The sequence below is a fragment of the Lycorma delicatula genome, chromosome 10 (assembly GCF_047948215.1).
Source record: "Lycorma delicatula isolate Av1 chromosome 10, ASM4794821v1, whole genome shotgun sequence".
In the NCBI taxonomy this organism is placed as follows: Eukaryota; Metazoa; Arthropoda; class Insecta; order Hemiptera; family Fulgoridae; genus Lycorma; species Lycorma delicatula.
The window spans coordinates 58131782-58196141 of record NC_134464.1 but is presented as its reverse complement, the minus strand read 5'-3'; the positions used below and the strand labels follow the sequence as shown (position 1 = coordinate 58196141).

The 64360-nt window shown below is 29.2% G+C and overlaps 2 protein-coding genes across 2 annotated transcripts; one reads left to right on the top strand and one right to left on the bottom strand.

The window, feature by feature from the left end:
- Positions 1-3745: 3745 nt before the first annotated feature.
- Prosalpha7 (proteasome alpha7 subunit) lies at positions 3746-26105 on the bottom strand. The gene is made up of 7 exons (XM_075377415.1): positions 25955-26105; positions 23916-23998; positions 20284-20407; positions 16271-16341; positions 15996-16170; positions 13252-13364; positions 3746-4003 (listed from the first exon to the last, which is right to left on the bottom strand). Exons 1-7 carry the CDS (start codon positions 25973-25975, stop codon positions 3826-3828), a joined length of 765 nt encoding a protein of 254 aa, XP_075233530.1. The 5' UTR covers positions 25976-26105; the 3' UTR covers positions 3746-3825.
- Positions 26106-26454: 349 nt separating this feature from the next.
- On the top strand, positions 26455-41184 carry LOC142331487 (isochorismatase domain-containing protein 2-like). The gene is made up of 4 exons (XM_075377428.1): positions 26455-26599; positions 27527-27736; positions 33993-34109; positions 38658-41184. The coding sequence occupies exons 1-4, from the start codon at positions 26468-26470 to the stop codon at positions 38802-38804; spliced, it is 606 nt and encodes a 201-aa protein (XP_075233543.1). The 5' UTR covers positions 26455-26467; the 3' UTR covers positions 38805-41184.
- Positions 41185-64360: the final 23176 nt, after the last annotated feature.

The following is a 64360-nucleotide window of genomic DNA, read 5'->3' as shown; positions in this document are numbered from 1 at the left end:
GCTGTGTTTTCAGCTACATGTTTTGACCTGCACAGTCACGATTAATCTTGACCATGAAGGCTCACTCTTCAGTATTAGATATGTCATAATATGTGACTATATGATATGATTTAATTCTTTGTCTAGTATTGTTTATTTATAGCTTATAAAGTTTGTTAACAAAGTTAAACAATAAAAAATTAGTTAACAAAATACAATATAGGAGCTTAAAATGCTAACTATACATTGAAAAATAAAAAAAATGCTTTAATTAAAATTAAAAATGGTGGGTGATAGAAAGATTATGAGTTCATTTTTGTTTTCAGCATCAAAAACAGATTAAAATCATGTATCGCATGCTAGGAAACAAAAGTAATGTTTATCAGTGTACTGAATAAATACTAAAGCTAAATATTGTATAATATATAAAGCTGGTTATTTTGGTGTGCTTGTAGATAGTTTTTTATAACTATATATAAAATACTATACAACAAATGTAATACATAACTAACTATAAAGCAAAACTTTATAAAACAGTGTTCTATATAGTCCAAATCAAAAGTGTAAAGTTAAATGCAGTTTAATTATTTAAAAAGCCCCACTTGGATCGACCAACATACCCAAATCTTAGAATAATATAAGATGAATGTATATCTAAAAAAAACAGCAAATGATTGCATAAATCTGTAGAAATACCAGACAAATATTTCTTGGGTAAAATAAAACTGACAAAATATTAATATTTACTGTACTATAATAGAAAAGATTAATTAGTCTCATTGTAATTCAACAATGAATTTTCTTCATCACTGAAAATAAAGGAAATTTATGAACTAATACCTATTTATCACAGTTTTTGTAGACCATCATAAAAAAACCATATTTTGAGTTAATAATATTGTTTGTTTAATTCTATTATTTACATACATAAGTCAGCAGTTTCCCCTTAATGCAGATTAGAAATATTCTGCAACAGATGGGAAACTTTGTTTTTTTATTTAGTAATATTCAGCAGATATAATCACTAGTCACTCCATTTTTGTCTATATTGAAAATAATTGTTTTTAAGTACACAAAACAAAAACAAGTGTTTATGTTTTAGTATTGGTAATAAGGATATTGGTGATGTCGAAAAAAAATTCAATGCAAGAATTCCTAATTCTTTATTTCAGCTCATCAGCATTTACATTTAACTGTACAAAAAAAACCAAATAATTACTGGAAGAGTTGGCGATGGTTCGCAATCAGGCAGACCTAAAATATGGTGAGCTTCAGAAAACAGACAAATCAGAGAAATTACTTCATGCAGAACACAATTCTGACAAAGGGGTGAAATTTATTATTTGTTGAGAAGCAGATTTTCATTTCTCTAGCCCCAGGGATGTAGTCTAATGAAGCGTGCTTTAAATCGAATGCTCTAAGTAAATATCACATTTGTTTATTGATCTGTTGAAAATCCTCAAATAATTATGGTATTTAAAGTAGCAGGCATTCATGTTCTGTGTAGGACTATAAACAGTACTATTAGGAGCTTATTTCTTTAATGGAAGTGTAGAAGATTTATATCTTGAGATGTTATAAGATTTTTTTATTCCCAAGCTGTTAAACAATCCTTTATTTGGCAATGGCCACCCTATGTTTGACAAGATAAGGCATCAGTTCATATGCTCTTCAAGTTACAGATTACCTCCCCAAAACTTTTCCTGAGAAACACTGAGAAAAACTGAACAGCTGCTGTAAACATTTAATGTTGAAACAGATATAAAAAATAAACTTGACTACCAACAACTAACTAATCCTTTGTGCCAAATTCAAAAAGTAGAAATTTAAAGAAAAAAAATATTGTTTAATATTTTACTTCTAAAGTAATTTTAATTATTTTAGATTAGAGTTATTTTAATTCATTTATTTTTTACATACATTTTCTGTTTTTTAAGTTGAAAAACATTTTTTTTTGGTCTTACTTGTACAGATGCGCCACGGTAAAAAAGTATCACCACCAGAACTGGAATATTAAACATTAACATCATAAGTTCGCACACAGGACATCGGTATGTAAATCGGAACAAAGGAATGGGATGTACATTACTATATAAGAATTGCCCTTCTGTGAATCACATGAACATCCCTCCCTCCCAACCCTTCCATTCTCTGTCAGTCGTCTGCTGAGATTGAGAAAGTGAAATGAGAACCAAGTCTTTAAATACAGGAGTTGTTACATAAAAAGTGAGTAAGAGTTATTACATCCCTTCCCAGCTAAATGCAGCAATCAGCAATCGGTGCAGAAATGGTACCAAAAAACAGGGTGCCATCTGTCAGCAGTCCTGAACTTCACACAGTTGTTTCTTAAGTGATGCTTCATAATCCACGGAAGTCTACCAGAAAACTATCGCAAAAGGTCAGAGTGTGTGGAACAAACTGAAGATGTGTCCTGAAGAGTTTGAAGTTGAAACTGTACTACATCACAGTTGTGTAACAATTGAAGGAACCAGATTTGGGAAAATGTGTGACTTTTTGTCACTGGTTATTGAATATGGTAGCAGATGGTCAATCAGAACTGTTTATGTTTATCGTAACAAATGAGGCTTGGTTTCATTTATCAGGATATATAAATGCCTAAAACACATCTAATACACGAGGTACCCTTACATGACCAGAAGATAGGCATGTGGTGTGCTTTGCTTCCCAAACATGTTATTAGTCTAATATTTTTCGACACCACAGATGTCTACCTGACTATTTTGGATGACTGCTCAACAGGTGACAGAAGAAAAATGTGAATACTGCTTTTTTGCAGCATACGGAGTGACCTGTTATGTCAGAGGGATCACTTGCTTGTGTTCATGAACTGTTTACTGCTGTGCGAACAGTGAAAAGAGGCTTATGGCTGCCAGGTCACCACATTTGTTGACATGTGTCATTTATTTATGGTGAATGTTGAAAGGATAAGTGGATAAAAAAGATTCACACACAATCGATGAACTGAAGGGGAATATCAGGATATACAATATTACCCCAGTGGAATTGATGCAGTTGTACCTGTATTTGTTAAACCGTGCACACAAGTAAGTGCTAAGCTGTTGGTGGAGACAACTTTCAACAATTTTTCTGAAGATTAATACAAGTATTTTAGTTCTTAATATTTATCTTACATAGGTTACTGTAGACATCCCAACCCCATAGGGAGAGACATCTGCCTTGTGATGCTTCCAGTCGCCAGCCCCCCTGTTCATAGTCCTGATGGGCTTTAACGAGAGGTTACTGTAGACTATGACAGGGCTACTTTTTCGTGGCCTATATTTAAAATGCAAATAGCCTTATAAAAAAAAAAAGCTGCTCATATATAATAAAATAAAGCCATTTGTAAAATGCACAGGTGAAAAATGTGTTTTTAATCAAAATTAGTAAAGGAATTCAGGTAAACCTGATTAGGAAATCGATCTACTGAATGAATATTAACTGATTTTAAAGCTAAGAATATATGAAATGTGTGAATATGGACTTTATTTTTACACTAATTTTTCAAACTAATTTTCTTGATGCTTTTTATTACAATATTGTTAATATTAGATTGGCTTCTGTCTATTTTTCATTATGCTATAATAATTCATTACACTAAGGAATGATGAAGACTCCTTTTTCAGTCCTGGACTGAACTTAAGATGGGTATTATAACTATTTTTATCAAATTTTACAAAATTCAAGTTTTTCTAGGGTTGAACACTATTGCTGGCAGGTGACAATAGATAAATAAATAAAATACACATTTAAGTAAGAAAAAAAAGATACATTATTATTTTAATTAAAAAATTAGTGAATGAAATAACAAACACGGACGATTAATGTTCACATGTCTTCTGCATCTGAATCGGAATCTTCTTCCATAGCAGCCTTTGCACATCTTTCAGCTTCAGCAACAAGTTGCTCAGGTACTCTTACATGTTTGCCTTTAGTATGTTCACCTACCCAACTTAATTCGAGTTCAAATATTTTATCTTTTAATTCATCATTCACCAAATAGATTCTGTAAATAATTACCAAAAAATTAATCAACAAAACAAAATAAGAAACAGATTATTAAGCTTTTATATAAAAACTATAATTTAAGATATGATAATCATTTTAATTAATATTTAAATCATAAATGTAAGTGTTGCTCTAGGCATAAACTGTAATAGTAAATAAAGCACATTATAAACAATGTGTGCAATATGTTTGCAAGCAAGTGTAGTGAGTTATTATGCATCTAGTGATGGAAGATATGAGTTTATCACAGATATTTGTTTGTTAGTATTAGAACTTATTTGTTTAATAATATTTTTAAATTTATGCAATTATTAACAATCCTGCCAGTTGTAAAGTATGTTCACCATTAAGATACCTTTAATTTTGTAAGCATTTGGTACCATTGGTATTAATACAATTGTATAAATTAAAGTTCCACTAACCAATAATTTTAAAATATATTTCCAAGTACTTTCAGAGTTGCTACTCCATCATCAGGGATTTCTTACAAGATGGTAATTCAAAATTCATAAGTCATATATATGTATAATTATATTTAAATTAAAATTTACGTTCATAACAGTCGGTTGTCAAGAACTAAAAAATAATTTATACCTCAATAAGACTGTAACATCACATCCATAAGATGTTTACGACTATGATAATAGTTGTAAACATCTTACGACTATGATAATAGTCATAAACATCTATCATTGTATTATCATAATACTCATAAACATCGTACAAACATAACGTTACAGTCTTATTGATATATAAATTATTTCTTTTACGACTATTATCATAATAGTCGTAAACATCTTACGGACTTGATGTTACAGTTTTACTGACGTATAAATTAATTTTTATTTCCTGACTATTATGAACGTAACAATTTTAATTTAAATATAATTATACATATGAAATATGAATTTTGAATTACCATCTTAAAATAAATCCCTGATGATGTAGTAGCAACTCCGAAAGTACTTGGAAATATATTTTAAAACTGTTGGAAGTGGAACTTTAATTGATACAATTAAGGTACCTGTTAGCCAGAATTACAGAAAAGTAGTAAAATCCCTTAAAATCTTCAAAATTAAATTAATATATAATGTTGAAATCCTGTCAAACAGTTTCCTTAAAAGCAGTTGAAATCCTACTGAAGTTTGCCGAGAGAATGCAATGGTGAGGGTGGTGTGAAATAATGAGTAGTATGTTTAGAGCAGAGTGGACCATTCTCTGTGATGGACAAAGACATGACCAGCTGATTGTAGAAAATGATGACAGAAATGTGGTTAGAGGTGACTGAAAATTAACCATTTCAGATCTATAAAAGTAAATAAACCTTTTATTCTGATCAGCACGTAATAGCACAATTCACAGATCATGTCAGGAATGGGTAATTATACTACACTGATAAAATAAGGAAACTTTCTTTTTTTTTTCTCTTTAGTCTCTGGAACCACTGTAAGGTATTACTTCAGAGGATAAATGAGGATGATATATATGAATGTGAATGAAGTATAGTCTTGTACAGTCTCAAGTCGACCACTCCTGAGAAGTGTGGTTAATTGAAACCCAACCACCAAAGAATACTGGTATCCATGATCTATATTATTCAAATCCATATAAAACCTTTACTAGGATCTGAACCTTAGAACTCTTGAAAAAAAAGGGAACTGTCCTAGTACTATCTGCTTGAATGAATTAAAGAAATAGCATGAGAAAATATTAATCAAAACAGCATCACAGTATATACACATAATTATAAAAAAAATATACATAAATGAAATAATGTTAAGCTAAAAACAAGAAGATACTAAATAGAAATAAGTACAAAACAGTCAACAATTTATTAAGCATTAATATGATTATTTGAGCATATATTTATGTACATGCTGAACAGCATGTTGAAAATGTATGTTTTTTTTTAATTAGAATTATGTAAAAAATTATTAACTGAGTAGTGATTTTCTTTAAGAAAAAAAATTTAATTGTATTTAAAATAAATTGACAGGAAGATTTTTTTAAGAATGGCAATGGAAGCATAATGAGATCTTTTCTTGTAAGCTGAGAAATTGTTTTAAGTTAGATGAAAACAGTTCTTTAGTTTGATTTGATGTAGGTACAACAGTTTTTAATTTTCCAAATATTGATCTGCATGATTCAAATTATGGGCCCTAATGATCTGATATTTTTAATATTTCTATTTCACATGGGAATTCATAAGAATAATAAATATTTAATAATGATGACAAGTTTAGCATTATATTAAGATAATTCACAGCAAAACAAAACACTTTCTGATTCTTTTCCTAGATCTTTTATTTAATTATTCATGAAGAAATCAAATACTAGGCTATTGTAAGCTTCAAGCTTGGTGGATTCCTAAACCTTTTCTTCAACACACAGCATTAAGGATAGATAAGTTCAGAATTAACTTTTCTTGAGTATTATTTGTATGTTGTAAGGCAAAAACATTAAGGAGGACAATTCAAAGGTTTTGATATGTATGTAAATGTTACCTTCCTTCAAATGTAGGTCTGAGAGGTAACTGGTTTGCTGATGTTTAAAGTTTCAGTGACTTAGCTCGTGAATCAATGAATTTGCCATTATGGTTTACGTTGGAAAATGCACATTTCAATATTTCACAATAAGGTAAAATTTCTTCAAACAACTTAATAGTAGACCGATATTATAATTTCATTCTGATAACAGTGTTATCTGACTGAATTGTATGTAGAATTTAACTTACGTATTTTGGATTTCATACATACAATATCCACCCACATTCTACAAAAACGTTTTACAGAATGGTTCAGGTTTCAGACTAGATTTTTACAGTGTTTTTATGGTTGCTGTAGTTTAATGAATGTTTTAAGATTGTATTCAGGACCTTTGATTTAACTGCAACTGATACATTTTCGTGAGCAAAGTATAGAATGTTCAACAAGCCTTACACATTACAGGAGCTAAAGAACACAATAAACAGGAAATAATAAAACACTACTGTGAGATTACTATTAAGTCATGAATAATGCATGAGAATATATATATAAAATAATGAGCATTTAACACATGTAATTTTTAAAATTTAAGATTCTGAATGCTTGGTTATAATAGTTAAAGTTTTTAAATACATTTTAAAACATTTTCTGCCATTTAGTACTTAGCATGCACAAAATGTCTGTCAGAACCTACTGCTGCACACAAAAAGAACACTGTAACTGTATTAGAATAGTTTTTATAAACCTAAAAATTTATAAACTCAAGATTCCTACGGCACTGTTCCTACATCTAGAGTTTATAAATTTTTAGGTTAAGCATTGTCGAAAACAGTGCTAAAGCACCGCAGGTTCCTTGCTTGTTTTTTATTGTTTATGAATGATCATCTACCTCCAATATCTTGTACTATTCATTGTTACTGTCATCATAGATGACAACTGTATCTACAACTGAAGTTAATTATTGAAAAGGTTTTGAAAATTCTATGTTAGTAATTAAAAAAATTATTCTCTGGATGGATTATAACATCTAACTTAAATAAGGATAAAACCATCGCATTGAACTTCTCAGGTAGATGCAACATTACTGTTCATATGGTGAGAATTCCGAATTCCCAATAATGATAATGGTAGTATTTCTTTTGCCAATAAAGTGAAATTTCTGGATGTTTTATTAATAATCGAATTGATTATGTTAGTAATAAAATCAAACCATACTATTTTGAGTAAAATGCTATGCTATGCTTGGCATCATTTATATTTATTAAGCTTACATATACTCCTATGTGAAGTATAGTATCATCTCTTTGCACTCCCAATGAACTGGATAACTTTTCCAGTTATGCCAATCAAGACGCACAGTTTGTCTGACACGAATAGATTTTTTGGACATGGGAACATTGAAATAAAACTTTTTTTCTAAAGTTCCTTACAATTAATTTAAATCTATTTTATTAATTTTTTTAAAATGTCTCCTGTTTAAGGCACAAAACTTAAAAGACCCATTTTTTTTAGATTTATTTTTTTAATAATCTACCTCTAATGAATAATCTCTTTTTAATCTCTTTTTAATAATCCTCCTCTATGAATCATGAGACCTTGCCGTTGGTGAGGGGGCTTGAGTGCTCAGGGATACAGAGTAGCTGGACCGAAGGTGCAACCATATCGGAGAGGTATCTGTTGAGAGCCAGACTAAGGAATGATTCCTGAAAGAGGGCAGCAGCTCTTTCAGTAGTTGTTAGGGGCGTGAGTCACAATGACTTAAACGGCCGTATCAACATCACTCAGTCCTCTGAGTACTGCGCAGCTGAAAGCAATGGAAAACTACAGCTGCTTTTTTTCCAAGAAAATGTGGCTCTCTGCATTTTCACATAGCAACAATGGAGGCGCCTTCCTTGGTAAAATATTCCGGAGGTAAAATAGTCCCCCGTTCGGATCTCCGGGTGGGGACTACTAAGGAAGGGGTCACCAGAAAATTAAAAAATAACATTCTACGAGTCGGAGCGTGGAATGTTAGAAGCTTAAAAAAGGTTGGTAGGCTAGAAAATTTAAAAAGGGAAATGGATAGGGTGAATGTGGATATAGTAGGAATTAGTGAGGTTCGGTGGGAAGAGGAAGGCGACTTTTGGTCAGGTGATTTTAGAGTAATTAACTCAGCGTCAAATAATGGGCAGGCAGGAGTAGGTTTCGTGATGAACAAGAAGATAGGGAGGAGAGTGGAGTATTTCAAAACGCATAGCGATAGAATCATTGTAATAAGGATAAAATCAAAACCTAAACCGACAACGATTGTTAACGTTTATATGCCTACAAGCGCCCATGATGATGATGAGGTAGAGTGTGTATACGAAGAGATTGATGAAGCAATTAAACACGTAAAAGGAGATGAAAATTTAATAATAGTTGGAGATTGGAATGCAAGCATTGGAAAAGGCAAGGAAGGAAATATAGTGGGTGAATACGGGCTGGGCAAAAGGAATGAAAGAGGGGACCGACTTATAGAGTTTTGCACGAAGTATAATTTAGTAATTGCCAACACCCAATTTAAAAATCATAATAGAAGAATATACACTTGGAAAAAGCCAGGCGATACTGGAAGGTATCAGATAGATTATATCATGGTTAAGCAAAGATTTAGAAATCAACTCGTTGACTGCAAAACTTACCCTGGAGCAGACATTGATAGCGACCATAATTTGGTGATAATGAAATGTAGATTGGGGTTTAAAAACCTGAAGAAAAGTTGTCAGATGAATCGGTGGAATTTAGAGAAGCTTGAGGAAGAGGAGGTAAAGAAGATTTTTGAGGAGGACATCGCAAGAGGTCTGAGTAAAAAAGATATGGTAGAAAATGTAGAAGAAGAATGGGAGAATGTTAAAAAGGAAATTCTTAAATCAGCAGAAGCAAACTTAGGCGGAATAAAGAGAACTGGTAGAAAACCTTGGGTTTCAGACGATATATTGCAGCTGATGGATGAATGTAGAAAATATAAGAATGCTAATGATGAAGAAAGTAAAAAGAACTATCGGCAATTAAGAAATGCTATAAATAGGAAATGCAAACTGGCGAAAGAAGAGTGGATTAAAGAAAAGTGTTCAGAAGTGGAAAGAGAAATGAACATTGGTAAAATTGACGGAGCATACAGGAAAGTTAAGGAAAATTTTGGGGTACATAAATTAAAATCTAATAATGTGTTAAACAAAGATGGTATACCAATATATAATACGAAAGGTAAAGTCGATAGATGGGTGGAATATATTGAAGAGTTATACGGAGGAAATGAATTAGAAAATGGTGTTATAGAGGAAGAAGAAGAAGTTGAGGAGGATGAAATGGGAGAAACAATACTGAGATCTGAATTTAAGAGAGCATTAAAAGATTTAAATGGCAGAAAGGCTCCTGGAATAGACGGAATACCTGTAGAATTACTGCGCAGTGCAGGTGAGGAAGCGATTGATAGATTATACAAACTGGTGTGTAATATTTATGAAAAAGGGGAATTTCCGTCAGACTTCAAAAAAAGTGTTATAGTTATGATACCAAAGAAAGCAGGGGCAGATAAATGTGAAGAATACAGAACAATTAGTTTAACTAGTCATGCATCAAAAATCTTAACTAGAATTTTATACAGAAGAATTGAGAGGAGAGTGGAAGAAGTGTTAGGAGAAGACCAATTTGGTTTCAGGAAAAGTATAGGGACAAGGGAAGCAATTTTAGGCCTCAGATTAATAGTAGAAGGAACATTAAAGAAAAACAAACCAACATACTTGGCGTTTATAGACCTAGAAAAGGTTTTCGATAACGTAGATTGGAATAAAATGTTCAGCATTTTAAAAAAATTAGGGTTCAAATACAGAGATAGAAGAACAATTGCTAACATGTACAGGAACCAAACAGCAACAATAACAATTGAAGAACATAAGAAAGAAGCCCTAATAAGAAAGGGAGTCCGACAAGGATGTTCCCTATCTCCGTTACTTTTTAATCTTTACATGGAACTAGCAGTTAATGATGTTAAAGAACAATTTAGATTCGGAGTAACAGTACAAGGTGAAAAGATAAAGATGCTACGATTTGCTGATGATATAGTAATTCTAGCCGAGAGTAAAAAGGATTTAGAAGAAACAATGAACGGCATAGATGAAGTCCTACGCAAGAACTATCGCGTGAAAATAAACAAGAACAAAACAAAAGTAATGAAATGTAGTAGAAATAACAAAGATGGACCACTGAATGTGAAAATAGGAGGAGAAAAGATTATGGAGGTAGAAGAATTTTGTTATTTGGGAAGTAAAATTACTAAAGATGGACGAAGCAGGAGCGATATAAAATGCCGAATAGCACAAGCTAAACGAGCCTTCAGTAAGAAATATAATTTGTTTACATCAAAAATTAATTTAAATCTCAGGAAAAGATTTTTGAAAGTGTATGTTTGGAGTGTCGCTTTATATGGAAGTGAAACTTGGACAATCGGAGTATCTGAGAAGAAAAGATTAGAAGCTTTTGAAATGTGGTGCTATAGGAGAATGTTAAAAATCAGATGGGTGGATAAAGTGACAAATGAAGAGGTATTGCGGCAAATAGATGAAGAAAGAAGCATTTGGAAAAATATAGTTAAAAGTAGAGACAGACTTATAGGCCACATACTAAGGCATCCTGGAATAGTCGCTTTAATATTGGAAGGACAGGTAGAAGGAAAAAATTGTGTAGGCAGGCCACGTTTGGAATATGTAAAACAAATTGTTAGGGATGTAGGATGTAGAGGGTATACTGAAATGAAACGACTAGCACTAGATAGGGAATCTTGGAAAGCTGCATCAAACCAGTCAAATGACTGAAGACAAAAAAAAAAAAAAAAAAAAAAAAAAAAAAAAAAAAAAATAATCTACATACTTTCCTATTTTAGATACAGAACAGATTTTGTGTAATTAGACACAAAATTTCAGCTTAAGTGATATTACCAGTATTCTTTTCATTTAATTAAACAGTTTTCTTTTACAGAAACAATATTACTCTGTCGATAAATTTATACTTAAGACTAATAAAAATAAACCTGAATTTTCTTCATCCCATTGAACATTCATGAATATGCACTCAAATAATTTTCATTAATGTCTTCTGAATTATGAACTATTTTGTTATTATAATCTATTATTTCATTTGATTAAAATTCATGTGTAAAATTAAATCACACCTAGTTTTTATTACTCCCTTGTACGAAAAGGAAGTATTGTGAAAGCGAATAATTTCGGTTTTCAGATTTCAATGAAAATATCTATTTTTGTTTCAGTGTAATATATGTATATACATATATATATATATATATATATATATATATATATTTATCTTGCATAATTCAAAAACGATTAGTCATAGGATGTTGAAATTTTGGATTTAGGATTGTTGTAATATCTAGTTGTGCACTTCCCTTTTTGATTGCAATTGACTGAACCAAAAGTGTCCAAAAAAGCCCAAAATGTAAAATAAAATTAGAATTTGGACCTTTTTCTTAACTGCAGTAATAAGCCCTCATTGAGAGCTTTTCAACAATCTATCATAAGCGGCACTTATTTCCATTGGTTCCAGAGTTATCGCCAAATGAAATTTTAATTAATGAAATATTTGGAAGGGAAGGCACATCGTTTTCAAATCAGACTTCATCTCCTTTTCTTTTAACAATTTTTTTTTTAATTTAAATATATTGATTTATTAACCTCTGATTGTAAAAAAAACTACGATAAATAATATTCAATAATAGTAATAAAAAAAAAAATAGAAAAAATATCAGAAATTATTAATGAAATAAAATTTTATGTACTTTTTTTTTAAAAAAAAAAAAAGTGTATATGTAATTTAATAGGTGTACAAAGAAGTCATGTGGTGCCCAAATCAGATTTTTTCATAATTGACTATATTTTATTATGCTGCTCAGATCAAGGTTTTACCACAGTTTCCTTTAGTACATCCAGGAAAATTCTGGGTAGTTCCTTATTTATTTATGGAAAAATGTATCTACCATTCTTGATATGATCTTTATAATGTATGTAATGATCAGAATTTTTTTTTTTCTTTATAAACTTCTGTTAAAGAGTAGTATACAAGTATTTCAATATAAAATTCAGTTATTCATAAATAACTTTTACTAATTCAGGTATCATCTAATATGTGGTTTACTATGAGGAATAGCTGCTGTACTAAAAAAAAAATATTGCTTATATATATAGTGCCTAACCTTTCAGATAACAATCAAATTTAATATCACGTGATAACATAAACATGATTAGAAGCAATTGCAAGAAAGAAATTATGTTCATGTAATGTTTTTATATAATTTGGAAAATGTTTAAATATACTTTTTCTTAGCATTAAATTATTAAAATAAATCTGTTTATATAAAGGCATTATGATATAATTATAATGATTACAAACCCTCAATACCATTGTAAAAACTAAAGCATATTCTAGGTGAGTTCTTTTTGTCATTAAATTGATTAACCTTTTTTTTTGGAGACTTTGATGCCATCTGTTTATAATATTGTAAAAAAGCAGATTAAGTATGAAAAAAAATTTTACTAACAAAGTTTGCTTTTTTTCAATAAACAAAATTTAGAGGTACTACATAGCACTATCATAAACATTAAACAATGGATTACAATAGCTTAAGAAGTAACTATTTCTGACATACTAATAAGTAAATCTGTGAAATTTTTTCTTCACATTTAAATTTAAACAATAATAAAAGAATAAACAAAATAAAACTTACATTCTGGCAGCTTCTTTAACTAATTCTTGACAAGTCATATCTTGTAATTTTAATTTTTCTATTTCTGTTTTTGCATTCTGTTTCGCCTTTCCAATGGCACATCCAAAGTAACCCTAAACAGCATGAAAAAAGTGTAAAATGTTTGTGCACTTTAATTTACTAACTTACACTTTATTTACGAATTTAAAAAAAAATTATAAAATTTTTAGATAAACTAATGAAGAATACTTTTGAATTCTAGTAACATTTTTTTGAAGTGTGGTTTTAAATAATTTATTTTAAAAACAAGTGTTTTTTATAGATTTAAATAATCACATCTTCTAGAACATTTTCTTTTGCTTGCAATGTAACCATTTGACAAAATCAGGCAAATACCTTCAGAGATTTTAACATAAAACCAAATTTTATATAATCACTGTGATGTATAATGACTACGATTTTGGTGTAGTGATGTCTTTGTTGTATAGAAATTAATTGATAGCCTATAATTAATTGATTGTCATTAATTGATTGATAGCATTAATTGATTGTCTATATATTAAATACAAGACGAAGGGAAACATGAGTTACCCCATATGTTCATCTCAATAAAACAATGCGGTAAGAATACATTGTCAGTCAACAGTAAATTAATGCATTTAAAATGGTTGAGAAACTGGCTATGAGTTATCTAGAATACTGAATATCAATGAGGTATTGCGAAAACAATCGCTAAAAAAAGCCACCATTGAACACTAAGAACTGTGCTTAATGGATTTCAAGGTTGTTAATGAATAAAGAGAAGATTAAATGCCTGCAATTATTGTAATGATTGTTATCTTAGTCTGAGAAGGAGATTTGCTTTTTTAACATTAATTATGACAACATGGGATATAGATGCATCGCTTCAAATCCAAGGGCAAATTTTTTTGATACGATGGTATCATATAGAGTCTTCATAAAACCAGATATGAAAAGACCATGTCATCTGGGACGTTTATGTCATCTTCATATGACATTCTGAAGGAGTATTCTTGGATTGTTGCACAATAAACACTGGCTATTACTTACCACTATTCAAAGATATAATAAAGACTTCAATTAACAATTAGAAAAAGTGTGCAAAATATCATTGTCATTTCTACAGGATAACATCTGTCCACATATAGCTTCTTGCATCTTGTGCTATCATTAATAAAATGAACGAACCCTTATACCACCCACATCTTCGAACAGTTTTCATCTCATGATCTCTAACAGCTGTTTGGTTTCCTAATGGAGTAACTGGGTGGGAAAAGGTTTGGGAATTTGAAATGTTACACATTCTGTTAACAAATGGCTACATCGGCAAATAAAAGACTTCCCTCCGAATTGTTTATGAAAGCTTTCAGAGTGCTGATACAAATGCATTTCAGAATGCAAATCATTTATGCTGAAAACCTAGCCCCCTCAGTCTTTTAATTAGTTTATAGTTTTATTCCCTTTAGGATTATAATTAAAATCCTATACCGCGTATATTTTTACTTTCACCTAATTTATGATATTGAGGCATGAAAAATGCCACAAAACACAATATGAAAAGATTCTTTTTTTTTGTAGGAAAAGTGTTAAGTGCATTTTTATACTTTCTATGAAAGAGATAAGATTTACTTTAATGTACCTTAAAAGTAATGATAGTTTAACGCATGTACATTAATGTCAGACTGACCAGTCTGTAATTGCAAAGCTAAATGAAGCAAAAAAGCATAAATGAGCATATTGCAACATGAAGTTTCCTGACCGACTGGAAATGACTTCCAAGTGCCTGTTATCATATGAACACTGCCGTTCAACAAGTCTATTTCAACTTTAATAATAAGTATAAAGATATTAAAGTAGACAAGAAACACTCCCTGGAGCACTTATTTTAGCAAATCAAAATCGTATCGCTTTTGACAGGTTTTTCATGATTTTTGAGAGGTTATAACTTTTTTATTAGTACAATACACAAGAGACTTTTTTATTTGTCATAAACATCTACAAAAACACTGTAAGTTGTGCAAATATGAGATATTTATTACCAGCCCTAACAGACTTATCTAAGCAAAAATTTGAATTTAAAAAAAAAATTATTTTGAAAAATTCATAAAAATTTATGGGTAAGTTATATCACCATTAATATTACTAACATATACCTAAATTAAAAAATAATACAAACTGTGTATGTCATCCTTGCCTCTTGAAAAAAATTACCAAAAATCAAATTTCACAGTTTTTCATGTTCTACTTTATTGGTAATTTTCTCATAGAAAGAAAGGAGATAGGTAAATAAACCTCTGGACCAATCTTTTTACCTTGAGAGAATATGATTAAATTTTTTTTGTTCATCCTTCTAGGAGCAATAGTTTTTTATTATGACTTTTTCTGTAAACCCTTATAATCACAAAAATAGGTGTGCGCACCGTAACAAAACTGGCCACCACAGGTAAACTGCTTAAATAAAAAATTAGTTCTGAAACATGTAGGAAACAAGTGGGCAAGTTTCAATTTTTTTTTGTATTGGTCAAGCAACCAGCTTGTTTTTTGCGATACTTCAAATGGATTAACGCAGCAGCAAATACATTACTTCCACGCATCCACCAAGAAACCCAGAACATTAGTTTATGTAAGTAATTCTACTGTATAATGACAAATAATGTATTTTTAAATGAAACTGGTTGTAAATGAAAGAAAATAAATTAAAAACCAAAAACAAAATTAAAATTCTGTATGAGAATAATACTTACATAAGAGACACCAGATGGGTCAATCATGTACATAACTGGACCATCAGCTTGATGTGCCGCTAATATAACACTGCATCCATAAGGTCTTACAGCACTGTATAATGTATAAGCATGCATATACATAGACACTCTATCATTTAAATATTTTAAAGGTATTTCAGCACCATATTGATTTCTAAAAAAAAGAACAAAGAAAAAATAATTTATAATCTTCATAATTAACTTTTTATAAAATTAATTCTAAAAATTTCAAAATAACTAAATAATATTCTTACCTATAACTAGCTGCTTCACTTCGAGCAGTTTCAGCAAGTTGACGTGCATCAGAAATTAATCCTGCGGCAGCCTGGAATTTTTCAGAAGTTTACAATTAGTGATATATCTAAACGGTATGTTAAATTAAAATAATATAAACACAACAATATATATTGGACATGATTTTTTTAAAAAGGTATAAATTTTATTTCTACTATTAAATAGAAGTAGTACATGTCATACATTGTTTGTCATAGGAAGTATTCATTAATTTGTTGTTGAACACTATCTCATTTAATTATTCTTATGGCTGAATGAAACACATTAAGGCATAGAGCGTTATTCAGAGTTGCTTTCTGTGGTAGCAATTATATTAATTTTAAGGCCATTCTATGTGATAATCATCTGTTCTCCCTGGTAGACTAAACCGGAATCCATAGTTGCAATTAAGTTTAAAGGCTTGGAATTGATCATTGAGATTGCTAAGGGAACTAGGTCTAAATTTCATTGTTGTGAAAACATTTCTTGTGGTATGCATTGTTATTACTGAAAATAGACTTGTATTAATGAGACATTTAGAATCATTCACAGCTTGTTTAAAGTATTGAATTAGGCACGAGGTTTGTGCTTCAGCGAACTCAGTTAGCTAGTTTGGAGGGCAACGATGTAGAATAGAGATGTCCGAAAGAAGCCTACAGCGAAGACAAAGGCTGAGTCAAAACTCACTGATGTAAATGTCTACTAAGGCATTTACATTGGTGGCATCCCAACTGAGGCCTGGCTGATAACTGTGATATGTAATTAGTTAAAGGATCATAACACGACCTCTGTTAAAGCCTGTCAGGGCTAGGAACGGGACCGGGGGTGTGACAACCGGAATCGTCACAAGGCGGGTCTCTTCCCCTATGGGAGTTGGGATGATCATCATCTGCAGTATGTGTCTTGGGAAGTTAATACGCAGCAGTATATCCAGTTTACAGAAGAAGGCAATGGAAAACAACTTTATTTCTCATTTTCCTTAGTAAACCTCACATGGGAATCTCAAAATTAAGGAAAGAAGGAATCAACGATTTTTCAAATCGTTGATTCCTTCTGTGTTCGATAAGAGCACAGAAGATAAGTGTTCGATAAGAGATGATGATATACCCATAAAATGTCATACTACGGACAAACAATCATAGTGTACAGCTTCAAGGCTTCTCTATGTAGGATGGTGTATATAAATATATCTGATTTAAACATGTACTGTTCAGCCATGCTCCCATTGGAGGGTTTTATTTCTTCAAAAGTAATTTAATAATACAAACAACTCACAGCTTATTAGCTATATAATCATAGAAATAAGTCTTTATTACCACTCTATGATAATAAATATGACTCAGGCTGAACCAGTTCTAAAATAATCTCAATATACTGGTATCATTTCCTAAATGAGAAGTGGGTAATTATATACTATTGTGGATTCACTTAAATGAAATTTAGGACTTAAGTTATTTGTTAAAATTGAAATTATTCATCTTAAGTCTTTTCACAAGAGTTACATCCCTCATAAGTTACAAAGTACTCTTACAAAACATTTTGTAATTCAGCCTGTACAACTGTAATGTACATTATTTTTGGACTAAATAATTGGTTATTGTATAAAATTATGGACTCAGTCTAACAATCAGCCAATTTAATAATTAGGTAAAGTAGATGAGGTTAGCGAGCGTTAGGTTGTTTGCTGATATTGTACAAACTTCAGTATATGGAATAATTAGTTACCTAACCTAACCTTAATCTAACTGTACTCAAATTTCATTTAAATCAAATTATTTACTCCATAAATAATATATATTATTCATTCGTCAAGATCCACACCTCAAGCTAAACATAACTTAATTTAGTCTTAAGTGAATCTAATCTCATTCTTAAATTAATTTCACTGAAATCAAATTATTTAGTCTAAAAATAATATGTATCACACTTGTAAAGTGCTAAATTACAAAATTTTTGGTGAGGGTATTGTATAGCTTATGAGGGAATAACTCAGGCGAAAGGCATTTGTGATGAATAATTTCAATTGTAATGAATAACTTAGATCCTAAATAAGGTATAATCTAAATTTTATCAAAATCAGAGGTGATTCCATAATTGTATAATATTTAGAGGTATGGACTTCCAGGACCAATGAATTATTTTCAGAAACCGATGAAGCAATATCTACAATCTATTAGAAATGTCTTCTGTAGTAGTAAAATATTAATTCAGCTGCAACTTCATTTTTATGAATAACAAAAATTACAAGAAAAACTAAATACAGTAAAGGCAGATAGTCTTATGATGCACTAACGTAAAACTTTGATAAAAGTAATTCCACTGATGGAAAGTAAGGGATTTACGTAACTCTACTAAACTATCAATATTAATAAATTATATTAATTAATAGTGACTAAATGTCCTTTCTGGTGACCACCATAATAGAACTGGTAGATCAGTGCTTTCATCTGGAAGCTTCAGTATGAATCAGTCAGGCAAGGTGTTTTTCATGCTAAAAATTTTCATATTTAATACCTCTGGTTAACTAGCATCAGGAAGATTATTCAATTACAAAATCTCTCCTGCCTAACACTAGAAAAATAAATGGAAGGAAAAATGAGGTTAAAAAACCCCTTACTTCTTTACCAATAAGTATAATGTTTTTATGTGAATTAATATGACACATATCACACTTGAAAATGACAGTACTAATCAATAACTACAGGATTTGTCCTGAAAGTAACCAGGTTAATACTGGCAAAGTTAATTTACTGAAAATAAGAGCAAATACATTTAATAATCTTCTAAATAAGCTCCTTGTGTAGCCACACAAATGCTACCATTGTTGGTATGCCTTCACAAACCCATGATCACACACTGTATAAAGTTGGCTCTGTTACCACATGTTCTAGTAATCTGCAACATATTGTTACTCACACCTGATTGTTGAAGTCGATCAGAACTTTTTGCACCTACTTTGCACACACTTTTTGTATGCTCAATTCACTTTTCACAATTTTGTGAACTTGCATTTTCGGTAAGTTTAGCTTGTCCGCGATTAATTGCACATTCACATGATGCTCCAAAGGTTGTACACACAATCCACATTTTCATCTGTGTTGGTCATGGTACAATCAACCCTTCTATTTTTTGTCCTGTATGTCTCTATCCAACCTTTTAAGGCCTTATGCCAAGTAAAAACATGTGTTCATTGTGGGCACTGTTTCCTGAAGGCAGTCTGCAACATGTCAAAAGTCTCTGTCCTGTTTTTTTTAGATGCACACAAACTTTTATGGCATGCAGTTGCTCGACTGAATTTCTTTTTTTTCTCTTATGACACATCAATTGTACAGAGGTTCAATAAATTCACAGTCCACTCGCATCCACTGCTTGGAGTCAACTGCAGTTAGTTGTGATGTGTTGCTAAGATGCCAGACTACATTCCTATCCACAACAAATTTTTCCATTTACCGTGCATGTGCAACATGCCAGAGCCAATCTGGTTACTTCAAGAAAATATCTTGTATACTAAGGAGAATAGGGAAATGATTTTCTGTAGCTTATTTACAAAATTTAATATACTGTTGCGCATAAGTATGCCAAGTCAATAAAAATTCAAATGATATTTAGTTTTAAAACTGTAACCTGTATTCTGATTATAGAGAGAGAATAGCCAGTTTACATAAATAACAGTCATTATGATAATCAATCTGCTTGTTGTAAAACAAGGTAATGTATACTATTAAATATACAAATATAATGTATACTATTCAATAACAAATATAAGACTTAATTTTTCTGCAAGGCACAGAAATCATTCTTGCTGCAAAGAGAAAGACATTCTACTAAGTACAATATTAGTTAAAATATTATTATATTATATGAATGCAATTTAATACATTTGTCAAAATATAAGATTTAGGTAAATCTTAAGAAAAAATAACTATTTTGCTTTTAAAGTATAAAAAAAATTAAAACTATCCATTATTTCTTGAATAGCATTTTAATTACTCACCATACCAATTCCTTTATCAATATTAAATAATCTTCGACCTGAACCGGGTTCATAAAGTTTTGATGTAACTATTTTTTCAACAGCTAATACAACACCATCTTTGCCCCTTAAACCGATAACAGTTCTGTAAAAAAACAATATTACTCTATATTTGCAGTTATAAAAAATACTTTATTTATGTTTTAAACTAGTAAATAATTTTATTACAAAACATTTTTACAGAGTACAAGACTCAAAAAAAAACAAAGACAAAAGTAACCAGGGTAGGAGACAATATCGCAATAAATGTCTACATAAAAGAAGGAATTGAACAAATGTTACATGGACTTAGGAATTAACTTCTTTAAAAGTCCAACTCAAACTTGAACAAACTTCAGTCTAATCAGAGTATTGTGTCAGGAGTGAACTTCTATATAGGTGTGAAATACGGACACTAAGGGGGGAAAATAAGACTGTAAATGATTGAAATGTAGACATGAAGAGCATTAATAAAATGAACTGGACAGAAGGTATGAAAAATGAAGAAGTACTGAGAAGTGTGAATCAAATTAGAAGCATAAGCTGAAAAATTCAGAATATAAATGTCATTTGACTTGTTATATGAAACAATAAAGTACAGCTGAATCTGAATTTATGAACAATATACTGACAAAAAAGTGCTTTGGCAGGCAGTCATGTGTTTTGGCACATCGCTTTTCAAAACCCTGGACAGATGCACTAATACTGATGCTGTTGAGTCTGAGAAATAAAGGGTATGTTACTTTGCGGTAGCATTCACTCAGGATAGACTGCTCAGTGTGAGTAACTGCTATATTTCTTTTTATATATATGTTGCTGTTGTTTCAAAGTTTAATTTTCATTTTAGATGATCATGAAGCCAAATAATGATTAAAGTAAACTGAAAAGAAATAAGAAAATGGTAAGGTACGATACTGTAGTGAAAAAAATAAATTATATCTAAAAAAGAAAATGGTGTTGGATCTTGCTACACAATTTTATATGGCTACATCATTGATCTGTAACTAAAAAAAAAGATGATGAACAAGAAAGTTGATGTCATGAAAAGAGTAAATGTAAACAAAAACCACAGCTGATTGACAAAGAGGGGAAACTACTGTTGATTTAGATAAATGAGAAACAATTAGCTTGGGAAATCTTTAATTTGTACAAAAGTAAAACAATTAAATGATGACCTGTTGACAACAAACCCTATTATGACATCAGAATACAAAGGATGATGAACACCCCTGGATGATCTTTCACTTCAAGAATCGAAAAAAAAAATTAAACAAAAATTGTTAAAAATTAACCAGGTTGAACATCAGCTAAATGTCTGCATGATACTTGAATCCTAGGATGCTGAGTTTGTGGAAAGGTTTATGTGAGTATCTCAACATGAAAAATTTTGTGTCAATGCAATCCTAGGGTTCACATGTAAGAGCAAAAATAACAACTGCACTGAAATTGCACTGACAAATTATGATGAAACTTGATTGTCACCCCAAACCACTTTTTAAAAAAAATTAACACGTGATGAAATTTTGAGCTTCCAATATGAACCTGAGATAAAACGACTGTCAAGATTTTTGAATACAGTCTTCACTAAGAATGAATAAGCTCATCAAAGCAAATCCAAATGCAAAACCATACAGTTTACAATACAATTGCTCTTTTAGATGCAAATGGATCAAAAATTTAATTTTTGAAGGTACAACCATGAATTATTATTATGGAGTATGACAAAGATGAGAATCAGAAAAAAATGACTAGGAGTGTGGAAAAACAGTTTCAGTCTTCAACAGGACAATGCATCTGATCACACATCACTTTCTGTGAAACAGTTTTTGGCTTACAAAAACTTTACTATACATCCTCCATATCTGCTGCATTTTGGACCTTATGATATTTTTCTTTCCCTTAATATGAAACTGCACTTAAAGGAACATTTTAAAATCATTTAAATGCTAAATGCTATGGATAAGCAAAAAGATTTTAATAATTAGTTCATGGAAAATTCAACAAAAAAGATGATTAGCTATAACAGCTGGTAGTTGTGAATAAAATCTGCAATAAAGCTATCACGATGGTAAGCAAAGTGGCTATAATGAGATAATGATGTGACAAGACAATATTCAATCTATTGAAGAGAAAATGTGAACCAGATGGTGATGCTTTGGAAAACAAATACCAAATGTTATGGAGTCAAAAGAAAAACAAAAACGAGGTAGTTACAGACCAGTATGAATACTTGGTGTATAAGGAGAATGTGTTGATTGCGTTTTACTACATGAAAAGTTTCACAATCAAAGATAAAAACTGGGACTCCTGATTTAGAACTTACTGTAGAGAAATAAAGTTAATAAAAAGTGCAATAAAATGCATTTATTAATGCAGTTAAGAAAAAGTCAAAAATTCAAATTGTTTTTGATTTTAGACTTTTTTGGAGACTTTTGGTTCAGTTGATTGCAATAAAAAGGGGAAGTGGTGCACAACTAGATATTACAACAGTCCTAAATCCAAAATTTCAAACATCCTAGCTAATCGTTTTTGAGTTATGAGAGATACAAACGTGGTTTGTCAATGTCACACTGAAAACGGTCAAAATGGATTCAGGGATGGTCAAAATGGATAATATCTGAAATTTTTTGCGATCACAGTACTTCCTTTATTTTGTACAGGAAAGTAAAAATGAAAAGTACTGTTCAGTCAACTTCACATTATTTTAAAAACCTAAGTATTTTAAAATTTATATTTTAAAATTTCCTATTTTAAAAACTTAAAACTGTGAAAGTCCTCCATAACAAATTTATGTATAATGCACACAATTATAAAATTACATTATAGTAATATAAAAACAATATATGAATTAAAAATGAAATAATATAATACTTTTCATAAAAGCAGACCTCATATAGCTCAAGTGCTACTTAAGGCTCAGAGAATGAGGAAATTTTTTTTATAAACTGCAAAAAATAATATCAATAATAAAATATTCTTACTTTTTGGTGATTGAAGTAAGTATATTTCATAACCAAAAAAATAATGTAAAACAAATATTAAGCAATTAAAAAAAAAGAAAGTAGCAACTGTCAAAAATTCCAAGTATCATGGAACTTGGTGATCTTTACAAGAAGGTAGTAAAGGCACTACTGATAATGCCTATAGATCATTCCAAAAATTTCCAGCCTTCTTGACTAATAACATAAAGATACATAGGTAAAAGTAAATAAGAGAAATTGTATCAAAGAGACATCTTGGAATGAGGAGTGTACAATTGCCAATGGTGTCATGCTGTTTAGAATGTTAATCAATCGATCTTAATTTTATTACATTTTAAAATTTATTCTCCTTGAAGTACAAGTACACTGACAAATATTTTTGAAGTTGAAACAGATACTGCAAAGGTGTTGCATATTGTGCAAATAAGCAGAACTGTATGAATAACTATTCTACAGAACAACCTGCAGAATGACACCTCTACAAATAACCATTTACTCAAGAAATTGTTGTTGATAATTTTTAGAAGGTGTAATATATGTGAGAACTCAGATAGATAAGACCGGTTTTAATCAAAATGATTAAAAACACTGTTTTTAATTAATTTACTAAAAAAAAAAAAAAAAAATACTTACCCTCCATTTTCAACAGCTTTTTGTGCATATTCCACTTGAAACACTCTACCGTCAGGTGAGAACTGCGACGCTGAGAGATCATACTATGTAAAAGTAAAACAAAAAACACTTCTTATATTATAGGCTAATTTATTTTTTGTAATTATTCATTATTATTAATATGTAATTTCTAATTATTCTCAAATTGAATTATTTGTATTAATTTTAATTATTTTACATTATTCAGCTAATTTTAATGTTTGAAAATGGAAAAAGTACCTCAAATACTTTTATTTAAGATATTAGCCTTCTGAGCCTGAATCTTAATCTATGTCAAATGGTTCCTGTGATTCTTTCAATAGTACTATGTTGTATAACTCACTAACTTAGGTGAAAATATGAATTTAGTACTTTGAAAGCTAAATTATGAAAAAAAAAATCAGCCAAATGACCAATGAAATGATTCCTATGTTGAATGTGTTGGACACAATCTTACTGGCATCTCATGCCACAACTTTTCAATATTTTGGGTGTGCACATCATCTTTGGAACAATAAAGTTATAATTGTGGTCCATAAATAAATGTTAAAATCCTTTAGTTAGCAAACAAGCATAGAAATAGTCATTTCTATGACTGTTCTTAACAGTCACTTATTACAGTTGTATTTGGCAAAATATAAACTTTGATAACCTTATCGAGGTCAAAGTTGCTTATCTGTTCCACAGAACGGATTAGGAACTGAACAGGTGACCATAATTCACAAAACTGATTGCTAATTGATTAGAATACACAAATACTATGGGAAGTTGGACTTTGCACAGGTCACCCCTGTCCAAACCTGCTTTCTGACATTTAGATCTTGTGTTTTCCTGAATCTTAAATATATCTATTACGGTATATTAAAGTATGAAAAAAATTGAAGTTGATTAAATAATTACTCAGAATCATCAGAAGTTAAACTATTTAAATTAATAATATGACTTTAAAGTAGGACCATTGATTGAGCAAACCACTTTGTGAGATCATATCTTGGCTTTTAACATAACTTCAGAGGTTATGAAAAATATTGAACATTGGAAGACTTGAATTGCTGTCATTTTTTTCAATCGTTCAATTGAATAGAAAAAATTAATTGGAAACAAAAATGTGCTTGAAAACAAAATAAAATACACTGAATGTAAAGCTGTACAATAATACTGATAGATATCACAATGCAGATAACTCATCCCTGTGACTCATTCTAACCTTCATAAAAAAAAAATAAATAAGAAATTCCAGATAAACACGCACTACAAATATTAGCTATATAAAAAATTAAACAAGATATAAAAATATACAAATGTTTGTATTTAACATACACAAACTTCCTGATTATAAAGGGAAACATTTTTTTGCACATAACAGTATGATTCTGAAAATATAAACTGCAATTAATATATACTTAATTAGCATGTACACAATTTCTATAAGATGGTATAGAACAATATATGATAACACTTGCAGAGGAATAACACTGATATCTTTAAAAAATGTTATTAATTGTGTGGTAGGATGTGAAGGTTGGTTTCACCATCTTGCATACAACTTTCTAACACTGAAAACAGCTTCATCCACATTATCCCAAACTTAAACACCCACAAACATGAGATGTACATTTAAGGTTTAACATTTTAATTTCAAATATATAACTTTTGCAACAAACTTTAAAGCAGAGTAACATATCAGTAAACAAATGCATCAATATAATTGTCTTTTTAAAAAAGTTTCACAAAGCATGAGCTTCCTAAATTATTAGGGTAATATAATATTTTCTATCAACAATAACCTCAAATTGCAATTTTCTTTAACATAAAGATGAAGTAATATAATTCACAAACAAAATAGTATGTAAACACAAGATGGTAAAAATATTTTCAAGAACTGATGTTTATAACAACATGTAAATACAAAGAACCTGAAACGCCGATATTTCAGCTGTGCAATGATGAATATAAATTTGTAAACAATTGTTTTTTTTTATCGACTTAATAACGAAAAGAGGTAGAAAAGGTTTACTTACTCCTGTACCAATAGAACTCATATTTTAATATAAAAAACGAAAACTCGACAAACGTAATAAAAATTGATTGAAATAAAAAATCAAATACTCTGCAAAGTTAGGTTAAGCGTTCTTTCCGTGACATGCAGAACCAGCGCATTCATTACTTCTCATTGCAGATGAGCCAACATAAACATATTTTAAAAAATACTGGTATTATATATTCGTATTGAAAATATTAGTTTCTTTTTTCAACATGAAGATTCAGATAATTGTAGAACTGTTGTTTCTTTAAAGAAAAAGATGAAATTATACTTCTGGATATTTATTTTAAGTAATTATAGAGGTTTAATTGCATAAAATATGTAAAAAATAAAATCAAATATGATAACTTGTCATAGTTGCTCTACTCTTAAGTAGCATTTTTACGCCTTCACGTAAACATAGTAATTATTTATATTGAATAAACAATTATTATTAAAGATTGTAATCATCTGGTATCACTGACGGCGGTACGTGTACATTAAATTAAAAATGGCTCCAACCATGGTAAAGTATGGCTTTTTGCCAGTCAAGAGAACTGTTTTCTTTCTTTGTGATATGCAAGAAAAATGCAGAGGAGAGCAACTGTATTTCGATGAAATAGTAGAAACAGCTGGAAAGATGGTAATGAGCTATTAACGGGAATTTATTCTTATTGCCAAATCTAACCTATGAATGTCAATATTAAGCTGTGATAAATTGGGGTTTTTTCATAGAATAGTTAAATTAAAAAAAAACAAAAAAAAAACAACAACTAGAATTGGCGGGAAATAATATCCTATTTTTATATCCTTTTTAATTAATGGGCGACTATTGCATATTTGTTTACTCTTTTTTGCATTCTGTTGTGTTTTCTCATAAATTTTTTAAGCATATTTCATCATAAACGTAAGTAAAGTTAAAATAATACAATAATGTATGTTTTTATTTTGAAATCTCCTGAGACTCCCCTCACACCTTATTAAAAGAATTTAAACATTTTAATTCTTTAATTAAACTGTTAAGATGAGGGCTTTTAATGATTGGATTTAAATTTATCAATAGTATGTATTGTCATTGTTCAGGAATAAATATTTTCTATTTTACCAGATTCAATATTATGTTACATGAAATGAGAATTAATTAGGGTGTGAAATATAGAGTAGGGGTTAATTAAGAGGATAAGTGATGTGACTGTCATTTTTGTTCATTAATATAATCAGACAGTGTCTGTTGGCTGTTGTTTAAGATAATGATGTAATATAGAAATATATTCAGGTATTTACATGAACACATATCATAAACTGCATTTGGAGTGAGAACTTTATTACATTGCATCCATATATTATAGAGAAGTGTAACATTCAACAAAAATGCTTGATATTCATACTAAGGTAGGTTTTAAACAACCTAATAAGAATATCATCAATAAATATAGTTCAACAATATTAAAATTATTTTATTTTGGGGTTACATACTACATACAGTGTTTCATGTATTTCAGTAAACAATGAAATTCATTAATACAAAATTGTAATATGCCACTAAATTGTAAAGTTTTTTTTGTTGCAGCTTCAAGCGTCAAAATTATTTGATATACCTCTAATAGTAACAGAACAATGTCCTAAAATATATGGTAAAACTGTTAAAGAGTTAGACATATCACATGCTCATGGAATTTATTCAAAAACAAAATTTAGTATGGCAATACCAGAAGTGGGTATGCAATTAGATTCTTTATGTGATGGGAATGTACAGTGTGTTGTACTCTTTGGTATGCAGGTAACTGTTTGTCATATAATTAAGTATTTTAGATTTTGTAAGTTATAATTACAATTTATGTTAATGTGTTTTTTTTATTAATAATTTTGGTAATAATTTAGAAAGATGAAGTGTATTCAAAGGTCAATAATCTTGACATATGTTGTGTTCACTGCACTGATTGTAAATATACAGATAAAAATTGTCACTTTATTGTAGTTTTTGACTTATAAAGATTTTAAAATGAAAAATCAAAAAATTACATATTCCTGTAGCAACGAGAATATCGCTTTAAATTTCTTTCAATATTCCTTTGTTTACATTTTAAATTGACCAATTTAATATTTTAAGGTTAATTAAATGAGATTATCAAGAGAACCAAACATTCAGTTATGTTGATATTGTAAGAAGTTCAGCACCTGGAGTTGTTAATTATCTAATGTAACCTAATCTTAACCTTGAGTTAAACTTAACTAAACTAATCTAACCATGGGGATATGTATTATTTTGATTCTAAATTTTAAAATCTTTATAAGTCAAGAGAAAGTTAAAAAGTCATTATTATTATTGTTATTACAAAGATGGTAAAATCTAAAAACTATGGTACAGTGACAGTTTTTAATTGTTTTCTTGATGACTAACACAATGACTGTAACAACATATTCCAAGATTATTGACATTTGAATGCACATCATCTTTTTAAATAGTTACCTTAATTTTAATAATGAAATTTTTTTTATTAGGATATGAATTTTTCAAAGCCTGGTATTTTTAAAATCATACTTCATGTACTGATAATACAAAATACCTCTTGAAGTGATTGTTTTCAGTAAGTCATTCTAAAGTTTTAATAATGATCATTACATTTAGTTGAAAAATTAAAAAAAATATCTATTCAAAAAGATCTTGACTGCTCTTAAATGGCACTGTAATTAGAATCTGCCTGCTATATTTAAGGTTGCAGATCTAATTTCTGTTTTGGGACTGGAGTTTCTTTCCAATGAGTTTAAAATTTCTGTTGTAGGAGATCTTTTATGAACAAAAAAAAAACTTACAAAATCAAACTAAAGAAAACATATTGTATTAATAGAGACGTGTAATAATTAAATATTTTGAGTTGTAATTTCTGAATTATTCATTCCCAATGATTGATTATAAATAACCCTTTCCATGTTTTACATATTCCATGTTTTACATAACCAATTTTAGATTTTGTAACTGAACCCGTTGTTTTATTAGATACCATGATTTTTGTAAACTTTTATTTAGATTCACGTTTCTCTGTAAATAATTTACTTATTTTAATGAAGATCTCAGAAAAAAAATGTGAAAAAGTATAAATTGAATTTTCTATGCTATTACTCTTTTTGTTAACGAAAAATAACTTTTAAATAAACCATTGTAATCTTCATAATTATAGCATTTTGTATGCCCATTAACATAATCATGCATTGGATTATCTGCCCTGGAGCAGATCCCTTGCCTCATATCACTATTACTCTCCATCTCAAATTGAAGTTTTGAGTTTTGATAATTCCCATCTTCTTTTAGAGTGTTTTTTATTTACATTTTTGCCTCCCTTTACTTTGCAACTTTTAATTATCATTTTAATCTGTTGTAATCAAAATTTTATATATTTTCTCACTTGTTACATTGATCCTTTCATCCTTTTCTAGAACACTTTTATTATAGTGGGTGAGCAGCATAACCACACGGTGGAAAAATGTGACAAGAATGGTTAGGTTGGATATGTTGTACACAAGAGATAAAACACAATATATTAGTATTAAATGTATTTAATTACAAAAAATAATTAATATTTAGTGAAGTACAAGATTCCATAAGATAATAATATTTCATTTTGAAAAGGTTTTAGCTATTTCTAAGGAATTAAAAAAAATACTGGTTTTTTATAGTAAAAATGTAAGTATTTAAAATAATATATATATTTAAAAATGAAAACCCCTATTCTAATGTCTTTTAAATGCATATTTACAAAGGTAATCATGTAAGGTTTAATTTGACATAGATTAGAAGAGAAATTAATGATGGTTAAAAAAGATACGTATCAGTGAATTCTTTACTTTTCAAGTAAAGTTGTTGTGTGCAATTGTAAAGTAAAGTTGTTGTTGTGTACTTTTCAAGTGGTTGTGTGCATCAGACACAACCACAGCTTGCACTTTTTACAGAAATACATGGTTTTACTGTTTTTACATTTGTAACATCTTCCTCTTTTCCCTTGTTGTGGATCAGCTCTTCTTTCTTCTTCTGTACCAGAAAGGCTTGAAGCAAGATGCTGAATTTCACATGGAAGATTGTGTTGTGTAGTGCACATTGTCATGTACAGCTTTATAAGAGACTTCCCAAGGTTTCAAGATGTTACTTCTAAGATCTAACTTTGCTTCATAGACTCAAATTTTGAATTGAGAACAATATAACCATTAAATGCTGCAATGTACAAAAATTTAAAAAATAAAAAAAAGGCCATCGTTGCATTCTTAGTGCTACCATTTCATTCTCAGTGCTATCGTATATTCACCACACATTAGCATCAACAATTTCATTGACATCTTTTAATCTTGTTGTAATACGTTACTAAGCTTGACTTTTTCATGGATCAGTTCCATTATCATCATGCATTAATGGGAAAAGTAACACACATTTGTTACATTGAGGTACATGTGAAACTAATGTGAGGTCTTCTGAAAAGCAAACATGTTAAAATATTGTTCTTTTGTGTTTTTTTGCAAAAGATTTTGGTGGAACTAGAGGTTTTTTTTTTTTAGTCCCCACAACAGTGAGATTGTTGACATTTTTCAACATTTTAGTAACATTGTAAGATTTAAACTAATTATCAGTTGTCAGATTTCACCTAGAGCCTTTTGTAGAGTCTGTAAGCCACAAGATAATGTGATTGGCTTTATTACTGACTTTGAAGAATCCATCTGGTTGAACACCTGCAAAGACTTTCAAATGCTTCACATAATAGTTTTTAGATCAAGGTAAAATTGAAACCTTTAATCCATATTTTACAGGCTTGTTTGGGAATCATCTTGAATCTGCATCGTCTTCTATAAGGGACCAGCATTTAGTCTAGTCACATTTTTTGAGGAGGAGTAAAATATTTATTAAGTATTTGAGATAAAGATATGAAGAAGGCTCTTCAAATCAGCAAGATTTATCTGTAGCTTTTTATTCCTTTCTGGTATTTATATTGTCAAATCTGACACAGTGGGTCAAAAATTTTAATTCTCTTAAAAGACATAGTTGCTCTAAAAATTTCTACCCCAGTCCCATCAGTACTCCAAAACTTTTCACTGTATATTTTACTCCCATGCAGAGCTTCAGCTATGTACAACAGGCCAAAATAAGCCTTTATTTCATTCATGTTTGTTGATCTAGCCAAATGTGGATTACTTTGGTAATTTTGTTTTACAGTCAATAAAAGTAATTGTAGATTCGACTGCCAAGTCAATCAAGAGTTCATTGAAAACCAATTCCCACGATTCTAGTGGTGAATTCATTGCATGTTTCACACTGCCAGGTAAGTGCATGGAGACTATGTTGTGCTGCCTAGTTCTGACATTTTGTGGGAAAACTTCTTTTCTCTGTTTGGTATTTTTATCTCTGCTGTTTGGTATTCAATAGAAGCATGATGGCATCGTTCCTGAATCTGCACCAGCAACATTGGTTGAAGTGGGTGGAACACTAGAAACAGAGGCTGTTTCGTTTCTACAGTTTCTGTCTTTCTATCACTAAGTTCACGTTCACTATTGCTATCATAATCACTGAATAGTTTGAGATCTGGATCAGCGTCAGAATCATCAATTTCACTTAAATCGTTATATAAAATTCTGTCAATTTCACTATTAGAAACTCATTCCCCTACCATTTTATTTTAAAAGTTTAACAAAACATTGGTAGAGTTTATATTAATCACAGTACATTACACAACTGGCTAAAATTACATATACAAAACTAAAACACTGTATTTGACAGACTTAAATTAGTAACAGAACAATTAGGCAGCATCTATCAGGTGCATGTGCAATTTACTGAATTGTTATTCACAGACTGACATGATAAGTGCTGGATTACAACATCAACAACCTCTTGTGGATATTTTGGGAAGGTACATGAGTGCTCAATTCAAAACAATAACTTTTAGTAGGAAAATACTTGAAAATGAAAACTGCTGTGTTTGAGACCCAGCCCGACAAACTGTTCTAGGGATAAAACTGAAACATTTTTTGAATGAAATAAAAAAATGAAAGCTTAAGTTAAATTCTGTATTTATATCACCAAGTTTACATATTTACCATTTTTTTACAAAAGATTTTGAAGTGAAGATTCTCTACAGTGATGAACATTTGTGTTCTAGTATTACACTTATATTGAGAGTCATCTAATTCAAAAATTTTTTATCAATGCCGTTGATTTCTTGTTGAATGTTTGCCAACAGTTCATTGATAATGTGGGGATTTGATTCATAAACTCTATCTTTCAAATAGTTCCAGTGGAGAAAATTGCAACTAAACAAATCTGGGAAACATGGAGGCCACTGACCTTAGCTGACAGTTCATTCTTTTGTAAAAGCTGCATGAACATGTGTTGCCAATCATTTGATGTGTGACAAATTGCTCTGTGTTGTTGGAAGAAACTGTTTTCTTTTTCATGATGTGTTAACTGTACGTAGAATTCTTCAAAAATTTGTATGGTACAGTTCTATATTGAGAATCCAATAAAAAAATATTGGCCTCACTATATATTTACCAGAAATAGTACAGCATGAACTGATTTTGTCATTGTGAAATGAACAATCAAATATTCGGATTTTCAATCTTATAATAACTAGTATTGTATGAATTAACACACCTAGATAAATGAAACTGTCTCATCTGACTTGAATTCAATGCCGGGTCTATCTGTACATCAGCAACGTTTTTAAGAAGCCAGTTGCAATAATTAAGATATTTCGGGTTGACTGTTTTGTTAAATTGTTGCACATTATTAAATGAGACTATTTCAGATCTAAATCATGAAGTATCGTATGGCAAAAAGTGTATTTTACATGCTTTCTGGATAGCTTACATATAGATGTTTTTTTGGACCAACAGAAACTCTTCTTTAAATATCAGTTTTGGCCTCTGGAATCCTGACACCTATTTCATTTTGCATTTGAAACCTACCTTTTTGTATGTCTTTTTTTAATTAAATTGTGTGTTCTACTGTTTACTTGGATATGGACATTTGGAAATTTTTTAATAAATATTTGATGTGTTCCTTGAAAGGATCTGGAATTACATTATATTGCAATGAAGCATGAACAGTTTACAGCTGACAATAGACAATAATATACACAATCAATAGTGGTGCTATTGCAACAGCAGTGACATATTGCAATAGCTATTTCCAGTAGCAGTGACAGTATATTGAGGTGACACTCAAATAACTGCAATTTGAGTTGGTTTAGTTCAGTTTTAAGTTGCTCACCCAGCAAAACATAAATAATAAACTTGGTCGGGAACAAAAAGTGCTCTTTCCTTATGCTTTCCTTTTCCTGGATCAAACCACACAATTTATGCGTCCTGTATTTTTCAGCTGTTTTCTACTATATGCTTAATATCATCATTAGTCTATCTAATTATTAAAATTAAAAAAAATTATTTTAATATATTTTTTAAATTTATGTCACAATGTCCCTACAATCATCACTCAGTCAGTGATGATGGGGGCAAGACAGACCAAAACCCCAGTATAAGATGAATAAAAAAGAAAAGTTGGTTTGGTTTGTCATTAAAGAATATTTTTTTTGATCATTTACATTATTAACCATCATGGGTGAATTCATTAGAGATTTTTTTCTGATTCTGATGTCATTTAATAATCATGAGTTAGGTTATTGTGTCTATTACTGACTTTGAAATTTTTAGTAGGTGAATTGCTATGATATTATAAACCTTGTAAACAAAATTAAATATAATAACATAAGAGAACATGCAGTAGCAATTGTGAAAGGAAACATTTCAGTATTTTATCAAACATTTTGGTTTTAAAACATTTATTTAGGATATTTATTTGAATATATTCCAGTTAATATACTACGTTTTATTCTGCTGTGTATGATTGCTATTTTAGGGTAGATATTTTATCAGTCAGCCTTACTTTCCTTAATTCAAGGAGGGAGAGAGGATGAACAGAAAAGAAGAAAAATTTTAAGAGGTTGTAGGGTTTATTATCATTGAATAAATTTCATTAGATTTTTAATATATTTTAGGCTCATATTTGTGTTGAACAAACTGCTGCTGAACTTTGCGCTCTTGGAATACAAGTTCATATTATTGCAGATGCATGTACTTCATCTTCTCAAGAAGAAAGAATTCTGGCTCTTCAGGTACAGTTGGTTTATGAATACTGATTTCAATTATTAAATCATATTCTAGTTTAACATTCACAGTTTAAATTTCATTTTCTCACTACCGATATGTAGTTTGAATTCAGTTGTAAATGGAGAGGTGGATTACATTTTTCAAAACATATGCTTAGTTTTGGGCTTCTTGGCATACAGAATATTAGCTCACGCGATTCATCTTTACCATCTTTTACAGTTACTTTAGGCCCTCAAATTATGAAAATAAATAACCTTATTATGAACATAAATATATATATTTTTTAAGATTTCTGATTCAATAAAAATTACAGAAGAAATAAAATGTAACTTTTTTGAGAGAAATAAAAACGTGTAATAAAGTTTCTTTGTGGTTATTAGTGTATGGTTTTTAATCTTATTAAACATCCTTGAATGCTTTTGCACATATTTTAAGAAGAAGGATGAGATGAATGAAATCATAAGTGAGAAAGAAAATACCAGACTCTGGCTGGAAATCGAACCACAGAAAAAATTTAACTAGAAACATGTGAATTGCTACACTAATTGACGGCTTTCATTGATAATTATTGATTCTGAATACTTTATTCTCTAATGTAATGTATCTCATGATTTAATTTCTTGAGACCTACCAAAACAAATTTTTAATAGTGACCAAATTAATACTACATACAATCATTAATACTAATTAATACTACATACTTACTTAGTAATTCATAAATTTATACTTATAACTTATATTTTTATCCAGTCTCTTACTAAGGTTACAGTTAGGAAAATAATACTATTAAGAATACTGTTCCTCCATCTTTGGGAAAAATTTCTCACTCCCAGTACAATAGAGTGTCCTGCCTTCTACCCACTCATCCACCTTCCTTAGACGCTGTTGGCACTAGGTAGAAGGTGATCACTTACTCCAGTATCCCTTGGTCGCCATAAGCTTTATGAAAACAAGGTGTGCCATGCAGCCATTTATGCTATCGCTTGTGAAGTTGAGGTTGACATTTGTATGAGAGAGGCTTTTTCAGATGTGAAAAATGAGAATGGGAGATAAGCCAAGTAATACGGATGATAAGTAGATGAAAATTAAGAAGAGTTTAAAGCAAACAGCAAAAGAGACAATAGGGTTTAAAATCAGAAACAGAATAAAAAAAGAGTGGGTTACAAGTAAATGTTAGACAAGATGAATGAAAGGGGAAAGTAGAAAGATGTACAAACAGAAGAAGGTGGAAGGAAATATAGAAGGTTGAATAATGAACTAAGAGGGGAAACTGAGAAAGCTAAGGGAAAGTGGCTTGAGAAAAAATGTACCGTAGCAAAAAATTTAGAAAAATATGGGAGATATGAGCTAATGTATAAAGTAGCATAGAAATAGTTTTTAAAGAGAAACTGGAGAAAAATGTGACAGATAGAGAGGCACAGGATAGGGAAACACTTAATGAGCACGAAGAAATAAAAAGGAGATAGGAAGAATACATAGCGGATTTATATGCATTAGGAGAAAAGCCAAGAGAAATAGTTATAGGAGTGGAAGAAGAGTATAAAGTTCATGAAGATCAAAAAATGTAGTATATAGTAGTGAAATAAATGAAGCAATTAAAATGATAAGAAAAGGAAAAGCTAAGGGATGTTATGAAATACCAATTGAACCGTTCAAAGCACTAGGAGAGTCAGAAGAGTTGTTATTAATAGATCTATGCAATGGAAGAAGGAAACTGGCTGGAGGACTTCTGGGAAACAGTAATGGTATCAATAGAAAAGAAAAAAAAAAGAAAGTGTGAAAAACGTAGAACAATTAGTTTACTATCATATGCAGCCATTAAGGGTTCAAAATGAGAAGATATAAAATAAATTGGATGGCAGTATTGAGGAAGAACAAGATTTAAAAGACGTGTTGGAACAAGGGATACTACAGGGCTGCTAAGAGTAATAGGTGAGAGATACATGGAAAGGAGATGGAGAGCGTATGTTGCATTTATTGACCTATAAAAAATATTTTATGGGATTTAATTCCATTAAATATTTTATATCTGGTGCCTATATTTAAAGCAAAATTTGGACTGAGATACTTATCAAGTGAAGCCAGTTCTGTCAATCTCTTCTAAAATTTACATGTAAATCTAATTCTAATAAGCGTATTAAAATGATTGCAATTTTTTTTATTAAGAAAATAATTTTTTTTTAAGGCTATTTTACCTCCTCATAAATTTTAAAAGAAGAAGCGCTTCTTTAACATTGATGTACTAAAACTCTGAAATAGATCAAACTATTTTTTTTTCAAACAATATAAACAGCAGTACACTGCATTTATTTTTATATCTATTTATAAGGCTACTTCAAAACTGTCTTCTTATAAGTTGTAGAAAATAAAATGGTTACTGTATATATGTTACTGAAATCTATAATTTTATTATATGCCCAACTGTTGTTCATTTTGTTCAATGATAGTAAAATCGTGTACAATGAAATGTTAATCTTGATATTGTGGCTCCTGTCAAGGGAATACATGGCAAGATTTAAGTTTTGCTATTAGAATGATGCATTGCTGCTAAGATTTATTGATGATTGAGTTGTGTTTATCATTAATGTTATGAGCAAGAAATTTGTGCTAGAAGTGCAAATATGTTCATAATGTGGAGGGGAATTGTGATACTCAGTCATGGTGGGTGGGTTGCACAAAGACTAAAACAGATCACATAAGAAACTTTTACCATTCCCTACTGCTAGATCCAGGATAGTGATACATCTTCTGACTGAGATGAAAGTCTGAATACAATAGTAGTAGAGTTCTTCAGTAGAAAATTTGCCCATGCTTGTATTACAATACAATGAATGCGAATGGTGAATAAGTGGATGGATAACGTTTAATTCACATGTATAATAAAACCTGTTTTTGTATTTTTTTTTTTTAAGTTTTGTTCTGTACTACTTTATACCGTGGTGAAATTTGTATTTGCAATTTCCACCAGTTGCAAGGTACTTGCAACTAAGTCATTCATTTTTTGTGAGCAGAAGAAACATCTGCACCCAAGATATGCTTACTTTACAGAAGTAATGTAATGAGTGATGGTTCTGTAGCAACATTCCATTGTGAGTGATGAATTTATTGAAAAAATTGAACAAGCTGTTCATGATAAATGCTGCTTCACGATTACTGAAGATGGTGAAAAATTTTCTCAAATTCATGTCCACTTTTTTATGAAATTGTTAGAGAAAAATTGGATTTGTATGTATTCTGCATGATTGGTACAAAAACAACTTATAGATACCATAAGATGAAAAGAATGGCAGCATTGTTGATTTTTTTCAGTAATACCAGAATAAAAAAAGAATTTCTTGACAGTATGTTACTGTGGAGGGGGGGATGTGACATGGATTCATCAATATTGAGACGAAGGATCAGTCCAAACAGTGGATGCATAGACTTGATGAACATCCCAACCTCCATAGGGGAAGACACCTGCCTTGTGACGATTCTGGTTGCCACCCCCCCCCCCCCCCAATTCATAGTCCTGATAGGCTTTCACTGGAGAGACTCGATGAACAGTCTAAAAAATTCAAAAAAACAAATTCGAACAAAAAACAAGTGTTTTAGGGTTGTAAAAAAATTTTTGTCGGCAGAATTTGTGAAGCCGAGTGTATGACATTAACCACATATGTTTATTATGAAACATTGACAAGCTTAGGAAAGCCATACAGAATAAACAGCAGTGGATGCTGATGAAGGGTCGTTTTTTTCCAAGACAATGCATGAACTCTCACTGAGGGTGTACTAAACAAGATTAAATGGAGAAATATTTTTGACCATCTCTCTTATAGCCCTCATTTAGCAATGTCTGATATTCATCCATTCACAAAATTGAAGAATTGGCTGACTTTGACACTTCAAAAGCATAATGAACTTATGGATGGAATCAATGAATGGATAGATACTTTCGTGGCATCATTTTTTGTTGAAGGAATAGACAAGCTGGTGTCATGATACAAGTGCTTGGATTTGCAAGGGAACTGTCGAGAAAGTTATTTATGTAACTTTTGTAAATAGTAAATCTTGTTTCAGTTTATTTTTATTGAATGGTGGTTAATTTATAAATAGCCCTTTAATTAATACATAAATATCGGTTACTGTACAGAGAAACTCCATATTTGTATGCATTATAAAAAATTAACTGTAACAGAATAGAAATAGTGCGGCACAAATATATGTAGTACAATTACTATACAAATAATAAGCAGAATAAAATAAACAAAAAAAAAAAAAAAAGAATGGACAGAGTAGTGATTAACTATTTTCTCTTTTAGTTTATTTAGGTTATTTTAAAATGATTATTTATTTAAATAAAATAATTTAACACCTCCCTTTTATATCGTATGATTATTTTAGAGTAGCTTTTAAATCCAAATAAAGCATTTAGTACATTACTTTGATTTAGTAAGTAAGTTTTATGGAAGCCTTTCTTTTTGGGGGAATAGATGTCATTCATTGTAAATAAAAAACAAATTATTATTTATTTTACTGTGCTAAAAAAAGAACTTTTTTTTACTTTTTTTTAGAGATTAAAACAAATCGGTTGTTTTATTACAACAAGTGAAAGTATTTTATTTAAATTACTTGGTGATGAAGACCATCCAAAGTATAATGATGTTAAAAGATTGTTGGACAAACCGCATCAGCCGACCGGATTAGCAGCAGTCATGTGATTTTAATGAAAATTACTGAATTTTAAACAACAGACAGTAATGGCTACACATTTTTATATAATGATATATATATATATATAACGCATTTGTCATAAATTAATAAGCAAAATAATTTTAGTAAGTATGTCGTTACTGTGCTCAATTTCAGCTCTTTGTGGTATATATACATATTTTTTAATAATTGAATTATATTATGTATAACAAAACCAAATCTCAGTCATATAAAATATGAAGTGCTGGTGCCGCACCCTCCTAAAGTATAACTCGGCTATAGATTAGTCAGATCTCGCTTTCTCTGTTAATTTATTATTGGTATTAGATTGACATTTCTGATTTCATTTTATTTTGTTTCACTTAAAGTATGATTCATTGCAAGTAATGCATGCAGAATAGGATTCTTTATTATAAAATAATTAAATTCTTAAATAATTTTTGTAATTAATAAGTACAGTTAAATTTTTGGGTTGTGCCCTACAATGAATCGATTTAATGTTGTCATGATGATAAATCTTACATTGATAATTGAGAATTGGTTGTAGTTGTAATGTTTTTCACATTAATGTATGTAGTAGAGATTAATTACATAGACCAGTGGTTCCCAACTGTATTCTGTGGAGTCTGAAGGGGTCCATGTGCAATTCCCAATGGCTCTGCAGCCACTTCAGAAAACAAAAGAAATAAAAATTATTGAAATTAAAGAATAAGAAACAAAAAGTGAAATCAAAATAAGATAACTAAAAATTATGTTCTGAACGGAAATTTGCAAAGTTGAATTTCCTTCTTCCTCTGGTTGATGATCAGTCATCCTGCTACCTTTTTTTCCTCCCCCTTTCTCCATTGAATCTGAAAGTAAGGAGTATCATACTGTCAGATGCCAGTATGTGAAGTGTCCATGGCCTCATTGTGCAGAGACGACCCTATATGCTTGGGGGGCTCCTCTAAGTGCTCACCCATGGGCCTGTCCGCCCCAGCACCCTCTGACATGTCTCATTCTCTGGCAGGTCACCTCCTTGTATGTATGTAATCTATCCATTACCTTCACATAGTTTTCAACCATTTTCCATTCAACACTCTTCAGCATTATACATTGTATATCCTCCAGGCGGAATGTATCTTCCAAACCCAACATCTCCCTGCATTCCTCATCAAAACGCGAACAGCGGACATCTACATGAAAGAGAGTCTCCTCCATGTTACAGTCAGGGCAGCGATCCATGTGATTCAGGGCATATTTATACAGATATGCCCTGTAACTATTCTGCTACTTTTAGCTTCAAGATTATTTTAACGCAAGCTGAAAATAAGATGAGACTAAGCAGAATGCTGGGCCTCTCATGTTCACTCTGTAGTGTATTGTATTTTAATGATCATTTTAATACAATTAGAAGATTGCAATTTTTTTTTATTTTGATATCGTACAATTGTTTGATATCTGCTTACTTTACATTCCTATTTATTATCCTCCCCCTGGTTTCACTACTCCTAAACACCATTAACTTGTAAGACATAGTACGCCTAAGGGGCTCTGCCATAGAAATTGATTATAAAAAGGGTTTCGTGAGTCTAAAGGTTGGGAAGTGTTGGTAAAACATTCCATTTATTATTGTAAAATTATTAGAAAACATCTTTTCTACTACTTTTATGGATGAAAGTAGTGTTTATACTTTTACCAGTGGATAAGCGGCCTTTTAATTAAATAATAAATTTATTCAGGTTTCAAAATTATATTTGTGATCCCTTTATTTAATATAAAGACTTTTGTTATTCAATATAAAGGCTTTTAAGTTACTTTCAGATAAAATTCATTGTCTTTAACTCTGGAACTGGCAATCATCAATTTTACAATGACGCTTTACATTTTAACTGGCAGCTTTGATAAATAATTATAATATTGTCATTTTTGTCTTGTAGCTTGTTTGTTAGGTAACAAACTTGTAGCATAAGTATTTAATATGATTAGACAATGTTTTTAAAGGATTGTGATGAGGCTTTTTATTTAAAAAAAGATGAGCTGTATTTTTGAAATCACTATTTTTTATTTTTTTGATGATTAATTCACCATTTAACCTCAAAACTTGTGAAAATTTCATAACAACAATATGGTATGGAAATTTTGTAGCATATAAAAATGCTATATTTGACTGGGATTTATTATAGATCTTCCGGATGAAAGGGTAAAATGCTATTACTCCACTATGAAGGTCGGGGATGGTTCTTATTTGAAAATATCACTGTAGAATTATGCATTTATATTTTGTATTTACAGGCCCTTTTTTTCTTTCAGATAAATATTATTAGTAATATTTGTAGAATGAATTTTTGCGTAAATAGGCTATAAATAGCATATACATATATGCTTTATATATATATATATATATATATATATATATATGTATAAATGCTATTTCAGATAGGAAGGTTATTTAAAAATTTATAAGAACTTGTCTAATTATGATGGTATTCAAACTGCTTTAGCCACAAAAAATAAAATAAATGTTGTAGTACGTTATTGTCATCTTTTTTATAATATCAAATTGTCTAAAAAACATTGAGCTTTAGCAAGCCAAAATTAAGTATACATTTATTGTTATTGAAGAAAAAAACATTATGAGGCCACATATGCATCATTCTTTTCTATGACTTTCTGCCATTTTTCCAGCAACACTATAATTCTGTTGCTACAGAACTTCTGAGGTTTCCAGTCAAAAAATTGTCACATAGTCTCCACAGGCCTCTTTTGAAACTAACTTAACACCATTCAGGAAGTTCTGCAGAGAGCAAAACAAATGAGATAGTCTGACGGTGTCAGGTTAGGGCTATATGGTGGATGCATTAAAACCTCTCAGTCAAGTTCTCTTAACTTCTGATGGGTGGTTAAAGATGTAAGCAATCAGGTATTGTCAGCATAGTATACAACACCCTTTTTGTTGAACAGTTCAAGCTGTTTCTTTTGAATTGTTAGATGCAGTCACACTAATTATCAACATTACAGATCTATCATTCTGCCTGGTGGCAGCAGCTTGTGATGCACGATGCCCTTCCAATTCCACCAAATGCACAGCATAACCTTCCTGAGCGTCGGTGTGGAGCTTCTTCTCGCTTCAATCATGATCGTTTTGCTCATTGTTGTCATAGTATCCACTTGTCATCTCTCGTGATCAACCGCTTCAGAAATGGCTCGATTTTGTTACGTTTCAGTAGAGATTCGCAGATAGAAATTCACTGAGTAAATTTTTCTGAGTCGGATCATTGGTACACAAACATTGGGCTTCTTTTTGTAGCCAGTTTTCTCCAAATGGTTAACGCAGTTAGATGTTTAGGTCATCGGCGATGTTATGAGTGCTTACATACCAGTTTTCCTTGACTTTTGTCACAATATGGTTACACTATTTTGTGCACAAAAGGCTCAATGCCTTTTAGACTACCTATTATGATGTATAATTTTTTAAAGAATTTTTTACTATTTAGTGACAAAGTTACTGAAAATACCTTCTGGTTAGACAGATTATAGTTGTGGGTTCAGGGGTTAACAGTCTTATACGTGTCTTTGTAATTAGGATGTTCTGGACAGAAAGGAAATCGAATGTAGAGTTATTTTGTCAATCAGAACGTGTTACATCTTTTATTGAACTATAAATGGTTCTATCTAGAACTACTCAGAAATAACTCTTTTCATCGTAATTTCAGACAGATTAAGTTAAAATTAAGTGAAGCTTTTTTATAAACATGTTCCTAAAAGAAAAAATATTGTACTTTATTGCCTTTTTAATATTACTATTATATAAAGATTTAGAAAGAAATTTTAATAAATATTATTGCATAAATACCGATTTAATTGAAATAATTACATTTTTTAATGCATTACCAATAAAAGTAAATAATTTTTAGGTTTTAACTGATAATAAAACAGGGTTAATATATATCTATTTTTAAAATAACTGTAAAGATTTATATGTTGCTCAAGAATAAAAATATCTATATTAATTTTTTCGATATAGTGCTTGTTACTAACTTGAGGACTGTAATCTTTTAAAAGTATAAAAGACTTAATAGTTCAAAAGAATAAAAGTAGTTTTTATGGAATTCTAGTCAGAAATTTACAAAATTTAAGGGCTTTCTACACCAAATATAGTAATACACTTATTTCCAGTGTCATAAGAATTACACTTTCTTTAGATAGTGTGTATAATTAATTATAATTCTGTGCATGCTAGAACTGAGAAGTAAAACTTTGATCGGAATGGTATCACAAAATAAACAATTAATTACAAAATATATATATATATATATATATATATATATATTAATATTATAAATATGGGTTGAAGTCCATATAATAATTAAAAATATAAATACATTTTTAAATAATAATAATGTATCTTTACATGAAATATGTGAAGATACTAAATGAAAACAATAACTACAAAATAAATGATGATTCAGAAGGTGTTAATGAAACTGATTTTATCTCATATTTATAGGATGCAAAAAAATTCAGATTTGTTTAATAAAGTAATGTCTATAATGTTTTAAATATATATATATATATATATATATTTTAAATAAATCTGTAAGAAGATAACGATATTGAATAAAAGATAAAGAGTGAATTGTTATTAATTCATTAAAAACATTAATGGAATTATAATAAAGCTATTAGTTCTAAAAAAATATGACAAAAACTAAAAAAAAAAAATATATACATTATTTTGGTAATCGTGAATGACCAACCTTGTTCCTGAACTAATGGCTTTAATTTGCTCAATTATGGACATTGTTTTGGGAGTACATTAATTTATTAAGAATTTTCTTAGGGTCTGTGATTAGTAAAAATGTTTATTTGGATATATGTTTCCATGTACAGCTTTCCCTTTTTTTTAAACTTTCCCTTTTTTCTATTTTTCATTATAAGTTGAAGCCTAAAACATATTAATCTTGGGATAATATTAAAACCATTAAACTCTGAATAATCTGTTAATGAATTTTATTATGATATGTCCTTTAATGGCGGTGGGAGTTCAGTTCAGAGACATTAGTTAGTCTATAGTTTGCTTCTGCTCATTATTTGATAGAATATTTTGCTAGTAAGAAATTGTTTCTGTGAATAACTTGTTATTGTCCACTTATTGGTTTTTAATGCTATAATAAGATATAAAATCGAAAGGTAGTTTTTTCTTATTCCAAAAATGGGGAAGTAAAAGAAAATTTTATTGAAATACAAAGAATTCAATACTATTGACAGTGTTTACATAGTATACCTGATAAGAAAAGCTCATTGTTATGTTTAATATAAAAAATGAACTAAAGTGTTTTTTCAGTAATATTAACTGTAGGCCTTCATAACTGTTGAACAAAAAAGAAAAACTTGTAATATTTCTGAAGCGAGTACATTGTTGGTACACTAGTAAATTAGATTTTACTATCTGAAATCAATTCTTGTGAAGGTTATGTCACTAGAAACAAATATAGATTTTAAATGTAATTTCTTGAAATATAAATTATTATTATTGCTATTTATTATTTAATAAATAAAATTACTATTACACACTTATTGGAGAAAAAAGACATAGAATTGGTTCTGTAGAATAATTGGAAAAATTATTCACTGATTTAAAAGAATATTAAAGTGTGAAAATAGAGAAGAAGTTAAAAAGAAAATAAAGCAACAAACAATAATTACTACATTAGCAACTAAAGTTATAATTACTCTCTTATTAACCTATAAGTTAATAAAAAAAGTCAGTTAGAGCAGAAAAATAGGTCATTTAGAGAACAATTACTCAGTCAGCTATAATGAAGAAAATAAAAAGAAGTATATTATTTGATAATCTCTGGAAATGAAAAAACACTAGCTAAAGGGATTCCTCAACTAAAAACAAAAGTAATATTAATTATAAATTAAATATTTGGAGTGCAGTACTACATTGTGTTATTACTTATGTTCAGTCAATTAAAAAGGTTTAAAAGACTAATTATTTATTTATTTAATTCTTAGGAAATATAAAAATAAAATTTTGAGTAATAGATTTAAGTCTTAAGGGTGTTCGGGTTTATAAAATTGAAAGGAATATTCTCTTTATGGAAACTTTAAAATATCTTACTTTACAGGGAGACGTTACTTTACAGAACTTCATCTATAGAAAAGGTGTTAGAGAATCCAAAAATCTAAACTTAGAATAGTTTAGTAATTTAAAAAATAAAAATTATTTATTTTTATATTATGAAAAAAAAAAAAACAGATAGTATTTTTCATAGTAATAATATCTATGATGATAAAAACTAAACTTGAGTATAATTTTTTTTTATTATAATAATAAAATTTACAATATAATCTAGGAATACAGGTCATTTGACACATACTTGTATGACTTGATGTGATAAAATAAGAAGCACAATTATTATGAATAATATGGATCTTCTGAATTGAGGAGAACTGAACATGCAATGAAGAGATAATGGTTCATGAGCTTATGTTAAACAGCATTTAATGTCTAAATAATCTTCCATTTTGCCTCTTTTTCGTTTTTATTAATAATGGTTAGTCTGTTTATCGATTAGTATTTTCATCATTGATAACCTTTATTAGATAGAGGGTGGTGTTGATTAAATATCTGTGAAAATGGTGCATCGGATGGAAAAATGAGAAAATCATTACTTTTTAGGTTAATTGATCGGAAGTAATACATAGAGGTGGTTCAGGGCATATCTTGTACCCTTCAGAAACATTGATAAATGACAGGGTACCTGTGGATATAAACACTATAGAAAGAAGAAAAATTGCAACTTTACTTTAAAGGGAAGAAACTAATGCTTTCTAGTGATTATGCTGTTGACATAATCACTCTGAGAAAAAAAATATATTGAGGTAAATCTTATAACTTTAGATGAAAAATGTATTAACACTGTTGTTCAGACCAGTTATTTTTATTTTTATTCAAAATTTTGGATTTACAAGCAATGTAAATTTGAAATTAAAAGAAATATAACTTTTATACACATCCACTTTATATTATACTAAAATTGTTATTTATGTAAATAAATTATTGACATTTTTCACCTTCTAGTGCAATGCTGGCAGTCGTACTGCAGCCATCAGCCTCAGTTGTGAAAAATACCCAACTACTATAATTCAAATAGATTTCATAGCTATCCATCCAATTTGAAAAAAACTATACTATTGTTCTACTCTTAATCAGTTGTCCTACAGTTGTAATTTCTTAAATATTAACTGGGATTTTTTAATATGTTGGCTGTGGTACTGGTTACATATGCTCTGTATGAGCGTTTACAGTGAGGCATCCAATTCTCCCCCTCGATTTCCCTTATATGCGGTACAGGCCCTAGGTAGCTGGTAAAAAAAAATGCTGGGTGTATGGGATTGGTATGGTATGGTATGGATCAGTTGATATATAAACAAGTTAGACATTTGACAGTTCTTAACACTACTAAAACAGATAGTATTAAAAGAGGCAAAAGCTTACAACATATGGGTGCCCTCTTTTTGTGTTTAGTCTCTGGAACCACTGTAAGGTATTACATCAGAGGATGAATGATGATGACATGTATGATTGTAAATGAAATTTAGTCTTGTACCTGTAAGTACTTATAAGTGTAGTCTCAGGTCAACCATTTCTTAGATGTGTGGTTAATTGAAACCCAACCACCAAAGAACACCAATATCCACAGTCTAGTATTTAAATCCATTGAAAAGTAACTGGCTTTACTAGGATTTGAACCTTAGAACTCTCAACTTTGAAATTAGCTGATTTGCGATGACAAGTTAACCACTAGACCACTAGAGGTGAGCTGATACAGGTGCCCTGTAATATACCAGTGAAACATGAATATTTCAGATAATGGAGGCTTGTAACACATGAAAATTACATGCATTAAAAAAAAGAAAAAAATATGCAGCCAACATATTAAATTTTATATAAGATATGAAAAAAAATTGTTGTTATCTGACAAATACTGGGTATCTTATTTAAAAAGACAACCTATAGTCTTTTATATGCTTTCAATTATTTAATTTTTAAAGTTAATACAGATACTGTTACCGTATTATTATTATCTTTTATGACAGCATAGAATCACTTCAGTCAGTCCATTATCCAAGTCTCTTTGATGGGACTATTTGGGCCTTGCAGTCATCCCAGTGTTATTTCATACGTTCTGATCTTTGTACCCTTTCTAGTGTTGAAAGTGTTTGTGTTATAAGTTTTTTCTTGTGAGTGTGAAGTGAGTGTTACTTTTATACATGAGTTATATGTAGTAAATAGAACTCTGTACCTGTTAACTATGACTAGTTGTTTTAATTTCATCTATCAAAATTTTTTAATAGGTTTTTGAGTATCTGCAAGAGAGAATAATAAATGATCCTTAATTGGTCCCATCCCATGCTGTAATTTTTTTTTATATAATAAAATTGGTTTCATGTAAACAGTGTAAATCATATTAATTTGGCCTAAAATTAATATATTTCACGCTTACTGTTTTATGAATGAAATGTGTAGTGCCCATGATAATTTGCAATCAAAAACTATTTACAAATATTTATTTATGTTGAGTTTCTGTTTCCAGTGATTCAGCACCACATCTTAATGTCTTTCTATCAACAAAATATAGCTTAATCCTTTAATGCAGGAGACTTAGCTTGATTGACTTGTTACTTTCACATCTTGAGCTTTAGGGTTTTAATTATGACAGCAGTGTCATTATATATTAGTAATTTGGTTTTCAACTGTATCCCCATTGTATAATGTGTTAAAATATTGATTTTTGACATCAATTACATTCTTTTAGCTTTTAAAATGGTCCTGTTGCTGCTTAGCTCCATTTTTTATAGGTTTTTCCAGAGTTGTATGCATTTATAGTATGTTTGTTGCATTATGGTACGTAGTCACATCAATGTACTTAATGAAAGTTACATGATAAGTTAACTTCAAGTTCTAAGAATTGTAAATCCAAAACCTAGTTATAAATGAAAATGAAAAGTGACATTACAAAAGAAATAAAATGTTGCACATTAAATGTTCATATTCAAAAGACAGAAATTAAAAGTTTCTCAATACTATGTTTGATACCACCCACACTCTTGTTTATAGATAGTTTTCATTAATTAATATATAATCAATAGAAAAAATCATGTTATTTTTGCATCTTGTAAAAAAATAATTAAAGTAAAGTAATAATATTTAAATATATTTAATTTTAATATTTAAGAGAACTCATAACAATTATCAGGAACTAATACCTTGAAATTTTCGTTTTGCTTCAATGATGCATGCTCAGCATAGATTAAGAAAATTAACAGCACATCTTAAAAATGGACATCTACTTTGAAGGATTAAAGCAAAAATACCTTGTTTGATGTAAGAAATCATAGAAGTTATTTCATTTTTTTGAATATTTACTATTAGAATATTTGAATCAAATCTATACGTATTAACTGTTATGTCAATTTGTTGCTTTTACGTAAACTTCTTCCCACAAACTTCCTTGCGATTGCAGTATTACCTGTGAATAAGTAAAGTTTTCCTTTTTTATCAGTTTTAGAAATGTTATTTAAAATACACAGTGGCTCATTTAAAACTGACTCAAGATTGCACTATTCTTGGTTTGGTAGCTGTTAAATTTATCATATGTGCATGTTTTGGACTATTAAAGTTTGCATATAAACATTTTTAATTGGTTTAAGTTAACGATTATAATTATTTTGCTTAATAATTTTTTATTAACAATATTTTATTTTACAACTTAAAATAATAAAAAATAATTATTGACAATTTTATTTAATTTAAATTATGAAAAGTTTGAACAAACTTTATACAGTAGAGCACAGGAAAATGAAGTCTTACTAGGGTCTTGTTAAAGACTTAATAGATTTTTACATAAGACTTCAAAGATTATGCTGGAAATGTCTTCTCTTGACACATATGATACATATTTTTTCGCACCATATAACATCTTAAAAAAGTCCTTCCTAAGTTCTCGTTTTGAAATGCTGTTTAATTTCATATTGAACAGCATTCTTTAACTTCTTGAGATAATGTAGGTTATTTTTGTTGACCTTTCCTCTCAGTGAAACCCAGGATAAAAATTACAAGATAATAAATTTGGGGAATGGTTGGCCATAAATGTTTATTACAGTCTTTCATCTGTAAAAAACCGTATATGCAAGCTTCAACGTTTGGCAAGTGGTCCCATCTTGTTGAAAATAAATTATGTTATAGGTCAGTCAGAGCACAAATTAGTTAAGGGTATGTAATGGTGCTTTTTCATTTAAAGAATATCGGCTCAGTGATTTGTGTTCACACGAAATAATAATGTCATGAAGAGGTTTTATTCAAAGTCCTTGAGGTTTTTCTGTAGATCAGTGTCATGTATTGTGTGAATTTACATATCCTGTTAAATAAAACTGTGTCATCCAAAAAATAAAAGAGAACAGGATCTGATACTCCTTGTTCGATGCTGCTACCCAGGAATTATTCAAAAGATGTTTTACGTTCAGTCTTATCATAATCCTTAATTCCTTAAACCAGAATAGCATGGTAGGAACCTATTGGGGCTTCATTCAACTCAAAAGAAATGTTAGTGACTGTCTACGGAATAAAAACATACAAGTTCTTTTTTTAAATTTGTAACAACCCTTTGAACTAGATATTTTAATTAAATTTTGTATTGTAGACTTCCCTGGTGAACCTAATGTAGGATTCCTTTATCTTTGAGTTAATTTAAACCAGTTAGAGATAAGATAAGGCTCAATTACAGTATTCTGTTGAATATGGCATAGTTTATTGTAAAATTGAAGGTAAAAAATGAGCCATCCAGAAATACTAACATCTGATAGACTTGACAAACAGTTGGTCTACTTTAGACCAACACTGAGATATAAGTAAAAGCTGACTGATGTTAAGTAGTGGGGAATTGTTTATCATGTCGACTAATAGGTTAAAATATTTCTTTATTAATAGTGATGTTCCATTAATACTTCATCACTGCAGTATCGACAAAATTTTTAGCATACCATGTTAGCCTAAGTATCAAGAAAATGTTTTTAATCACATTCATTATACTATTAAGTAGCCATCAAACCAAGCACTTTCTCGGTCAGTTTTGAATATGTCACTTTATATAGGAAAGTAGCAACTATCTTTTTTATAACTTAATTTTTCTTCCATAATATAGTGTCTATTAAATCTCATTATCACTGATATCTGTTTTAGGGCATTATACTGTATATATTACTTTTTTAAAATTATTTTTCTACATTTATATATATATATATATATATCAAAGAGAAAAGTATAACACAATTTACCACTGAGAGTATAGAATTCAAGAATGCGTTTTATCTTATGCTTATTATTATTTCATAAAAGTGCTTTCAAGTGTTTTCCTCATCATAAGTTAACAAAACTTTTTCTTCTTAAATATCACACATTTGAGTACAGTTGTATGTGTTGTGGCTAGCCACATAAAAAAAGGTGTTTTTTATTTTTTTCTAACTTATATGACTACAAATTTTTATGTGTTTACAATTTTAATGTTTTAAGTTTAAAGTGTCTTTTTTAAGAAGAAAATGTTTTATTAACTGATGTTGCAGCGGGAAACCCTCAAAAGCGCTTTTATGAAATATCAATAAGCATAAGGTAAGAAGTATTATTGAATTCTGTACTCTTGGTGGTAAACTGTTTTATACTTTTGTTTTTGACATAATTAATTAGTACAGAGGGGAATATGGAGAAATAGAAAAACAAAAAAAGAATCGATTTTACTAAGTTAAAATATATATATATATATATATATACACACATGTATAACCAATAATAATTTTATAAAACAACAATTTTGTAATATCATAATTCATATGAAAACTAGAAGTTTTAGAGACTAACATAGGTTACCTGAATTTTTATAAAATCTGATGAAAAATTATTGTAACATAACTTCTTTAGATTTTTTACAGTCTTAATTTTTGTATTTATGTTAACTAAAGTGTAAGTAAGTTTTAAAGTATAAATAAAAAGATTTAAATTGGTTTGGTATTTTTTCATCAGATTTTCATTATTTTAAGTGACTTTTTAAAACAATTTTTAACTTATAACTTCATAACATAAAATATGATTATGTTATTAACATAATGTTAAATGACACAATGATTGTTAATGTTGTTTAACATAAACAATCTTTATGTTTAACTTTTACTTATTCAGTTTATTTGTTTTGTAACATATTGCTAATCTATTTTAATGATTTTTAGAAATTCAATTTAAATTATTAGCATTAAGTGGAATTTTTATAAATAATACGTCTGTCCAAATATTACTTAAAATATTGTTTAATAGAAAATAATTTTAAAACTTTGTGAAGTGTATTTATTAATTAAATATTGAATTTGCTGAATTATTGCAATATTTTTAGATAATATATAAGTAGTTTTGCATAACTTTTTGTATTTTATAAATTCAACTGACTTTCCTTTATCTGTACTTATGTCTGGTAGGTGCTTTGTTTAGATAAAAAATAATCGCAGATTAAATATTTGTTTATAACTTGAATGTAAAATGCAGATTAAATTTGTAAGATTTAACAGATGTTGATAGTGAGAAAATGGTTTATATTGGAGCAGATTCACCGATAGCTGTTAGAAATACAGTGGATAATGGAATGAAACAGAGCATGATGATCAATAATGGTCTAATCTATTAATATAAATAAACCATATATTGCTCCTTTTGTTAAAATTTTTCTAAGAATTAAAAAGATAAAAATTGATTCGTTTCAGTTTCTGTTGTGTTTACCTATCTGTGAATACCTGTAAAAATATATAAAGATATGTTTGTAGATTGAAAAATATAACGTTTGATTATGTCTCCAAGAAAATTGAATCGGATTCATTTCATTTGAAAGCAGTTAGATACCACAGGTTTTTGAACCATAAATGTCTAGCTACGATATGACTTTTTATATTTTAACTGTAAAAAAGAATGTCTATTTTCAAAAAAAAAATTTAAAAACTAAATAGTGTTATATTTTGTAACAATAAGTGTATCTGATATTCCTTATTAAATTTTAAGTTCTGGTTTATTTATACTTGCATTAAGGAACTAAATTTAGTAGAATTTGTAAAAAATAGATGTTTATAAATTTTCTCTCTAGTCATAGTTATTTAACCAGTTCAATGGTATTCTCTGTTGCTATTTCTATTGTGTACTAATAATCTTTTAACCCCAGCATGATTATTATTAAAACGTATGTTTTCAGCTACATGTTTTATAAAATCCAATTTCTTACATTATTATTTATGCTTGCTATATATTTCTCTCATGAAATTAACCAAACTTGGATGTTTTATTATATGACCACCCACCTCCTTATGTTATAGTTCATCACCTCCTTACAAAAGTTATCTTTTACCACAAATTTATCTTTTCTCTTATTTATCGTTAAGTCTTCTTTGCTTATGTCAGTCTTAGGTTTTTTACCTTATATTATCTATTCTTTATAATTTTACTACCTTAATAACAGAATTTTATCACTCATAGTATATTACGATAACTTATCTTAATATTTTGTTATTTATTATCTGTTTTTCTGCTGTATTTCATTAATTTTATTTTGCTTTTATTTATTTTCTAAATGGCTTTCTCGCGTAGCAATAGATCCATTCCACAGAATTTCTTTAAACTTATTTTTGGTTTCTACTGAAACACCAATGTAAATGAATCTTATCATTTTTATTTTTCATCAAAGTTTGGTAACCCGCTTAAAACCTGTTTCTTCTTATCTTGAACCAAGTCTTCAATACACAAGTTGTAAAGCAGCCAGAGAAGACTACAATCCTTGTATCATTTTCTGATTTGGTACTTGCTTTTCTTCATTTTCTATTCTTATTACTACTTCTTGATTCTTATACAGATTGTATATAAGTCTTGTTTCTGTATATTTCAGTTCAATTTTCTTTAAAATTAAAAAAATTTTTCATTGTACAGTATGTAATACTTTCAGGACATAATGCTTTCCCCTATACCTAAACTCTTCTAGAAATCAAATTGTTTTTCATATAGTACACCTTTCACCACACGTTCTTACTTTTTATACTGTTACTTAGAACACAAAAAATTAGAATTTTTTTATTTTTTAATAAAAATTCAATTTTTACATTTTAATGAAATCGAAAAGTAATTGAAGATTAAGAAAATGTTCTAGATGGAAAAAACAGGTATATTACTAAATCTAATTTAGAAATACAGTACATAGTTGAAAAGTGTGTATTACAGAATGAATATATTACAATTATCTGACCATACAAGAATCTTGGTTGGAGAATTTGCCGCAAGTATTTATACTTATATTTTGCATATATCGCATTATATTAGCTATCTATCGACAAAATCCTAATTTTCAACTCCTGACTGTAAATGCTGATGTAAATTGTCACTTCTTTTGTGGTATATTATTATATATTCTAAATATATTCTACATGTAAGTTATTAAAAATAAAAAACTAATACGTATTCTGCATTTTAAAAAATTATTAAACTACATTAGTTTAAATTATTTCAAATAATATAAAGATAATTAAATAGAGTAGTTTTTACTTTTTTATACAAAGAGCAATTTACTTAGATTATTAAATGGTTGTGGTTTATATATTTATATTACTTTGCTATCTTATTAATTAATTACTGAATAGCTTTTATAATGCAATCATTAAACAAGTTATACATTAGTTTTAATGGAAAATAGAATTTATATCGGTAAGATTTATTAAAGTAAAATAATTTTTATATATTAAAAAATAAAAATAATATTAAAAAAATAAATGGAGCAAATTTTTAAATTAAATGAGAGCTTTTACCAAATTATTATTATTATATCATTAATATGAGTATTTACTGTAGCTTCATAGTTCTATTGTATGGATTACATTATATTTTATTGTTTAAACAGCAAGCTTTGTGATAAACTTTGTGTAAAGGTGTTAAGTGATGATTTATGGCAATCTTTATAATGTATCTATTATTAAGACATATTGTTTGTATTCTTTGGGTGTTTGTATAAAAAGTTTTATTTTATATGTTGTTATTTTTAACTGCAATTAGATTATTCATTTTAGTTTTCTAAATTATGGTAGTCACAACTGCAAAAGAATTCTACAAAAAAACTTTTCCATCCAGTTTTTTGGGTTCCTTAGGTGTCAAAACATTACGATCCAGTGAAAACCGCATATGCCCAAATTGGACCAATTAAATACTTTCCCTTCTAGAGCTATAGCGCTATCTAGATGGGAAAGTAAAAGTAATACCAGATATTTATTGCACAGTTTTAATTTTGGAATGCATTGATAAACTTATTTTTCAATTCACTGTAATATTCTTCCTGTAGAACACTATTGTTCTTGATCGATAAAGAAATTTCTTTTGATACTTTTCTTGTGAATAAAATTTTAAGTGATGTAACATATTTTAAAATAGATCATCAAATAACTTGATTTGTTGTAAGTGCTTGACATATTTATAATTAATATGGGGTTCTACCCCATATTAATTTATTGTAAATTCAAAAATATAATGATTAGTTCTTTTGAAATAATTTAGAACTCTATCGTTCTTGTTATTTCATCTCTGTTGGTCTGTCAAACTAGAAGCAAAGTATCTTGTAAACTATTAGATGAAAAACATGAAAACCAAGCCTGAATGTAAAGTATTAACTCTCAGTTTAATCAGTATAATTTTGTTTTTTTAAAAATATTTTTGGGGTTTATACTCTAAAATTTGCTAAAGATTTATTTTTGTTGAATAATAATTTGAATAAGATATAAGAAAGAGTTATTTAATTTTTCATCTCAATATCAGATACAGCTCATAAATATATCTGAAAATATTCACAGCTATTGTATTTTTTCAGTTAATGAGTATAAATAAATGCATAATACTATAAAAAAAAGGATTGCAAAAGTCTTGTTTTTAGTTTTGTTACGGTTACTTAATTTTAAGCATTTAATAAGTTAATTAGTATAAATGTATGAAAAGTAAGTAAAAAAATTTGTAAATTTTTATTAATATAAACATAATAATTGTAAAAACACTAGCCATATGGCTATGTTTCCCTGGTTTATAGAATTTAAATAGAAAGAAAAAATTTATTGATTTTAAATAGAAAGAAGAAGGGGGAGATATATTTCCAGGAAGTTTTTTAATGAAATTTAATTAGAATTCAAAGAAGCATCCTAGTAACTGAATTAGCAAGTTTATTTTTTATTTTGATGCACTTCTCAATTCCTTTCTATTCTATGCCAGTCTTTGGCATCACCATCCCTTTTACACCCAAAATTTAAGCGTGCTAATCTATAAGTATTCATCTTACATGTATAGATGGACACTTAGGGTCACATGTATGGATGTCATAGTGCTTCTTGCATTTCTATAATTATTTCTATAATTAGTTAAAGGTGAAATAATAAACAATTTTAATTATACTAAATAAACAAAGTAGAATAATCATTTTTCAAATTACAATAACGAAATCGAATAAAAAAAAATTACTTGATTTATTAACCCTACGTTAGGGAAATTGGGCTGAAATAAAATTTCGGATGATTATTTGGCAGCATTGGACTGACATCTATACAAAATAATTGATAGATGAATGAGGTGATAGTGATTGCATGCGGTGTAGGGAAACTATTTAGCAGAATTTTGCTGATATTAATTTACTCAAGTTTTAATGACTAACTTTTTTTGCTTAAATTAAGTAATTAAATTTAATTTAATTTAATCTTTTTGTCTATATTTCCAAGATTGTTAAAAATTTCATTGAAATTAAATTTTGCTATGGAGAATAAATTTTTCATTAAAATAACACAAGTTAAAAATATAATAAAAAGTATTTTGATCGAGTGACAGGCAGAATCCCATATTATCCTTTCTTGAAAGTGCTATCTTTCGTAAGTTTGATAAAACAGGTTGACTAATCGTTCTGCAAGTTTCATTAAAAACAAATGAGTCATTAAAGCATATTTTTCTTAAAGCCATCCACATCCACAGCTGTTCCGATCTAAGCATTTATCAAATTGATACATAATTCAGTTATTCTGCAATACAGCAAAACATTTACCAAGATGTATACAGCAGCAAGTGCTACTTAATGGTTTTCTAATCGACTCGCTGAGAGAAGATGACTGCCCGCATTGGTTTTCTGTATCTAAAGTGATCTGTGGTTATATTGCCGTAGATTTAAGCTGTCTGATGGTGATTTTTTATGCTGCTTTTATTATTTTTATTTAATTCTTTATATGTTTTACTATTTCTTTTGTTTATACTTTTCAACTAAATTATAGCATACTTTTTGTTATTTAAATAAAATAAAGTTTAATTAAATCTTCCCCAAAAGAGTAGCTAATTAAAAGTAGTTAAACGAGTAAATTTATAAAACTTTTCTTGTCTTTACTTATTTTGAAAAATATATTATAAGAGTATTTTTTTTCAGGTATATTTACAAAATAAAAGTAGGTTTACCCAGATTCCACTTTATTTTATCGTTTTCAAGTAATATTACAATAATAACAACAGAAGTATTGATAGAAATTTCTTTTCTTTTTCCTGAATTTCACTACACCTTTTTGTTTCATAAATCAAACTAGCATTGTAACCTGAGGTATTAAATGTAATTGTATATGTGTCAAACAGTTATGTTTGTTTATTGCCTAACAGATAATTATTTATTTTTATATTTATAATATATATTTTAAAGATTTTGGATTAATTCGCTTTCAAGGTATGATATTTATAATTACTTAAGAAACTGATTGATATTCTAATACGTATGATTGCTGACCAATAAATTATTAATCATTAAGACAAAAAAAAAAACCAATAATTATTCAAAACTAATGAAATAATTTTTTTGGTGTAATTTGTAAAAATAATTAAAAAAATATTTAAATTAAAAACTTATTAAATATAAAAAAAGTTTTAAAATTTATTTTTGAATATAAATATTTTAATATGTATTCTAGCTATTTTAATTAATTGTGTTTAATAAGACTAATATATACTCGTATATGAAGACATTTTATCTAATTGCGATTTGTTATATAACAAGACTGATTTTTTTTGAAAGTTTATGAAGATGCATCATTACATGGCACGCTTATTTAATTTACTTTGTTCCTATTCAATTCTTGCCAGGTAGTATTAACTATCAAGTAACATTAAAAACTAATTAATAAATGAATTTAAACTTAGGATTTATTACTAAAATGTTAACTATTTCTGGTTTGTTGTTAATTTGGATGCTGATTATCAGGTAATTGTATAAGAAAGTGCAATGAGATGTTAACTTATGATATTTGTCAGATATTTTTAAAAAACTTGAATTTGTTATGAATGATCTAAATGCAGTCAAATTATGTTTATTTATGTTTTGTTTAATATATTTTTCAGTATTTCTGTCATTAGCTGAAGGTTTTTAAAATTATTGTTAAAGTTAGTCATATAACATTAAATTAATTTCCCCACTTTTTCAGTAAAGATTATTTAAATCTGTCTTATTTACTATTGAAGCCACAATTTCAGTTATAATATTATTAATGTTTTGCTTTTTAATCTTGTTTGGTGGTTCTGGTTAAATTTAGTTTTTCTATAAAGAATTATCATTCATGACTTTTCCAGTAAATTAATTTAAGTAGTTTATTCTTTTTTAATTCTTTGAAGTGATATTGGGCGTTATGCTCAGTTGCTGCTAATAAACTCTACTGCTATGAGATGAAATTGCTTCCAGTGTTTTTATTTTGAATGACGTGCAAGAACTAGTTTGTTAAATATGGTTTCTGTTATTAGAATCCTATCTTACTTACGTAACTCATTATCTTATAGAAAATGTGAACTGTCTGTCTAGTCATCCGATTTGCAATTTAATGAGAGGGGTGGTGGAAAATACAAGCAATATAACATTTGTAATGAGTAAGTAATAAGTTATTGTTTATCGAGGGCATTATTGAGAGTATAAGACTATTTACTAGTGGTTTGCTTTCTTTTTAGAGGGAGAATGAACCTGAAGTGAAAAAATTAAATTTTTTTTTTTAATTTTTAAAATTAATAAATTTTTAAAAAAACTTTTTAATTTCAAGTTACTTTTGTGGTTTCAAAATTTGTTTGTACAATAATTAGAAATATTTCTATTAATTTATTTTCTAAGAACTGGCAGTACACTATAATTTGTTTTAATTTGTGGAATTTTTTTATAATTTAAAATATTTAAACAAAACGTAATTAAACTTTTTTTTATCAGTTGATTTTAACTTCATCCCAGCAATTAATCATCTCTTCTAAAGTTTAAACTATTGCCCAATTAGTTTCTTTTTAATAAATTCTAAGTAGTATTAATCATTAGGTTACTAGACTCTAATAAATGCCAGTACACTGTAAAACTGGACTCAGCATTTGTTTAACTTTGGTTTTATAGAAACCAGTTTATTAACTGAGATTTTGGCTGCTGGTGTTCTTTTCTTCTTGCTCATTTATTTTAGGGTGTTGCTTCTCGAGATGTTCTAAGTTTTTTGGAATTATCTGTTCGTAAGGAATGTGGTTTTTCCATCTAAGGAGAGACCCTTTTTTTTTCAAACTTGTTGATTGTTTATGCTTGTTTTATAAAAAAAAATCAATATTTAAATTGGAATTCATTTTTTACTTTTTTTTTGTTTTTAATTTACTGTTCTTCTAGGGGGATTATTTTTTACCAGGTGTATATTTCTATGACAACTTTCTTCGATTCAGAAAATAGTACTATGTTTTGTTAAAAGAAATATAAAATGGTAAATTTTATATTATTAATTTAATTGGTAGTGTTCAATAAATTAAATAAAAGTTTTAATTCCTGAAAGTTACCTTCAGTCAGTAATGACAGAAAAGCTTTGTATCCATTATATTTTATCAGAAAAAGCTTTATAAGAACAGCTTTAATAGTTTGGTTAAATTAATATTGTGATATATGCCAGTATTATTATTATTACTATTACCATATTATTATTCGTTATACATATTGTTTGAGTTTATTGTGTTATAAATATTATTTATCTTTTAAAATAAAATCTTGTTTTATTTACTGAAATTTAGTGTTTTAATTATGTGTAACCTTTTCTGTAGGAATTTTACTGCTCAGAATTACTATAATTTCACTTCCAAAGCGTACAGTTGTAATCTTTTTTTATTTTATTGAAACATTATATATATATATATACATTCTTTGTCTTTGTCAGCTTGTTACTTTCAGTGTTACCTATATCTTTGTAACTTTCTTTCATCTATGTAAAATAAATTTATATAGATCAACTGATTCCAGATACAGTTGGAATAAAAAAAATTCTCATTAAAAAAAGAATTGTCCCTAAGTAAAACTATAGTCAATTGTAAATCCATTTTTTCAAATAAAAGTGTTAAATTTTTGTTGAAATCTATCCTAGGTAAAAAATAAAATTTTAATTTGCTTACTGATTTAAAAATTCTAACTTTTTAGAGGTAAAGTGTTAATTAAAAGATAAAAAAATGTTTCAATAGGAATTTTGTGAATTTAAATTATTTTACAGTTTTTCATAAAATACCTGTTTTAATTTATTTTTTCTAATGTGTACATTGCAATCTGTTCAACTAGTGAACAATAAACAACCCCCTCCCCACTGCCCAATAAGATGAGGATGATATATATGACATTTAAATGAGGTTTAGTCTTTTGTTTTTCCTGTTTAGCCTCCAGGCATCACCATCATCAGGTATTACTTCAGAGGATGAATGAGGATGATAAGTATGAGTGTAAGTGAAGTATAGTCTTGTACAGTCTTAGGTCAACCATTTCTGAGATGTGTGGTTAATTGAAACCCAGCCACGAAAGAACACCGGTATTAACTTTTAATATATGAGGGACATTCAATAATTAAAAAGACAAATTGATGTAGAAATGAAACAGTTTGTAGGAGGAGTTTTGTACTTTCATGACTAGGGTGGCATCACTGGGATGAGCTGAGAACAGCTGATGGATAAAAATTGTTATGTTAATAACCTCAATATTGCATTTAACGATGGTATGTATGCTTGAAGTTTCCACGTTAGTTGAACAACATTCAATGATCCTCCGTTTTTTGCTTTCTAATGGTGGAAAACCGGCTAAAATCTTTTCTCAAATGATTTTACTATATGGTGAAAGTTGTATGAATCACGGAAATATTTAGAAGTGGGTAGAACAGTTCAAAAATGGTCGAACAAGATTTTAACGTGTGATGAAACTTGGGTTCACCATTTTGAACCAGAGTTCAAAAGACAAAGCATGGAATGGAAGCATACCAGCTCATCTGTCCAAAAGAAATTCAGAATGCAAGCATCAACTGGAAAAGTCATGTTGACCGATTTTTGGGATGCCCAAGGTGTTGTCTTTTGTGATTATTTGGAAAATCAGTGTACAATAAACAGTGTCTACTACTTAGACATGCTGATGAAAAAATTATAGCCAGCCATGAGAGAAACATTGCGGATCTCAAAGAAAAGGCGTGATATTGCTACACAACAATGCTCACCCTCACACCGCCCAGCTGACCCAAGAAACCATTGGACAAAGCAGGAAAAGTCATGGTGACTGTCTTTTGGGATGCCCAAGCATACAATAAACAGTGTCTACTACTCAGCCATGCTGATGAAAAAAGTAATATCTCAAAGAAAAGGGGTGATATTGGTACACAACAATAAAGAGGCTCATGAAAAAAGCTGACTAGTTGCAGGTTCCCGTCGTGTGGCTAATGTCGCATTTCAGGAAAGTCCTACAACTGTGGGTTGTTTCTAATGCACAGCTTACACATACAAATTAATTAAAAATATTTATAATTTATTTAAATATAATATTTTTGTGTTTGTTTAATTCAATGATTCTTGTTAAAGCGCACATGCATATTGTATTTAATTTGCACAGGTGTGGTGGTACTAGTGGTGATGATCAGCACTAAATAAATTAATATGAAACAAATTTTGCTTGTACAGTTGGCAGACTGGTGTAGAAGCGAGGCTTAACACATCAGGTACCAAGTCAACCAGGTGATTGAGTTCAAGACTCAGCCAGACCGAGTTACTTTTTTACACTTTAAATAATAATTTATTTAATTCTACTGCTCACCTGTGACATACAACATAGCAGGTAACTACAACAGAATTTTTTTGGGGTGGGGATGCGATTTTGCAAAATTTCCTTTTAAATATTGTTTCTTTTTAATTGTTAACAAATGTGCCTAAAAAAATATGACCTTAATTATGCAAAATTTCAAGAAACTGAGGGTGACAACCTTGCTCTACAGCCTCGCGCTCTTGACCTTTTAAGTTGAAAATTTAATGGCATCTCTGCCCCATATATAGAAGTATTCTGACCAAGTTTGGTCAAAATCGGCATAGTAGTTCTGGAGATATAAGATGATTTATAGGCCAACATCAAACACACACACACACTCACATAGATATGAACATTAACATCCAGAAAATTTCCATCCAGTTTTTTGGGTTCCTTAGGTGTCAAAATGTCAAGATCTGATGTCTGATGAAAACCACATATGCCCAAATTGGATTGAATACAATTTACTCTAGTACTGTCAAGAGTAAACGTCTACCAGGCCAAAAAGTTTCTTCCAGGAAGGGATTCAGAAAATTCTTCAAAGATTGACTAAGTGCATAAAAATATAGAAGTAGAAGGGGATTAAGTTAAAAATTAAGCATTTTTCATATAAGTAAATGCAAATAAAAGTAATTGCTTTTAAATTTCATTCAATTTACTTTTTGACTTAACTTCATATGTACATTAAGATTCTTTATTGAGTTTCAGTTAATGAAGCCTCTCTTAACAGTGTTTTGCATTAGCATCTTAGCTAAATGATGAACATTAAACCTAAACAGAAAAAAATGAAAGAGTTGTCAATATATTACGATGTAATATTGATTACAAAGACACTAGATGAATCTGTGACAGCAGGCTTATTAAAAGCCACTAGTTTACAAAATACTGTACATTTCAATAAAATGTTTTTAAATTTTAAGATGTTTTGGTAAAATATGACTAAAACCTTAAAGTGTCAGGGTCAACCATAGAACAGCTTCTGATGATGAAATTAATAATGATAATTAAAAAACTTTATGGATATGGCTGACTTATAATTAATTGACTAGTACCTGAATGGTAATTCCTGGAGGTTAAAAAAAAAAAAAAGGACGTGGAGAATTTGGAAAATTACAGTTATATGGAATTCTTCATAAACAGGAGTGCAGTGTTATTATTTTTCCAACAACGTTGAAGTATAAAAACTTATTGTTTTTTTATGTACTTTAATGGCATATTTTCAATAGAGGCAAAAAAATGAACTGAATAGTAATTATATCAGATTGTTACTACCAACTACAAAACCAAAATTTTCTATCTCTTATGTAATTTGAATTTGCAAACAGAGGAAGTAACTTTTAATCTGCACACTTTATTCTAATACTGAAGGATTTAAAAATATTTAAGTTCTTTTGTTGTTTTTAAAATTGTACATGATATCTCATAACATATACAAATCTTTTTCCCATTTTCTTTTTTTTTAATATTGTAAAAAATTCTTACTTGTTAGAAAAAAAATGGGTCATATTTGAAATCAGCACACAAAATAACATAAAAATCAGTTATCAGATTTCAAATAACTTTCAAGTTCCTTAATTTTGTTGATGTGTGATAATTAAATAAATTAATACCATTATGTTTTTTAAGTTACTAAATGCAATATATATGTACACTAGTCCTATATTATGTAATAATATCTATGTTATACAATTAACTTATTTCATTATGTCCAGTCAACTCCTGATGATCTGCAAAAATAATGATTGTGAATAATTCAAAATGAGAGCAAAATTGCCGTTGATCCAAAAATAATATTTAACAAAATAATGGAAACGCTCTCCTTGCTCATTTTTGACAGAGCCCAAATTTTTGGAAAAAAGACTAGATGGAAGTGCAGGAAATGGATTTTTAATGACATCCTGCATCCTAAACGTTTGTAATTTTCTTCTAACAGCTTATTAATAAAAAAAACATAGTTTTCATTTTTTCTGTTGCCTAAAATATTATCAGCAACTTCTTTAAAGAACTTGCATGCAGCTAGTTCATATTTACTAAGTTTATCATCAAAAGTTGAGTCCTTAAGCAGTTTCTTGATTTGTGGACTGATAAATATACCTCCTTTCCATCACTCAATTTAGGAAAATTTATTTTTAAATGATTAAATCCCGGTCCTTTTTTGTCCCGTGCCTTAAGAACCTTTTTCATCTGAAGTTGCAGCAGTTTTATTTTACCACTTACAATTAATGGTAAATGCTTTTTATTTTTTCATCAGCCCTCAAAATTCTGCTGCGACGGTCAGTTCTTTACTTGGTAATGATTTTTTGTATCACAACAATCTCAAAGACAAAAACAACAATATTCTGTAAACTCACCTTGTAAACTAAGAAGTAATGCAACAACTTTCAGATCACTGCAAACTAGCCACATATGTGCTTTGTAAATTATTGTTTCTAATATTGATGCCATAGTTTCATATGTTTCTTTCACATTGGCTGCATGAGCTAATGGGATGAGTGGCTGTTTGTTACCGTTACGTAATAAAACTGCTTTCATGCTAACTTCAGAAGAGTCAATATTCCTCAGGAATATGCTGAATAAGCATATACCTCAGGAAAATTCTGAATTCCAAGCTCTTTCATCAGGCCAATGACATCAGTTCAAACACAGATTGAATTTTTCATTGTAAAATATGTTGAAAGAGTTTTATTTCACATTCTAAATGTAGTAACTTTTATTTTTTCTACTAAAAGATTCCGCTGTTGCAGTCTACACCCCAGAAATTCAGCTTGTTGCTTTGATAACTATAAATCACAAACTAAATCATTAAGTTTATGTTGTTGAATTAAATGAGGTGATTTCTCACCAGATACAGGAAGAAATTCTTCAACATTCTCCATATCATATGCTTCATTTTCAGATTATTTTTCTCGCAATGTCAGATTAGATGGTTGTACAGGTATAGGTAATTCCTCTCCATTTTATATCAGTTTTAGAGCTGAGGATATATATATATATCTGCATATTTTATGAACTTTCTATTTTTGAATGAAAATCAAATATATTTGTCACACAGAAGTAGCAGTAGGTGAAGCAGTTCTTAGGTTCATGCCAAATCATTGATACAGCAAATGGTGTGGCTCGTTGTTTCCTCTTCAATCATTCAGTTAGAGTTACTGAGCTAATTCCCAGATTTTATCTTGATCCCCAAGTCCAGAATCAAAATAAAATTTATAAGCTGTTTTTATCAATTCAGAAACAGTCTTTCTTTGAGATCTAGACGTAAATTTGCCATAGACATAATAATAATTGTCTGGATTAAAATTTTTGCAGCAACCATTTTGTAGCAAGTAAAAACAAGAAAAATAACTTTTGAAATATAAAGAATTGATGAAAATATAGCAAAACACTAATAACTCTGAGAAATACAA

Bases quoted from the DNA above. Each gene is read 5' to 3' on its own strand.
- Prosalpha7 (XM_075377415.1), bottom strand. From the start codon at position 25,975: ATGAGTTCTATTGGTACAGGA. The intron at 16,342-20,283 runs GTGAGTAATTAA...GAAAAATTCCAG, and splicing joins TTGATAAAGGAATTGGTATG to GCTGCCGCAGGATTAATTTC. The intron at 13,365-15,995 runs GTAAGTATTATT...CATGCTGTTTAG, and splicing joins ACCCATCTGGTGTCTCTTAT to GGTTACTTTGGATGTGCCAT.
- LOC142331487 (XM_075377428.1), top strand. From the start codon at position 26,468: ATGGCTCCAACCATGGTAAAGTATGGCTTTTTGCCAGTCAAGAGAACT. The intron at 26,600-27,526 runs GTAATGAGCTAT...TTTTTGTTGCAG, and splicing joins TAGAAACAGCTGGAAAGATG to CTTCAAGCGTCAAAATTATT. The intron at 27,737-33,992 runs GTAACTGTTTGT...AATATATTTTAG, and splicing joins TTGTACTCTTTGGTATGCAG to GCTCATATTTGTGTTGAACA.